This window comes from Oenanthe melanoleuca, chromosome 1A (genome assembly GCF_029582105.1).
Source record: "Oenanthe melanoleuca isolate GR-GAL-2019-014 chromosome 1A, OMel1.0, whole genome shotgun sequence".
NCBI classification, from domain to species: Eukaryota; Metazoa; Chordata; class Aves; order Passeriformes; family Muscicapidae; genus Oenanthe; species Oenanthe melanoleuca.
The window spans coordinates 7,370,246-7,427,378 of NC_079334.1; the positions used below are offsets into that span (position 1 = coordinate 7,370,246).

A 57,133-nucleotide genomic window follows, 5' to 3' on the forward strand; every position below is an offset into this window, starting at 1 on the left:
ATGTAATATTGGAATATTTCAGCTCTCACTCATTCAGTGCATTTTTTCCAAGGAGCACACAGCAGAAAATGAGCAGTGACAGGTCTGATCACATTTCATTAGCTTGCATGTTATTACTTCACACTTACATACTAAATTCTATATGCCAGTCTCAGTTTTTTCAGAAATTATCAGTTTGGACTGTCAGTGGCCCCATGGGGTAGCTCTTACAGTCTCCAGCCAGCTGCTGGGAAATGGAGGTGCAGACATGTGGACTGGCTTTCCTCCAGGGCATACAATGAAACAGAGCCAAAAAAAAAAAAAGCCTCATCTCCCTGATCTCTAGAACTTCTAATAACGAGCTTCTGCTCTTTACATAGCACAATTTGAAATGTGGATTCTGTACATTCATAGGTTTTTCATTAATGAAAGAACCTCCTCATTAGCTCTAGGAACACAGCATTGTAACATTTTGACATTCTGCCATTTGTAGACTGGAAAAGCTCTGATTTCTTTGCCAGAACCAGCAACAATGAGGTAGTTCCTCCTCTTGACATACTGCCAAGGAAACACTGCTGAATTGTCTTTGAGCAACAGCTCTCTGCAAAGCTCATTGATACATTTATCTGTGCCTTCTTTCTCTGGAACAAAATAGAAATCACTGTGCAGGCCTGCAGGGAAAAAAAGGCACATTTTCTTCTTGTCATTTGAATTTTGATGGCTTTTTTGGCAACTTAAAAGTATTTGGTATCTAGTATACTATTTTATTATGAACATGTTTCATAAACTTTGCAAATTTTGATAATTCCAGAAGGCAGAACATGAAGTCGGTATTTGGGCCAATTTCTGAGCTCCTGAAAAATCAGAAAGCTGCTAAGGCAGGTTCATATTTCAGCATCTTCTTTTATTGTAATATTCTCATATTTTCCCAGAAAGCAGAAAACACACACAAGTAGGGCATGCCATGTAGAAGGAACTGTAATTTGGCATGGTGCCCTCACACTTCTCTTTGACTCAGGTGTTGTAGGCCAGTTGCTCCCATAGCTTGGATATTTTGTCTGCTTTCTGCAGATGGTGTTGGATTGTCCAAACTACAAAATTACAAAAATCTCCTCTGCAAAGAATTCTTGGTGAGAGCCTGCTCCCCAGGGAGGATCTGAGCACGCCACCTGGTCTAGCAGCATATGCTTGAACAAAATAATAAAGAAACAATTCTAAAAGGAAAGAAAATTGCCCTGGAAAATTCAGAGTGAGGTAGCAACTAGAAAAGAACACCACTCAGTGACTTAAAATCTAAGCTTTGCTTGCTGAGAGGGATGATTTAGTGGATGGCTGGCAATTTCTAGCTGTGAAACACACACAAATAATCCAACTGAAAACTCCATTTGTGCCTGTGAGTGGTACCAGGGGCAGCAAGTCTGTATTGAGCAGGGTTTCTATAACAAGACTGCCATGTGCAGGAGCTGCCTCACAGCTACTTCCAGCTAACTTTGATATGGATGTGAACAGCCCAGGACTTCAGGCTGTCAAAGCCAGAAAGAGCAACACCCAGAGCAGGGACACACCTGGGGGACTGTGGTTTGTGAAAAACCCATATCAGAGCAGAGGAAAATGAGCCAAATGCATGGGTTGGCAGGGAGAAACCACTGCATTCCAACCTCAGCCTCCTGAACTGCCCACCACATCCTTGAAGGGAGGGATTGAGTGCAATGCATGGCAAAAACAGGGTAAGCTGGGACCAAGAAGGGTGGGAGTGGTGTTAGACTGAAATTGAGTTGAGAGAAAAAGGGAAAAAAGGTATTTACCTAAATATTTCTTTAATTGTTTAGCTTTTCTTTTTTTTTTTTTTTCTCAAAGGCCAAGTCAGTAATCAAAAAAATTGCTGTAGTTGGTGATAAATTAAATTCTCCAAGTCAAGACTGCTTTAGCCATGACAAGTGCCCTTACTCCACTTGGTAAAACTGTCCAAGAGCAACCTGGTGGCAGAGCTTGTACATGTACCAGTTCTAACTCAAGTTTAGCCTTCTGTGTGATGGGGTTCCTTCCCTCAGCAATTGTTTTACTGCCTAATGAAGGTGGCCAGAAAGTCACCAGTTTCTTCATTTTCAGGTCAGGCAAGGCTGCTTTAGGTTTCTCCACATGTTAATTAATGGTAATTTCTGGTGTCACTAATATATTACAGTGATGTAAGGTTGTTATGAGTTCCTCTGTGTTTCTTTCTGATCTGTACCTGAATTATTTGGAGCAGCAAGGATATAGTTCAGAGCCTTGGCTGAGGTTTTCCCCAACAGCTGTTTGTGCTTTCCTTGTTTTCCCTAGGACTTACTAGATTCTGGTCTCATTTCATGTGAGTGATAGTTCTGGGCAAGTTGCATCACATGGCAAGCCTAACTTCTATTTCCAAAGGATCTCAAAGAAATATACAGAGATTGATACCAAAATTATCATCCTGCTTATAGAAAGGCAGCTGTTCTTTGAGCTGCAGAAATCATAGATCAGCTACCTACAGGGTAGAAAAAGCATTATAACATCAGGGCTCTGAAGCAGGAATTGGGGGCACACTGTCTGCAGGAACTGGATCAATACTTGCAGAAATCCTGAAGATAACTCACTCATAAGCATAGTTTTAAAATTACATTGTTTCCAAATGGCATAGTTTTGTTTGGAAAAATGAAAGATGTAAGCCATGTGTAATGTGGGAGTTTTGAAAGCAGTAAAAATGAAAGACTAACTTACATAAGAAAAGAGCAGGGAAAATTCTATAGGGTGGCAACAATTTAGGGATAGTGTGTTTTCTGTGGAGTTTTGTACTTGTCTTAAAAAGTACAGAAAAAGAGATGGGTTGTAGCTTAACTGAGTGTGAGACAAAAACCTCCCAGTTATTCTGGTTTTCCACTTTCAACAACTATCATAAGCTTTTTCTATTAAGAACTCATGTCCTAGTGAAAGGACTCAAATAACCACTGCTTACATAAGATATTCATTTGTCTGCCTGGTGGGGTGTAGGAGCTGTGAATCTCCAAAGTGTGGAACAGATTAAAAAGTCACCAGAAGGGACAGATTCAATAATGTTAGTGCAGACCCAAGACCACAACATTAAGTAGGATTCACTGTTAAGAAATTTAGACAAAAATTTGTCAATCCTGTTAGCAATATGAAAGTATTTACAGTGTAAAGGAGAATATCCATATCCTTCCAGCTGCATAACAATGACAAATTAATACACTTCTCTGGAGAAAGAAATACCAAGAGCCTTTAAAGGTTAGGAAAGAGCATCAAAGGAGCCTTAAGAATTTACACTAGAAGAAAAATAATAGCTGCTTGTTTCTGCTTTCACTGGCATTACAGAAAAGCTTCAGTTTGGGTTTTATCAGAGCATGCTCTGCATCTAAACTCTGAGACAAGATTCTCCTCTAGGCTGCATTCCTGGCACTGAGATTGGTAGAGCTGCATAGTAACATCTTGCCTAGTCTGTAAGCACCAGCTTAAATCTCTCTCCTTCTCTGGCATCAAAACAAGTAATTTGATGAAATCAGGTTTCTTTTAAGCAGTTTTTCTTTTCCCTGGAGAATCTAACACTAATCAAATGCATTTCATCAAAATACTTGGGAATTTGAAAAAAACCAAACAAACAACAAACAGAACAACAAAATTAATTAGCAGCTTTGACTCACCTACATGCCTTAATTGATGTTAACTGACAAGATTCCGGTCCAGAAGTAATGAAAGAAAAATTAAAAAGGAATTTAAATTAATTGAAAATATCAAAATGCACGTCTGCAGGAACATTGCATTTAATTGGAAGTTTATTTCAAACATATTACTTGGTGCTAGATAATTACTGTTGCAAAGCACATTTTAAAGATTCAAAGTGCTAAGAACTGCCAGATCTGGCAGCATCTGCTCCTGTAGGAAGTTGATAAGACAGGGTTTTTTTACACACATGATATTTTCTTCTGCTTTCCAAACTAGCTGCATAAAATAGTGCCTATTCTTAGAAGTTCTCAGCTGAAAATCAGCTGAAAGTTCCACCCCAAACCATAATAGTGGAATTAATGGATATTTCACCCCTCTAATACCCAAAATGCTGGCAATACAGAAGTCAGATCACAGTGAAAAATTCCCTTCTTCCTCTGTGATTAATATTACTAAACTAAATAGACTAGAGATACAAATTATTTTAAAAGTGCTGATTATATAAACTTGTTTATTCTCCATTTTTTTTCCTGACACTGTGTACACAGCGGAACTGCTTTCAAATTTTATAGAATACCATAAAAAGAAGCTTAGTCATTTAACACCCTGAAGGCAGCATAGAACAGAAAGCTATCAGGATTTGCACCAAGACAAAAAACAAGGCAGATATATTTAATATTCTCCTTCTGTTTTTCTGATGAGCAGCTCAGCAGTGTACAGCCTTTAAAAGAAAGCTGTGCTATAATATTAATTTTTTTTCTTAAAATGTGTACACACTGGTTTCATTCCATAGTCCAAATAATTTCCCACATCTCCAGTGCTGTCAGCATAGTTCATAAATCAAATAGTTGATTATGGGAAAGTCACAAACTTGCAGAAGTAACACAATCCTATTTATTTCATGCCTCAGACTCTCTAGGGAGAATGGGACGAAAATTCCATGTGCAGAGAAAAGAACTTGTATATTCATAAGGAGCTATCATACATATTAAAGAGGAGAGTGCTCCTCAGAGGCTGAAACAACACTCCAGGTGAGAGGAATTTAAAAACCAAGGATCCTGCCTGGTTTGCTTTACATTCTGCTAGGAAGAAATACAGAAAACAACTGAATTTATTGAAGTATTTGGAGCACCTCTCCTGTTTTTCTGACATGCTGTGTTGGGTTTTGTAATTCGAGGTGAATAGCTCTTATAGTAAAATAATGAACACAAACAAATAACTTCAAATTGCTTCTGAACAGGTAACAATTTTAAAATAACTAAGGTATGATGAGAATTAAACATTCTTTAAGATATCTATGAAGAATGCAGGAAGATAATAAGCTACTATTGAATAACTTTAATTAATCTTACTTTTGTTTTTAATACCAAAGGGGACTAAAGATGAGATTTTCAGAAATATTCTTTAGGCAACAACTGTTTTGTCATCTCAAACCTCCTGGGTGTTACCCTAGCATCTCAATTTTATTGGTAAAAACAACTTTATTTCTGTAACAAACATTCTTCTTCCAGCTAATTGTAGTAACTTATTTTGTGACTGCCTAGGGCAATGAACCTAACAACATAATCATCAGTATTTCAAGAAATACTGTCATAAAATATCACCAGATTGTCCCTAAAAGTCATCACAGTCATCCTGTTATGTAGTCAAAGTGCTGTTGCACAGCACAGAACATTGTGTGATTGTGGCCTAGTTGTCACAAAAATTGGAGCTATATTTATCTGTCTGCTGAATCCCATGGGAAGAAGTGCTGGATGAGGGGTCTGGCAGGACTTCTTTAGGGAGAGAGCTGTTCTGGAGGAAACTCTGAGCAGGGGGCAAACAGACCATTCAGGGGTGGTTCAGGACACTTGAACCATGGCCAAGGTGGGCCTTAGGACAAAGGAGGATGAAGGGCTGCACTCATGTGGCTACAGAAAAAAAGTAAATGTATCAGTCCTTAATCCCTTGGGGTAGGAAACTGTTCAGTGGCTGTGGCTGCACTGCTGCTGCTGCAGTGTTATTGCAAAGTATTTTACTCTCTGCTCTCCTGACTCTGTTCCTGCCACTGGCTTCCTTTTGCCTATCTATAAATCAACAAATGCACTGAGCAATAATATTGAGGAGGAAAACAGAAAAAGTGCCTGCTGAAGAAATTGTTAGAAGCAATTCACGTTTATTTTCAGCTCAGCAAGGCAGCAGGTTCACTCCTTCACAGCAGTGTAATGCTAGAAGCCATACTCCAATTTTCTCCAGGTACAAAAAAAACCCCAGAAGAATTTAGGTTAGAAAGGTCCTGTGGATATAATCTAATCACTTGCAAAAACAGGCCAACTTCAAACTTCAGGCTAGCTTTCACCTTTGGTGCATGTCACCAGTGTCACAAAAGAAGGAAATAAACTCAGAGTTTGTGTGACCTCACAGATTACAAACTCACCTCTCCCTAGGATTTCAAAACAGCAGTGACTGTGCTCAAGTACCTCTGAAAATGACTAAGAGACTCAGAGAAATCTCTCCTCCCCCTTCTGTACCACTTTGAAGACTGTCAGTAGGTGAGGGCTATGAGTGTGAACATCTCCAGCGTGATCCTGATTGTAGCCAGGAGCAGCACTCAGACCTCCTGTGGCAGCTGCATTCATTCCTTGCACTGTGGCAGGTGGCACAGGGGCAAGGAACACACTCCTCTTAGAGAAACTTCACAGGAATCAGGCCTTAGCACAGCTCTCCAAAGAATACTTCTTAAGACAAGGCCCACAGAGTTCACTGAGCAGATTTCTCAGAGATCCATGGGGAAGGGACATGCTGGAAGCATGGATGGCACCATTCAGAACAGCCCAGTTCTGTACAGGGCTGGTGGGAGAGAGCACACGAGCAGGGTGACAGAGAGGGATCCCCACCTTGACAGGGGGAAGAACATCTCAGAGCTTTGGAAGGAAGAGACCTGCTGCAGTTATCATGAACTGATGTCAAGGAGGATCCATCCCAGAACACAGGAGGTCTGGCAGAGGGGCTTGTGATACCTGGAGCTGAGTGTGAGAACTGCAGTTTGCCAGTCTCAGACTGGACTCTCCATTTCCCATCACTAAACAGCAAAATGTTCTGTTCCACAAGGGATTTTTTGCTGTTCTACTAAAGACATTTGGGACAGAAAGTATAACATCCCAGCTAAAGTACCCAGTTAAAATCATCCAATCAAGCACTTATTCAGTGCAAAAGAGCATAATGAGGACAAAATGATGAAACAGAAATCCACAGACACAAACATTCAAGAAATAGGAGACAAAACTGCAAAGACTAAAAGTCTTCAACTGCTTATTGATGAGCTATCAAAAACCTCCAGGCACAGCTTGGGGCACTCTGGGTTTTGTAATGGATAAGAAAGGTGGGGTGAAAATGGAGCAGGAGGATTTGAGTACTTTCAAGCCCTCACCAAAAATGCAATTCTGTGAACACAGAAAAGCAAGAGTACTGCAGTACTTCTCTTCTGCGTGGCTGAATGGGAATCCTTTGCAACATGTCCTCTGTAGCACTAAGAGTTTGGAGTTCAAAGACTCTTAAAAAGTTCGTATTGGTCATATGTGGTTTCAGAAAATTCCAGGCATGGTGAAGCAAAATCACACCGAGAATATTTAATATCTCTGCCTCCTGTCTGATGTCACTTTTTGGACCACTTTTTTCACTCTCTGCCTGCTCTGGACAGAATTTTCTCATCCTTAGGAGATCTACTGGATCTAATTCAGTCTTTCACTGAAAAGGTGATCAGAAGACGAACAGAGAAACAATCCACCAGAAACTAATTAAATTATGCAGATGGCCCTGTCCTCTTTGAGAAACTTAAATTTAATAATTAAAAGTCAACATTTTTGACAGGAACAAAATATTCTAATTAAACAACTAAAACAAAGTCTATCAGGAAAAACTGAAAAGCCATGATTCTTCACAAAACAACTGTGAAAAATTTCTACCAAGCCCTCAGTGGATTCGCTAAGGAGAAATTCATGCATGAGTCTACATTGATCCTAAAACAGAGACTGCTGTGTGGAAAAGATTTCTGTACAAACTACTTTAAAAAGCAGGGATAGCAGTTAAACTGGGGTAACTCCACATGTACAATTACATTTATGCCACTATAGAATTGATTCTAATTTCGATTCAGTCACTTCCAAACCAACATAAGTTAACCAGGGTAAGATAAATCAGAGTAGGAATGCTTACATTCTTAGAATGAATAAAGCCAGCCACTTTATTGAAGGGAAATGAAATTATGTCTTATCATACAGCAGAAAAATACCTTTCTGTGGGCAAATTCATAAGCAGGGTCTTGGCACACATTTGCTTGCAGGGGAAACCAAAGTAGATCTTTTGTTAGAGTCTGTGAGATGCTCAACATCTGAAGTCCCATGGATTTCCTTGATCAGAGCTTTCACAACAGAAATAAAATATGAAGCATTTGTGTAAAGCAGAGCATTGCTTTCTGTGCTCTGAGAACAGTGCTGCATTTGTTGCCTTTAGCTCTCTGTTTAACAAGGCTCCCTGTGCATTATTGTCAGGTCTGCAGCAGCACTGGGGATGCTTTCACAGGGGATTGTATTACCTGCCACACACTTTCACAGGCAAGACCTTTCTGAATACCCACTCTTGAGTGGGAGGATTGAACCAATCAAATGCTTTTTTGAATGAATAGTTTATTCACCATGTGAATTTGACCTAATTTACCAGGTAGCTTTGAACCTGTTTTCAATTGAGGGAGAGAGAAGAGGATGTTATTATTTTACCATTTGGAAAAGAAGGTATCTCAGTTCTCCATTTCAGATTTACAACTGGTTTGTGAAGATCCAGGTGGCAATTAGCCAACACCACAGGAAAAGTCAGAGGGCTGACTGCTCCCTCTTGAATGGACTTTGCAATGTCCCAGTGTATAGTGGTGACACATGTGCTGTATGAACTCACATGACATCTATTTATGGAAGGGAACATCATTTCCTGCAAAGCTTAAGTGAGACAGAAAAAAACAACTATTTCATTCATGCCTTTTTGCATTACAAATTGAAAACTTCTTACCACTGTCTTTGGAAGAAAACCAACAAGTTTTGATGGAAACCAGAATGCAAAGAGCCATGCTAAGTGGGGGCATGCTGAGTGAACACTGAAACCCCTCTTCACACAGAATGGTAAAATTATTTCTTTAATGTGCAATTCCTTTAATGCTCAAAGTGCCAAAATAATAAGAGGAAAAAAAAACCCAAGATACTGTCAACTTTAGAAACCATGAACAGAAGTGAGAAAATTTGCTTCACAGAGAGATTCTGCTTCTTTTTAAATAAAAGCAACAATTTCCAGTGCCTCTAATTTTTTACAAAGTCTGCATGTCCATTAAAATCAATGATCAAATAATTTCAGATAAGCTTTGGAGTACTCACCTGACCTGCACAGAAAGCACACTCTCCATTAAGATATATGACATTTGTATAAGAGCTTCTGCATCCACAGACATGAAGGGTTTTGCTTAGTTTTGTTGTTGTTGGTCAAGGAGGCGTGGGGATTGTTTGTTTGTGGGTCTGTGTGTTTGAATACAGTGCCCATGCTCCCATGGGAAACTAGAATATAAAGCACTGGAGAAATCCTGGACATTTATTGAATACCCAGCATGTTCCCCAGGATATCCCTTTCAAATACCCAACTGATGCATTTTCCTGGGACAGAAAAGATGGGGGAAAATTTCCAGAAGCCTCATAGTGGGTTGACTCTGGCTGAATGGGAGGTGCCCATCCAACCACTCTGCAATTTTCTCTTCTTAACTGGACAAGGGAGAGAAAATATAACAAAAGGCCCCCAGGTCAAGATAAGGACAGCGAGAGATCATTCACCAGTTACTGTTATGGGCAAAACAGGCTCAACTTGGGAAAAATTAGTTTATTGCTAATAAAATTAGGAAGTATAATGAGAAATAAAACCACCTTCCTCCACCCCTCCCTTCTTCCCAGGCTCAGCTTCACTCCTAATTTCTCTACCTCTTTTCCAGCAGGAAGAAGGGGGGTTGTGGTCAGTTCATCTCACATCGCCTCTGCTCCTCCTTGCTCCTCAGGGGGAAGACTCCTCACACTGCTCTAGTGTGGGGTCCCTCCAAAGGAGACTAGGTCCTTCAGGAATTTCTCCACCATGAGTTCTTCCCAAGGCTTGTTCTTCATTAAGTGCTCCAGCATGAGTCCCTTTCCATGAGGCACAGTCCATCTCCAATGAGGGCTCCTCTTCCCACAGATTCTGCCAGGAACCTGCTCCAGCACAGGCTTCCCTTGGAGTCACAGCTTCCTTCAGACATCCCCCTGCTCTGGTCTGGGCTCCTCCAGGGGCTGCAGGTGCATCTCTGCACCCCCATGCCCTCCAGGAGCTACAGGGGCATCCCAGCTCTGGGGTCTGGAGCAGCTCCTGCCCCTCCTTCTGCCCTGCCTGGGTGTCTGCAGAGCTGTTCCTCTCACATTCACACTCCTCTTTTTCACCTGCTGTTGTGCAGTATCTTTTACACCTTCTTAAATATGCTGTCACAGAGGTGCTACCAGTGTGGCTGAAGGGCCCAGCCTTGACCAGCAGCAGCTCCCTCATGGAGCTGGGGGAAGCTTTTGGCAACTTCTCAGAGAAGTCACCTCCGCAGTCCACCCCATCACCAAAACCTTGCCACACAAACCTAACACTCCTTTAAATCAAGTTTCTCATTGCATTTTCTACAGCTTCCTAAACACATTTTACTCCCAAATGGCCACTGGCAGAATGATACCAACAGGTTGATTTAACAATAATGGTAACAGTTTCTCTGTCTGGCATGGAAGAGAGATTTTATAGATGTTTGAAGAACAAAGGGATCCCTTCCAACATACACACCTCATTCCAAGCTTGCAAAACATTTAGAAAGGGAAAACTCTGAGATTTCTTTCTCCTTTACCAAAATTTGAAAGGACTCTTCAGAGGATGGTGTATTCCCTCACCAGGCTGTGCACATCAACACCAGCAACACCAGCATAGAGTTCAGGCACCACTGGCTCGGGCACTTGCAGCACTGTGTGCCCATTGCTGTTTTTCATGGCTGTTTTCAGGGAGCACAAGAGGTGTGCTGGAGAAGGCCGGTGAGCTGCACTCCATTGCCAGCAGGACTTCATTATGCAGTACCTGGAAATTATGAAATTACGAAATTATTAAATTATTAAATTATTAAATTATGTCTTCATGCAAAGAAATGTATCTTAGATCTTCCCTGTGGATACTTTGTTCATTTCAGAGAATATCCTACAACCTAGAGGAGAAAAATCAAGGTGCAGTGCTGCACCTTGCAAGGAAGCAGTGGAGCAGCAAAATGCAAGGGCACTTAAGGAAACAGAAACAAGTGTCATTTTCAAGAGAAGGAAACAGAAACAAGTGTCATTTTCAAGGAAACAAACAACTGGTTTTTTTAAGAGAAGGAAACAGAAACAACTGTCATTTTCAAGAGGAGAGAAGGGTTTTGGCCACAGAGCTTTTATGCAGCAGAACCCAGTAAGGAGATGTGGCAGACACATCTCCTCAGCTAACAGGTTACTCTCAGTGTAGTCTAGACTTAGAAATTTTGTGCAAAATCTCATTTTCTATGTGTCATTTCCATTTAGCTCTGCCAACCTCATGTTCAATTGTCCATAAAGCAAGTGGCTTACATGGCTTGCTGGCAGCTTGAGGGCTGCTTCATAATGTTCTGTTTCTGCAGGTATGATAAGATGTCAGAAGGTGGCACCTCAGGATATGGTGGAGCACCTGGAAGGACAAAAGGAGCAATGGTAGAAAACTGGATGGCAATGGTTGCAGAAAGCAGCTTCTGTGCAACACCACCTTCCTTCCCTACCAAAATCTGTTTTTTTCCTATTATAATTCACAGTAACAGAAGATCTAAAAGGAATTGATGAGACTTTGCAAACTGGAAAAACACAGGGTGCTTATTTAAATGGCACACCTTTACAGTCTAAAATTCAAGAATTTGGGTCTTGTTAATTTGCTCTTTCATTAATTATTTTTTTAATTAACATTAAATTTTCTTACCTAATGTAATCATTTCATACAGTAGAATTCCAAAAGACCATCTGCAAGAAAAGAAAACAAAGTGATGTTGTTCGCTGGTATAAACTGTGAAGGTGGAGCATTATGCTGAAACTACATCTGCCTTCCTGTGAACTTCAGGACACGAAATGATACATAAAGGAGTGAAAGAGACACAGGTCTGACAGACAGGTGAACTTCCAGTCCCAACATGAAGCCATACATGTCTGCCTTGATGGTAGGGGGTTTGCTCAGGAGCCTCTCTGGTGCCTGCCACTTGACGGGCACTTTCCACATGACTGAGCTGGCACCATGTGTGTGAGCTTCGTAGGCCAGGCCCAAACCACAGAGCTTAGCTGTGAAGTTGTGATGAAGGAGGACATTCCTGGCAGCAATGTCACCATGGAACAAGTTCTTTTCTTCGAGATAAGCCTGGGAAATTGGAAAAGAAAGAAAACAGGATGATTTTAAAAGGAAATTTAATTGATAAAAATTTTCACTGAGTTTATACTTGTCTTCAACACTGTGGAGTGGAGACATGTGCTCACCAACATAATGGAAGCATATTTTAACAAAGCCTTTATTCTCAGTGCTTAGGCCAAGAAGACTTAAGACACCAGGCAAACTTGTGTTGCAGTCAAGCAAGAAGGAAAAAATGCAGCCAATGTGAGCAGACTTACCAGAGCTGCTGCAACCTGCTGTCCAACCTCATAGACCTGCCTCTCAGTGAGGTCATAGGGGACACTATCCATTGCCATTACATCCTAGAGACAAAATAAGAGACCTTGGTTCAAACAAATGCCACAGCAAAAGGACAGTGGGGAATGTTTCCTTCTAATCTATCTAATCTTATGTTTCTCCTTCTCACAATTGCTCATAAATTGACTGAAATGTAAGAGGATGTGAATGGATGATTCTGGTGGTGTGTTGAGTAAGACAAGTACACTAGAGACAACTGGTGGGCAAATTGACATGTGGGGAAAAATTTAATAGGTTAGGCAGAAATTGTCAGCATGACAGTGAAGAATGACAATCCACACAGGTCAATGAAAGATATAAATTAGAATGATGAGTAGAAAAGCACATTTCTAACATATGAATTGGGTACCTGGTATGAGACTAACAGTCCATCTCTCCTACCACCCTGCCTGTAACAGTAAGTGAGAGAGAGATGAGAGAGAGAATAAGGTAAGCCCACAATGTTCTTCTTGTGCCATTTTACAGCCCAAAGATAGATTCTATTTTAAAACCTCCTGAGCTGGTTGTGGTTTCAACATGTTCAGTAACCTTTGAAAGGTTACCTTTCATAATTGACCTTACATGAAGTGTCAGTATCCACAGCAGTCAGTGGAAAGACATTCCATTAGTCAACTCACTTCATGAAGAACCAGCTCCATTTGTTTGTTTTGAGCATGACACATACTAGCTTTATTTGCTACCACCTGGACCTTCTGCTGAACAGGACAGGAAGCAATCCTTCTGTATTTAGAGTTTCAGATGTAGGAGAGTGGTGGATTTACATGGCAACAGCAGAGTTTTGTTTCTGTGCCTTTTGTAACAATGAGTCATAGAATCACAGAATATGCCAAGCTGGAAGGACCACTGAGTCCAACTCCTGGCCCTGCATAGGACAGCCCAACAATCTCACTCTGTCCCTGACAGTGTTTTCCAAACATTCCTGGAGCTCAGACAGCCTTGGAGCTGTGACCAGTCCCTGGGGAGCCTGTTCAGTGCCTAACCCCTCCCTGGAGAAAGAATATTTCACTGCTATCCAATCTAAACCTTCTCTGATATTTGGGCTCTTTTTTATCTTGAGTTAATATTTTCAATGGGCTGCATATTTTCATACTATCATACCTCATCCCACCAGATTTTATCCCTCATCAGCAATAGGCAGACATGAAGCCATCATTCATATATGTGAAATGTCTTCCTGTGCATTATTTCATTTGTAACTATTCTGAATTTCATCTGTTCTTTTTATTGACAAATCTCCCAATCTTGGAAGATCCTTCTGCAATTCCTTTGGGTCAGCCCTTGTCTTTACTGGCTGGAATCTTCAAATATTATCACGTCACTGTCATCCCATTTTTAGGTTATTAATACATGCAATGAACAGCACCATGTCCTAGATAGCTGACCTCCCTTCAAAGCAAGTACCAATCTTTCATTCTTATATTCTTTTTCCTGTCTCTTACCAATTAGTTATCATCCCGTGACCTTCCCCCTGTGTTGTAACTGCTCTGCTTTCTTAAAAGCATTTGGAATGAGATGTGATTTAAAACTTTAGAAATTCACGTGGCTGTATGAATTCATTCTAATTCCAGTGCCTTCAATGCCCTTCAACAGTCTGCAAAGTAGGACCTGAGTAGAAGTTCTTTGGGGCATGGAAATAGTTTTGATACAGAGGGATGCATGGAGAGATTTAAAAAAAATAATTTATGACTTATGGATAGATATGTTCCTAAGGAATTTAAGAAGCTATTCTGTCATCACTTCTTTTGACTCACCTTCCGACATGTCCACAGAAATGTCAGCAGGTCACCAAGAGACATATCTTCCATGATCATATAAAGTGGGAGCTGGTCTACACAACATCCAACCAATTTAACCATGTTCTCATGATGGCCAAGTTTTTGATGGAATTTAATCCTTCCCAAGAAATCCTTTATTTTCTGGGGACTAGCCGGGTCTGAAAGAACAAAAGAAAATGAATTAAAAACAAAACAAAAACAAATGGAAGCTGCAAAGAACAGGTTGACAGCTAAAATCAACATGGTCAGCTATCTTTAATCCTACCAAGACATTGCTATAAGAACATCTAGGAGTTACTATACAGAACATAGCTTGTTCTTGCCCAGTACTGATGGCAACATTCTGTCCAGCACCATGTCTGGGATACAGAAACTGTACCAAACTGGATCCTGACCATGGGCCTTACCTTGCAAGGCTTTCAATACCACAGTCTTAGTCTTCCCAGAGCACCCAGTTTCCAGCTGTGCTCTGTAGATGCTGCCATAGGCACCAAGTTTTATCAGCTCCAAGGTGTCTGGTAAGAGTTTCTCTCGTGGTATCTCCAATTCTTTCAGAGTCAAGGATTCAGAATTTAGCAGGCTCTCCACAGACCTCTCACGCAGCTGGATGCAGCGGCTCTCTGTTGAGCAGGATTCCTGCTGAGTGTTCTTCATCACTGACAAAAGCAAATACATAAGATGCATAAAACCAGACAGATGAACTCTTGTAAGAGGTGGCAACGCTCATCCTTCCATGCTTCTTAATTTTTGCTCCACAGTGTTTCGGAAATCAGGGCAAAGTAAGGAACTATTATTGTATCCTACTTATCCTGGCCCTTGAAGAGGAGAAAGAATTTATCTCCCACTCTATTTGATGAAAGACAGAATCAGAAAAGACAGAGCATCTAGAAATTTCTCCCATATTTAACTACATAACCTTTACAGATAAACCACATTTGTACTTCATTCCCATGTGCTCAAGTAATGAATATTTTCTTTTACTACCAGTTTTCAATTATTTCTTCTAATATAGGTTCAAGAGGCTGTTTCCCTCTACATACCCAAAATTAGTTCATAACTGTATTTTCATTTCCACACAGCCACGTGTAACAATAAACCTTTCCCTACCCCCTCACCAGTTCCTGTTCTGCTTCATGTTGTCTCCATAGGAAGAGGGAGACAGCAGCTTGAAATTAAATTTCTTAAATGGCAGTACAGAAAATAGATTATCTAAGCATAATCGATATCAAAATTAGTATCATTTATAACTTTTCCAGTAAAACTCTCCTTGCAGCAGCCTCCAGGAGGCTGTTACATAAATACACTTTACAGCTCTTGTGATGTTACAAAATTTATAGGCATGTTAAACAGCCTACATGGCACGATGCTTTAGATTTTCTCAGATCCATCTACACTACAGCTTCCACTACTGCTGCTGCAAAATGGAGTAAATCAGGGTTCCAAATTTTTCTAATGTTTACTGGATTGCTGAATACCACTCAGGATCCTCAAAAATGGTTTTGCCTAACAGCTCAAACGATGGGGAAATGGAATTGGCTTCTGGCCACTGAAACTAATACTCTTTCCTCTGGCTGAAAAGGATTTTTTTTACCTTGGCTTCCATCTGGTGCTGATTGCTTCTGCTTGGCTCGCAGGCCACGGCAGTGGAGCCAAAGGATCACAGTGAGCACAATGACAAAAAGTCCCACCAGGAGAGCTGGGACAACGATCACTTCCGTTTGATACTCACGCACAACTGTCAGCAGAGAAAGAAAATGGAAAACCAAGGAATCAGCAGAACACTGGTTCTGTATAACCATGTAGCAGCAATCCATTTCAGTAACTTTCAACCCCAGAAGAGTGTGTTCCATCCTCTGGAACAGCTGAACACTGTTAATACTGCCACCTTATTTTTCAAAGGTGCTGAGTAGCTAAACTGCATGAAATCACATGACTGTGATAATAAAACTGCCACACTTATTTAGATGGCTTAATATGAAGGCCAGGAGCTGTAGCCATATGGAGTACTATCCACCAGTGAAACAGAAACAGCCCTGGCAGGAGGACAGCAGGGAGATGGGACAGGCTGGATATGGCTATGTCATCACGTGCACTTACAGCTCCAGGTCCTTCCAGTAAAATTACACTGAGCATTTTAAAGGAAACTGGGTGTGGTCACCTTTGGAATCCGACTGGAAGATGTTGCAATTAGCAACGCTTGTGAAGGTAACTATCTTTCTGATGTCCCCGGATTTGGAGGTGGTCTAGACCATTTTTTGCATTCCCAAAGATGGCAGAGAGTCATGAAATCAAAATCCCATAAAACTGGTCCTTTGGGAAGTTGCAGAGAATCTTTAATGACTGCTGTATATTTCATTTGAAATAGGAATTCTCTAAAATGGCTGAAATTATGTTAGATTAATACTGCCACAGAGGCTTTATCCCCAAAAACATTTCTCCCCTGAAACACAATGCAGGGAAAGCTCCATCAAATCTTTCTGTGTGGGCTGGGATGCAGGTAGAGGAGGAGAAAGGGCTTGGAACACTTTTTAGTGAAGCTGGCCTTCTTGCCCAGCATGTGAAACCTTATTAAAGGAATGTGTGAATCTTACCACATAGCTTGTCATTGCTATTGCACTCCAGCAGCATCCGTGAGAATCTCTTCACATCCCCTGCCATGTTCAGTTACAAGCAAGCAGGTCTCCAACCCCCACTTCCTGCACAGACATAAAGAATAATAACAAAATTTATTAGGGGAAAGGATGATTATGAAGCAATAAGTGAAGTGGATAGGGAGCTTTCTGTCTCTTCCAATCAGCGGCTGCATGAAGAAGCTCTGGGATTTGAAGGCTTAGAGAATGACACAGGCCATCCACTACCAGATCCTATGGATGATGCACTGCATGAAAAGAGAGAAATTAGGGTTAATCTTGTTCTATAGTCACAAGCAAATGAGGGCCCCTAGGCCTAAAGGCTGGCATATGTACAAAAATCCATAGATATGAACTTAATTATATTTAAAGAGCTTCTAATACAGTCCTAGCTAATACATTTTTTAGATGCTAGAATGGCTCAGCATTTTATCTTCTGCTCCACTACAAGTGAACAGATCAGCAGCATGCATGGAAAACATCATTCTTGACTACAGTCCTTGCCACAACTCCTACTGTTGCTGTACAAAGACAAGGAGAAAAAAGAGTCCTCATTAGAGTTCTCTGGTACCAACTTCTGAGCACTGCCAAGTCTGCAGGTATTCTGAAGCACATCTGCAACTCTTCTTCATTTGTAGCTGAAAATCCAGAGCCTGTACAAGCATGCACATTGTTTAGTCCCTGCTTCTTATAAACATTGCTAAAATTTAAGACTTAACAGCTTCATAAACAGTATCATCTAGAATTTTTTATAGGAATTGTGACTTCTATCCTGTAAGCACCTACTTTGTTTTCAGCTATGAGTTGTAGGCAATTAACCTCAGTGGCAAATACAGGGCACTGATTTTGTAGAATTTGGTGATGAAACATTTAAAAGTTTTTTCTCATACTTAAAATTAATGAGTGAAATTATTCTTTACCAGTTGCACAATATAGGCAGCAGAGAGAGGAAAATGGAATATATCTGTGCTTTAAGGTATCCCAAAAAGTCAGTTTCCTTTTTTATTCAATTTCATTCTTAATGTACTAGCAGATTTACCTGGTTCCAAGGTGTGGCTACACCAGGAATCCAGTCAAATGAATAATACAAATGAGTAATACCAAGCTTTTCAAATCACAAAGCAAGGACACTAAAACAACCCACCTCAGCTCTAACACACACATACTTACAAATACACAGGACCAGTCCTGGCTTTTGTCCTTCTCAGGTACACACAGATTTCAGGACCATCAGGACCAATCATTTCATATAATCTAAGTCATGAACAGTCCAGGCTCCATTTTAAAATTTGCTAATGGCTTTTTGACATTTAAACATCATGCATACACAGGCACACAAAAGCACACACACCCCAGTTTGTGCTTACAGAGAGAGCAGCAAAGATCCATGGAAAAAGCTCTGACAAAGCAGCCATGTCTGTACTGGTCCTTGTCTGTAAAAACAATTCCTCTCTACTCTTTATGCACCTCCCAGCAGCAGTGCCAGTGAGTGCACTCATGTTTTCAACCCGTGCTCAGGGCAGAACCATGGCTTCCAGGAATGAAAACACTGGCAGTCATTGGCACTCCCATGTGCTGGGGTTGCTTCTGGAGGTGTAATCACTGGAAAAGCTTCATTACAGAAGCCCACTTCCCCTCTATGTTTCTATCCTCTCATAGTGCTCAGCAAGCAGAAAAAGAGGTTTTGCTCTGTAAGGTAATTCTCAAGTGCCTTTCAGTGCTACTTTTCAGGCCAAGACCAAATAAATTCTGGTACTAGGCTGTTTCTGCAACTTACTTGTCTAACAGAAACATCACTGCAGTTCTTACATTCCTGTCCTCACAAAGAGAATGGTAACTCAGAAATCCACAGAACTCACATTATACGTTTATTATTTTTTGCAATGGGAGACACATCAAAGTTATGTGGAACTAACATGTTCATGTGCATACTCAACACAGAGCAGGACTACTGACAGTGCTCAACTACTTATTTTATTAGATGAAGACATTTTTTCTGTACCAAGACAGGATAAAGGGAACCAAAATATCTTAGGAGGTTCAAAATCTGTACCTCACTGGCATTCTGATTTTCCTTGCCTGTGTGTTAACACTGTACCAAGATCAGAGCTATCTAGATCATGTGAACACACACATTGTGTTACTTCAATTTAGAATTTCCATTAGAGAATTTGTGCAATTTCAACTAATTATTTATTATCAACTAATTATTTATTCCACTGGTTTTTTAAATATTCTTTTACACAGACTTAATTCCACTCACTGGAATTCACAGAATCATAAAATCAAGTAGAACAGTTAGCCAGCACCCACAACCATGTTCACCACTAAAATCCTCATGTGCCACATCCACAGGTGTTTTGTACATTTTCAGGGATGGTGACTCCACCAACTTCACTGGGCAGCCTATCCCAATGTTTAATGACTGTCAGCAAAGAAATTTTTCCTAATCTAATATAAATATCCCATGACACAACTGGAGGCTGTTTCTTCTTGTCCTGTCCCTGTCCCCTGGGAGCAGAGCCTGACCCCCCAGCTGTCCCCTCCTGTCAGGAGCTGTGCAGAGCCAGAATGCTCCCCTGAGCCTCCTTTTCTCCAGGCTGAGCCCCTTTCCAGCTCCCTCAGCCCCTCCTGCTGCTCCAGCCCCTTCCCCAGCTCCGTTCCCTTCCCTGGACACCCCTCAGTGTCTCTCTTGTGCTGAGGTTCCCAGCAGTGCCCCAGGCTCTGAGCAGTGGCCCCAGCAGTGCCAGCACAGGGGCCAGTCCCTGCCTGGCCCTGCTGCCACCCCATGGCTGCACAGCCCAGGTGCCATCGGCCTCCTGCCCCCCTGGGCACGGCTGAGCTCATTCCAGCCGCTGTCCCAGCTCCCCCAGGGCCTTTCCCAGCTTTCCAGCCCCTCTGCCCCAGCCTGCAGCTGCAGCCCTTGGGGTGACCAAGGCAGGACCCAGGACCTGGCCTTGTTTGAACCCCACAAAACTGGTCTAAGCCCATGAATCCAGCCTGTCCAGATCCCTCTGCAGAGCCTTCTGACCCTCAACATGAGCCCAAATCCTGATGTCGAAGCTAAATATACAGTGAAGATCATGGTACCTAAAAATAGCAGAAGCAGCTGCTCTTAGACAATGGGAAATAGAAGGCAAAACACTAGCAGAAGTTAAACTACAGTCACCAGCACTTGCAAACTGCTCCTAGCAGACTACTTGGTGCACTGTATGTGGCACAGCAGTTCCACAGCCTGGCAGCAGTGACAGGTTACTAGCCCCCATCCTACACTAATACTGCTCCTCTATGCAAATTTGCCAGCAGAATGAACACCTGGGGAAAGGTGACATTTTGTTTCCAGACATGTTTGCTTGCCAAGCTGTTTTGCTGCCCTGGCAATTTAGACAAAGCACAGGAAAAAGCAGCTAGAAGGTGACAGCTGTGGGAGCTGCTTAAACCAGTTCAAGAAGCCCAAATATTGAATGTGAATGTAGCTGAGCTGAATTAAGTGCTCACCAATGCCAAAAGAAAGGATTATCTCCTCTCTCTGCTGCCTTCTCATTGTTTGTTTTGCTCTCAGTTGTGCAACTGATCACATGGCAAACTGATTCAAACCACTAACCTAGCAGGAAAAATTCACTGCTCTTTTGCCATGGTGATTTCCTGCCATTTTAATGGTCAGTATTAGTCAGGGCTGAATGGCTAATTCATCTAAAGCTGCACTGTGAAACCACTCCCTGTGTCAGCACAGATCCACAAGCACTGTGTGCCAGCAGAAGCCTTACTGTGATTTTTCCAGTCCCCTGTCATTCATTCTCACATGGATACTGTCCTCTTAGCAATAGAAGCATTCACGTGGCAATGTGGCAAACCAAACCAGGAAGGGGATCTGCCCTAAAATAATCAATCCTCTCTGACATTTTATGGCCTTAAAGTTCTTATCAAGCTCAAATCATGTTATTTAAAGTGCAAGGACTAAGACTTAAGAAGCCTGAGAGACAAATGTTGTGGTGAAGACTAAAAAGAAAGAGAAATGACTTAACATGCCCATGGAATATATGGGAACAGACAGCTTGAATACTGCCCACACAGAAGCTGCCTGCTGCTTGCTCCTGCCACTTTAAGGAGAGTAAGTTGTCCATATTCACAGCAAATACAGTTTTGCCTCTGAATATGTTTAATTTGTGAACTACCAACAGTTCCCATCATCAGTGCAGGTGTGTAAATCCTTGTGTAATGATTAACCAAAGGTCTAAAGAAACAGCTGATTAATTAAATACAACAAAAATAAAGGTTAGGATTCATCTGGATCTTCATTAAGACCCTTTAAAAAGTGCTATGAGCTGATATGGACTTAATGTAGTTAATTCTCCAGACATCCTGTCCCACATTAACTGCACACCACTTTATTATAAAAATATTCTTACACTTGTTTTTCATGCACCAATTGTGAGGACCAGATGTAATACAACTACAGGCACACAAAGAACAACTAAGTAATTCAGTAACTTCAGCCCAGCACACTGCCTGACTGAAAAAAGACAAATCCTTAAGCATTATGTCTTCTACTTAATTTCTGGCAGTGGCAGAACCTTCCCCTCCAGGTTTTCCAGTTACCATTTCACTGCTGCTTTTATTATTTCCCTCCCCTTTTATGTGACCTTTGAACATGGTCAACAGTCAAGGCTTTGGCAACTGCTCTGCATAAGAGCACTGTGCTGGTGGGTGTAGTGGGAAGGGAGAGGAGCTACCAGGGGATTGCAGGAATCAAAACAGCAGCAAACCACCAGGTGTGGGCAGCTGTGGACATTGAATGTGAGAGAAGAGGGAGAAATAAAGCACCATTGTAAAGCAAACAGGGAAAAAGAGATTTTCTTCCCCCGTGCCATGTCCACCATTTACTAAAAGCAGCGTCCAAAACAAATAAAAAACGAGCCTAACAGGTTTCAGCCATGCATTTGTTAGACTACATATTCTGTCTCTTCTCCTGCAAAAGACCTTAGTGACTATTTCCAAAAGCCTGGCAGACCATGGCATCTTTGCAAGGTTTCCCTGGCCCGTGGAGTCATCTCATCTCATCTCTTTCTCCAAGGCACCTGTGGGTTACGAAACAGCATCTTCAGCTGTGCAGAGTGGGAAATTCTGACCAGCCACTCCAGAGTTACTTCTGGCCTTGTGAACAAGGATTAAAAATAATATCCTGTGTCTTGCTGTAACACTGTCTCAGCTATAAAGATTTAGTAGTACAACTCACTTTTGAAACTGTCGGTAGCTATAACACCCTGTAATAAAACAAAGTGTTTCAAAAATAACATACAGAGACACAAGATTTTCTCTTGATCCAAAATTAGAAGCAATACTTGAGTATCAAACCTAGGCTAGCTGCTATAGAAACATATGAAGGGAGTGGAAGAAAATTAGGCTGACTACTTTTGAAGACCATAGAGAAAACAGCAAGTAATGAGGCCCATGCTGCTGTTTGAGCAGGTGGTTACTTAGAGGAAACTTGGCTCCTTTTCAGTACAGCAGAAAAAAACCAGGCAAAGTTAAAAGTCACTATTGCACTGAGAAATGAGTCAGGAGGACTCAGTGCTGCTGTGCTTTTTTGCTAAAAATGTTAGTTCTAACTGGCACCATTTCAGTGGAAATATGCAAGTTCTCACAGTGCTAGGTTTTGCTTACACTCAGATCATCTACAAAAATTAATTTATTTGTGCTGCAAAAGGAAATCTAGGTACAGAAGTGTGAAATAATACAGAAGCTGAATACAGATTAAGATAAAAATATTTTTTCTAATGCAGACATGGCCTACTATAGGTTCTGGAAAATCAACACATATCTTGAACACTCCCATTGAACTAAAGCCACCAAAAGTAATTCTTCACAGGTAATCTACAAAATAAGTCAAAATTATAAAAAAAAAAACAAAACAAAAAAACAAACAAAAAAAAAAAAACGAGGAATACATTCAGCTGAAGCCCTTAATGAGCAGACTATTAAAAGTCTAGAGGCCAAACTTTCAACAGCACACTCTCACCTATGGCTGCCTTTTATGAAATCAAAATCGTATCCTACTTTTGAAAATGTCTCCCTGCTGACTGAGGTCTGATTTTGCTGGTAGCTGCCTGTATTAAGCTTGTACCAAACCCCAGCACACCTACAGAAATTCTGAAAAGCTGTGACAGCAAAAGCTATGACAGAATATGAAAAGAATGAAGGATTTTGTTTCAAAGGACGATATAGCTCTTGTTGTGAAAAGCCTACTGTGTGATAAAAATACTGCATGATATCACATTGTTGGTTAATGGTTTAAGAAATCCAACATAAATCTGCTTTCATAAATTCACAGTCACCTGATGCTGTGTAGACAACCTTAGTTTCAGTTTCCCAAGTTCTGGATGTTTCTTGGGTTTAACACAGATTTTGTTTTTAATTTAATCAGTCGCCCATGCTACACAGGTAGACAGGAAAATCTGCACCACTTTGGATTAGAGTTCACTGCCTCACAATCAAGCAACAGTGATGGAAGTAAAATGGTAATTAGTTCTGAATTCAGCCCTAGGCATGTATTACTTAACTAAAGACTGGACATATTTATACACAAACGCATAGCATCACCCTGTTTCAGTGAACTGAGACTAATTTTATACGAAACTTAATTACTTTGTTAATTTCTTCCTCTTTAAAAAAATGCCTGTGAGCTATTTCATACATCCCTCTTTTACTTTTTTCTCAAACCCAAATACCATTATGATCACAGAAATTACTATAAGTAGTTTCACTACACGCAGTAAGCACATGCACGCATACACAGACGTATAGTAAAGCCACCTTCTAATTCAGGTCACATTTATGTTAGTAAAAGTCTTCTAAGAAATAAATATTCATGGGCTGATCTTCCAGAAGTGCTTTCTCTCACTTACCTGGGTGACACCACTTCCCTTGCCCTGCGGTTGTCTTTTCCTGAAGCTCTCCTGCTGCCCGTTCCCTGTTAGTGAGGCCACTCCCAGTAACACTGATGATTACCTTGGTACGGGTGTAATTTTCATGACTAAGTTCCTCCTCACTGATTTTTCTACTCCAGTCCCGCCCAGCTTCGGTTCTTTGCTTCTCTAGGTCTCCTCGGCTGTGTCCCCAGGGATGTCCAGCACACAGCTGACAGGAAGGCACACACTTGCAGAACGGGTCTGCCTGGCTTCCACGCAGCAGCTGCTCATGGGCTGACTACAGAGACAGGCACAGCAGAGAACCCTCGGGCAGGCACCTGCAGTGGGGTTGGCAGACCAACACAGATCGAGAGGGACAGGTTATGTAATAAACAGAATTCATACACTTCTGGTTACAGGTTCGCTTTTAGAAAGAATGGGCTCTTGGAACACAAAATCTGTACAAAACCCCCAGGACCCCAAAGGCTGAGAAAGCTCTCCATTGGAAACACTGCAAATGAAGAAAGAGATTAAAAGATTAATAATATCAAAATATGCTACAGCAGACAGCAGAGACACTGGGTTTTTCACATTCTGCCTTGCCCCCTGGTGTCCTTCCTGCTCGGGCTGTCCATGCATCCTGCCAGAATTTTGGAATGTTTGGCTTTGGCTTTCCTTTTCCTGACACCACTCTTAGCTCCCCAACCACACCAGACAATATTCCTGAACTCCCCTGTGATGTTTTCCTGCCATGATGCCCTTAGGGTCTCTGCTGTGTTCTGCTGCTGTCCTCAGCAGCTGCAGGGTGTAATCTTTATCACACCTCAGCATTTTACTTCTGGGGACTTTCTTCCCAGTTGATCCATGTACACAAGTCCCAGCTGTTGGCCTGCCCTCCCCTATCACTGATAAATCTTGTGTTGAGGGTTTGATTCCTCAGTCCTGATTATATGAGTCTACACAAAATTATTTGCTTACCTACTTCATAGGAGTGAGAGGCAGTTGCATTTCTAGAGTAAACAACATGAGACCTACTTCTTGTTGAGAGACAAACTTCATTTCACAGTCAGCAACTTGATGTAGGTGGCTTGGGGAAGATGCAGCAGAGGATATGATCTCTGCCAGCTGTTTTAGCCAAACTCAGCTACTCCTGTTAACAGTTTGTCACTGCATATAATTATGTTGTTATGGGGAAAATTTTAGTTATGGTATCAAAAGACAATTTATGAGACACTTCTCCTTAGCATTATTCTTCCAGCTGGCATTTACCAGCAAAATGGTGAAAACCAGGAGTGATTTTTTTATTGTTTAATCTCTCTACAGACACTGGCAGGAGTGGGAAAAACAGTATCAGTGAAATAGTCCTGTGATATGGATTTTTATCTCCTGAGAAACCAGGAGAGGCATCTCCTAGACTGAAAATTTTCCTGAATTAGAAAGATCACTATAGCTGCAGAATGTAGGCTTAGACTCTGCTTTCAGCTTTCCTCTCGTTCTGGTACTAACTTGCATTGATTGTCTGTAGTGTTTTTGCCATGAATGAGCAGGGGATCTGTCTTAGACCTCATTCTCCATTAAACAGTTGGTAAAATGCAAATAACAGTTCCTCATTTAAATGAGTTCCTTACTGAAATGAGTTACATTCCACAGGCACCTTCCTCAAGGGCACCTGGAGGAAAACCTATTCAGATTCCTGTTTAAAAATATGACAGCTGAAAATCTTCCTCCTTCTTTCAGCTTCTACACCTCCCTGCTGTGGAAGAGAGTGTGAAAGGCAAAGGGTTAAATATTCAGGGTAAGCATATGCAAAAGCAGCAATGGCTGCAGCTTTTAATTTCCTCTGCCAATGTCTCTTGTGCTCCCAGTCTGACTGGTTGGATAAGATACTTTAATGGTTCAGAGTTCAGACTTCAGCCTATATAATCCTCCTCATTCATCAACAAGCCTTTCCCGCTGTTTAGTGAAGTGACAGAAGTCATTGATTGTCCTGTGAAAAACAGACTTTTTCCGCTATGTCTTGTCTTGTATGTGCATCCACAAAGAAAACACTGCCTTTTTAACATCCTCTATCCTTCTCAGCTTTTTCCTTATGATTAAGCACACTGAAAGGCAGCAGACTGGCAGTTTCATTAACATAACCATCCTCCATCTCCAAGACAGCTGTAGCACACCTAGAAACCATCCCAACCACAGACTGCTGCTGCACCATAGGCTCAGGATGGGTTCTGGGACTAAACAGTAAACTTCCTGACTTATTTTCAGATTCTAATATAAGGCTTAAAACTGTGGCTTATAGCTGACAGACTGTGACTGTTCTTTTGTCAGCTTAAGCCCACAGAGGTGTACAGACTCAGAAGATAAGGGGCTAATGTGTAAGTCTCAAACAACAAGAGCCAGATGGCTGCAGAGCCAGCCAAGGATTGTTGGTAACAACACTGTGAGAAAGAACAAGATGTGGCTGGGGAAGGGGCCATGCAGAAGAAAGGCAGCACTTTTCTAGCACAAACACCCTTGATGTAGTTTCTGCAGATAAGCACAACATAGCACAGCACAGGAATGATCTAAAAGTGAAAGAGGACCTCCCATCATTATCTCAAGCATCTACTCTGCCTCATGAACTTTGCCTCTCAAGGTAGCAGGTTTTCTTTATCAAGAAAAATTGCAAGCCTGGTTTTTTTTTAATGGTAATTCTATTGTGATTTTCAATTTTTCAGTTTTTTAAGGCAAGAATGATCAGGTACTGGAAAGATCTGCCCGGGAAGGTGGTGGAGTCACCATCCCTGGATGTGTTTAAAAAAAGATTGGTTGTGGCACTCAGTGCCGTGGTTAAGTTGAGGTGTTAGGGCATGGGTTGGACTCGATGATATTGAAGGTCTCTCCCAACCCGGTTATTCCGTGATTCTGCCTGTGATGCCGCACAGAGCCGGCCGCAGCGGCGCTGGGAGCGAGGGGCAGGCGGGACACGGAGCCGGGACACGGAGCCGGGACACGGAGCCGGGACACGGAGCCGGGACACAGGCACGAGCCGCTCTCAGGGCCGCCGAGCTCTGCCAGGCGGCTGTTTCCGTGGCTGTTTCCGTGGCTGTTTCCGTGGCTGTTTCCGTGGCTGTTTCCGTGAAACACAGAATTAACCGGCTCGCGGGCGCGCGCGGCGGCGTTTGGTGTGTCCCGTCACCGCCCGCTCGCTCCGTGAGGGCGGCGGCGGCCGCGCGGCCCCGGGGACGCGGCCCTGGCGGCCGGAGAGGGCCCGTGCTGTGGGGCAGCACCGGGGCTTGGGCTCCCCGGGGGCTCCGGGGCCGGGGGCTGCCCCGTTAACATCAGTGTTACCTCCTTGTATGAAGAGACACTTGGAACGCCCAGCGCCCGAGCTTTGGCACCGGTACGAAATGCTGTAGCATAAACAAAGCGCCCGTGGCCTTCCTTCCGCACATAGCGGCAATAAAACCCGAAAAACAGATCTCACTGAGAAATCGTAGGATAAAAACTATGCAGTGGGATGTATAAACTCACTACACTGAAGCTATTGCGTCTCTTTCTTGACAGTTCCGTCCCATCCATGGATGGTTTTCAGAAAAAGAAATTAAAGGCAATACTCTGCGTCACATTTTCGGTGAACTGAGGTTCTGAAAGTGTATTTTTGCCCCAAGCATTCTTACATACTAGAATTTCGCTCCCTACAACTAAGCAGATTTAGGGAATCATAATCCCTTTCCTACCTCTATGGTGACAGAACTCCGTGTTTGTACTTAACCTGGTTGGAGCCTGGCCTGCACTTGTGTAATAAATACTGGTTACAAATGGGGATTTTACAGGTAACTTTGAAAATAAGGAATTGCCCTGGGCCAGAGTATTTGGGAGAGAAGCTGGAAGGCAACTGTAACGGGGTAATGAAGTTTGCTAGTGAAGGATTTGACACAATGATCTTTGATTATTGATACCAAAAATCTTTATTTTGTACAAGCACATCATATTTGAGCTAATTCTTTCTACATAATTTCAAAACGGATCACAAATAATATGCAGCATACAGGTGATGATCAGTAACTTCAAGGTCAGATTCTTGCTGAATTCACATGTAAATATAAAATGTATATGTTTGGTTCCCCCCACACACACACAATGTTACTTTGTCTCAACTGTGAAAATGAACTCACTTTAGAGTAAAATAAAGCAGGAAATTCCTGGTTTCCTTATAGATGGCTGAACCAGAATCTCAGGAAGAAAACCATGATAACAGGGAAAAGAATGCAGAGAACTTTAAAATGGACATTATTTCATGTCTGCGGGAAATGGAAAGATTAACAGGTACATGTCTTTATTAAGAATTATATGGATTTTTGTACTAAAGACCCTGAAAATGTCTTATATTTATTCTTGTAACTTCTGTGTGATAGAAATGTAATTAAAACAATTATCATCAACTAATGCTCTTGTGTTAATTGTGAAAAAGCATGCAAATCATTTAGGCAGTTCAGATGGCTCAGAATTGAAATCAATAGGTGATGGATGCTTGGTCTGAGTGTTGGTTAAAAACAGAAATAATACTAAGGTGTTTAATGCACAATTATTAAAATACAGTATTTAAAATGAGACTTAATTCTGAAAAATGGATACCTATCACCTCTGAGGTCAGTGTACTATTGTGAATTCTTTGTAAAAGGGGAAGTATGTAAGTGTACATAAGTACATAAGTTTAGCACATAAGTGCTCAGCTTTATCAGATACTTATTATTTCAAAATCAATTTCATTACTTAAGTTACTGATTATTTCAAGATCAATTTCATTAATTAAGTTGTCCTTAAAATATTTCATCTCTTTGTTGCAGTCTCCTTGATCTTACTCTTCATCACCTAACACAAACTGTAACTGGTCTGGAGGGAGGATTCCTTATATAATATTCATATATTTTAAAACAGTCCCTTGACCCTTTCCATTTGGTTACCTGTTTTGTTGTCATTTTTAGGAAAAGTGGCCATCCCTGTTTTGTAATTTACATCAGTGTGCTTCCATTATTAACTGTTTTGAGACATTTATAAACAAGTAATCCTGAACAGTCTATTTAATTTTGAGTATTAGTGTAGGCACTTTCCATTTTATTTTTCCAGCCTTCTCTAAGATCTGAACTGATAGTAATTCATTTTATTAATTGAATTTATTTATTGAACAACCACTGCTTTTTCCTGGCCAGAAAATACTAATACCTGTTGTGTTTGCAGTGCATGTAGCCTGTATGACCTACGACTGTGTAAACACCCAGACCAACCCAGACCTGTCCAATGCCATGCAGCGCTTGGAATGTGCCTTCCTGATGTGCAGAGAGCAGATAAAGAAGGGCAAGAGGTGCTAATGGAATTTAGAGGTGAAGGGCAAAAAAAGCAATAAATGGAACTCAGTCATGCTGGCAGAACGACATCCCTTGGAAAATTGCTTAGGTCCTTTTTTCTCCCAGGTGTGGAGGTTGCACAGGAACTGTGGGAAGTAGAATGGCTTTTCTCTTGCTAAGAACTACTTCATCAATATAACTGGAATTTTTTGAGACCTGAAGAAATTGGGGGGATGGGGAGCAGGGGTGCTGTAGAGGACCATCACAGTGGCATTGCACTAGCCTGTGCCTGTCAAAGAAAACTGAAGAATTGCTTATTTTCCCAAATGAAACACAGGTAAAATTCTAGAGTTGCAGATAGATTTAGATGGTTTTATTTAGGATTATCAACTAGGTGTTCAATTACTTTTTTTTTTTTTTTAATTTAGATAGATAATCTACAGTTGTTTCATCTTCTTCCATTAGATTTTTGATCTGGTTTCCCCAGAAAGATTGTGTTATTGTGGCATGAAATAAATTTTTCTTACCATTATAGACTGCAGTGTGTGTGGTGGCATTGCTGCAGAAACTAACCTAACCATGTTACAAAACATGCTTCTCTCCATATGTTCTTACTGTGCAATATTAGAAAAGGACAAAAAAATTGCTTTTTTAGACGGAATGTGGATTAAGAGCAGCACCTCATGGCTTGTGGTTATACATAAATGAGTAATTTGTCAGAGATGGAAGTCAGTGCAATAAGTTTTAAGGATCTTCCCTTTTAACTAGAAAGTAAGTACCATGCAGCAAATCAGAGCACCTCCATCTCCTCTGAAGAGGTATTTAATGATTTAAATCACATCTAAATGATCCCTGAATTTTTAGGCTGTGTATTTCTTTGAGAGTGGTTGTTCGAAATTCAGACAGAATATTTATCCACTGAAGTAAAGAATACACAGGCAATTTAACTGGTTTTTTTTAGTGGCACCGAGTATTTCTAGAGGTAAAAATGGTAAGAGAACAAACTTTGAACTCTACACTTGACTGTCCCGTGGGTAAGCCTTCACTTCTCCCCAAGATTTTCTTCCCAGATGTGGGATTACAAAAGGAGTTAGGGATAGGCAGCAGTGCTTATTCCTGGAAAAACTACACAGCAAGATTTTTTTTTTTTGTTGTTTTTCCCTTTATTTATTTATAGGGCTGTTATTTACTATCTACCCTATTTCAGCCCCACCAGAGCCTGCAGCAGAGCCCAGATAGCCCACATTGCAACATCTTTATTTCCTGTCACAGGGGTGCACCCATGAATTTCCAGAAAAAAATTAAGTGGAGTAACAGCCCCATCTAGTGCTTACATAACTGAACCAGTAAACTGGATTGTGGACATCTCTTAGCTCCCCAGCACCCATTTTCTGTGATGAGAAGTGGCAGCAGCTTGTGTAAGTCTAACACTGCAATGCTTTTACCATCAATGGCACAGCAAAATTTACTGTTCTTAGTTATGCACTGCACCTGTTGGCAAGTCAAAAGGCTGATACCCAAGAGTAACCTATCCAGGAGCCATAAATATTCTCAATACTCTGTTTTAGAGTTGCCATTGACAATTTCTTACCAAGAAACAGATGAGGCTTACACAGAGCCTCCTGTATCATTCTGATGGTTGAAACTCTGCCCTTCTCTCCAATGTAAAACAAATGAAAGGGGACTGAAAAAGGAACATTTCTCACATCCATTCAAGGCATCTTGACCTTTTCAGAACACATCCTAGAGCTCTGTTTAGAATATTTATTTCATTTACTAATACTGCCCTCTAGTTCTTTATTATAGCCCCAACTCAGGTTATCTCAGGAAGCCTCAATAATCCATATGAGCTGTTTTACCTTTTAGCATATTTTCAAAATTTCAGTCCAATTCTTGGAGCAATTTTTCCTGAAATTGAATCTGTAACAATTCTATTAACATATACTATTAAAATAATGTTATTTTTTCTGAACAAGAACTGTGTCACATAGGCACTACTGGCATGAAAGTGGCAGTGTATAATTGATTAATTCTAAGGACCTTTGTGGTCCTATTCAAATCACCATTTACAAGTCAAGACTTACAGCCAAACATTGAAGAATAATGTATTTGGACATAAGTCAGGAAATATAATGAAGCTGAGTCTTTTCTATCACATTTTAAAACCTTAAGATACTAATTAGTAATCTCATCAGCTGATGGTATTAAGTCATCAAGATCCATTTTCTGCTGAGTGCATCACTGTCCTGCTCTAGGACTCAAAACTCTGCTATAGCTGCCTTGCTCCACTATTGCAAACAGCACAAAATAGGAAGTTCAAGCTACCACTTATTTGACATGGCCTCCAAAATCTTCTCATCCCCTTTACACCTGAGGAAGGATCACACTGCCACTTGGCTCATGCAGATGATTTTCCCTACAACTCTGAGCATTTCAGAGCACGGACTTTCTCTCTACAGAGCCACAGTGGTGCTATAGGTCATTGGTACCCCAAAAAGCCAAACCAGCAGAAAGCAGAATGATGTCTAAGGCCATGGCTTTGAACTCAGAATCTGCAAAGACTCTTTAAAAAAGCCACAAAAAAATAACAGTCAGACACTGAGAGCTGATTCCACAGCCCTTATAGCAAACTGTGTAGCCCAGGCTTTATTTCCAAAGTTTTTTCCAACAGGAAGTGTTTCACTTCCAAGGCAGTTGTTGTACCTGTGTAGTTCTCACATGGTAACAACACTGTCCAAGACAGAAGCTTACAGTAGACCTATCTCTCCAGATTGTAAATGCCTTGTATTGAAATTATGTTCAAATGAAACAATGCACAAAGACTTACAAAAATGTCTTCTTCCTTTCCTTATCCTCCTCAAAAGTTCACAAGCCACAGGGAGTGTTTTTGCAGCACATTAGCTACTCTGCAAATTCAAAAATTCATGGAGCTAAAATGTCTAAGAAACCAAACAAATACAACAGAAACTAATCTCTCATCTGAAATTCTGCTTGAGGCAAACAACCCATATTCTTATTTACAGGTACACAAGCACCAGCTGGCAAGGGAAATGACCCTTATTATTGAGCACCAAGTTTATATTTTTCCTGGCAAATTCAGCTAACAAGAGCATAAGTGGCCTAGTAAAGGAACAATTTATGCACAGCCCAAATCATCTAAAATGTAATTTTAGTGAGTGCTTTAAACTTTGCTAGAGTTAAGCTTATATTTTCATAACCAGGGAATTGAGGGATGAAGTAGGTTATATCAGTCACTGGCTTTTGTTTTATGCAAACATTCTTACTAGAGGAAGGACAGAAATAACAAATAGAACTCAATGCTAGGACATTACTTGCATCTCTCCCTCACTTTTCTCTGTTCATAAAAAACACATGGCTAGTTCAGTACTTCTGTTAACCTGATTCAATCTGACCTACATTTTCACAGAGATTAAAACTCTTTAGCCGGTTAAATCTCTCAAGGAAAAAAAACACCTATTGAACACAGTTCAAGTAGTTTTTACAACAAGTTCTGCAGTAGCATTTCAGTATTTATGAATATCTTGCATCTGCTTGTTATGGTGAAGTTATCAGCCTCTCCCCAATGTGTCTGCACATTTAGTTCAGAACAAAACTTAAGCCTAAAAAGATTTATCCTGCTTAAGAATTCTTAAAAGGTACCATTACTTACATATTCCTCCCCTTACTGCATTTTATTTTGTCAAAGCAGACATATTTCTTCATCTTCTGAGTAAAGTAAAGATTTCTTCCTCAACCAAGCCTATGGTTTTCACTTCACAACTCATTATGAGGTTCCTAATCCCTCGAAATTCAATCAGCTGCAAGCAGTGCAACTCAGGTACCACTAAGCCTTTTCCCACTCTCCTTCTCCCCAAGGCAAAGGCAAGGGACCTTCCTCCCCTTCCCAGAAGCTGGAAGCAAAGGGCTTTTGAGTGCAACAATGCCCTGCACTCTCTCCTTAATTCCTAAAGAGTAACAGGAATATTTGTTTGAGAAACAAATATACTTATCTAAGGTTTGAGTAACGGCAACTGCAAGACAGGAACGTGAGAAATGCTGGACTAGACAATGAAGGACACAAGATATGCACCCACATTCAACAACTGGAAGCAGACTGATAACACCTGGAAGACAGCCAAGTTTTAGGGAAGAACATTGTTGGGGGTTGAGTGTTTTCCTATTACTGTGTCAATTTGGGGAATTTTTCCCATTGTCATGCCAATGGAGCTGGCCGGTTGCACCGAGGATCTTTGATGGCTTTGGACGGGAGGGGTGGGTGGGGTCGGCTTGGAGGGGGGCGCTCGTGCTTCCGGAGGGGACTCGTGTTTCCGGCGAGCTCGGAGGAGGATCTCCCCTGGTCTTGGAGCCACGCGGCTGAAGGCAGGAGAGTCAGACCTTCTGCCATCACCTGCCCTGCATCTGCCCCGCTGCAGCCTCCTGCCTCTGCGGACACAGCGAATCACCCGGACACCAACGGTGAGCGAGGAGCTGCCCGCTCCAGCCCGCTCCCCCCTGAGACCGGTGCGGCCGCAGCCGCCCGCTCCCGCCGAGAGAGAGCGTGCCCACAGCTAAAGAAAGGACTGGAACCGAATTATCTGTTCTGTTTTGTTAGTAATTTTAACAACTGCTGTTGTTTCTGCTGGTACAGTTAGATATACTAGTAAAAGAGCTGTTATTCCTACCCCCTTATCTCTGCCTCAGAGTCCTTGATTCAAACGTTTATAATATTTGGGGGGGAGTGGAATTCGGGTCTCTGTTTCAAAGGAAAACTTCTGCCTTTACTGGCAGACACCTGTCCTTTAAACCAGGACAGATTTTGGCGCCCATTGTGGGGCTTGAGGGCATTAAGAGGAGAGTTAAGACAGGAGTAACAGCTCTCTTGAGTGGCAACATGTTGTCCGGTTTAATCTGGTTTGGGCTCCATGTGGCCACAGATACCTCTCTCCCATTTGTAAGCCCTTTTTTGAATATGGGCCCTCTCACCAAAGTTACTGTAGCTATTATCCGATTAGTTTGGTGGATTGATTATGTCAGGAATTTATGGTTTTTTAATTTTCTCTGGGAAGTGGCCACATGGATCCAGAACTATCGTACTCATAACTGCGTGTTTCTGGGGTTATTTCAATAATGGTACTTACTGTGAAGTAATGAATGCAAGGGAAATTTTCTCCCCACCCATCACCCAGTTTTTTGAGGCTACTCCACCAGTTTTCAAGGATTTCAGATCTGTTTTAATTGCTAGTGTTATTTTACAGTGGCTGGCGTTGCTGATAGGCCTGCTCTACTTAGCATTCAGAAACAAGGGAATATTGGCTTGGATAACAGCCCTGATACCTACCCCAGGGACTAGGGATATTGCCCCAGAGTCTGCCCCTGCCCCAGGGACTAGGGATGTTACCCCAGAACATGACCCTGCCCAAAGGACCAGGGATGTTGCCCCAGACCATGACTCTACTCCGGGGACTAGGGATGCTGCCCCAGAGCCTGATGCTGCCCCACAGCCCACTGCAGAAATGAACCACCCAGAGTGGGTGGGAGCTCTAGTGAAGGATATTGGCCAGGTGTTGAAGGAGCAAAGCCAGATGAAGGAGCACAGCCAGATGTTTAGGAGCACAGCCAGATGTTGAAGAAGCACTTTTCTTCAGCTGGTGAGAAACCCTCCCCCTGCCCTAAAGAGGGAGAGTCAGATGTGCTGCAGTGGAACCCATAGATGTAGTATCTGTCCAGGTTCCAGCCGGATCACAGGGGCAGCCACAGCCAGCAGCAGTTGCCCCTGTGGAAACTAGAAAATCTAAGATTAAAACGAGGCACCTAGATAATGGGGATCAGCCAGGAGGGTCCTCACAACCAGCAAGGGAGCCAGAGGCTGAGATTGTCACCGAGTCCCTCTCATACGACAGTCTCCGTAACCTGCGTAAAGACATTGCACGGCGAGGCCGTGAGCCTTTTACAACTTGGTTACTCCGGGTCTGGGACCTTACGGGAACAGGTGTGCAACTGGATGGAACTGAGGCCAGGAATTTGGAATCCTTGGCCCAGGATTCAGGTGTGGACCAGATATTTGTAAGGGAGCAAGGCCTCCTTTCCCTCTGGGACTGGCTTTTAATGAGTGTGAGAGAGAAGTTTGACCACAAAGAGAGAATGCAGGAGTACCACCGTAGAATGCACTGGAAAACTCTTGAGGAAGGGATCCAGCAGCTGAGAGAAGTGGCAGTATTAGAGGCACTCTTTGGGAGGGATGGACAGCATGACAATGACCCTGACAAGGTCAGGTGCACAGGGCAGATGCTGTGGAATCTGGCACCCCTGGAGCCATCTCAATATACCACCTTCATTGCAATGATCAATGCTGATGACCACCAAGAGACAGTGGGTTCTGTTGCCAACATACTCAGAAATTTTGAGAGTATGATGAATGGCCCAATGCAGGCCAATGTCTCTGCCGTGGCCAGGGACCTCCAAAAGGTCCAAGACAGGATGGAGGAGATGAGGGAGGAGATGAGGGAGGACATAAGGGAGGAGATAAGAAAGATCAGTGCAGCACCAGTGCGAGTCATAGGCCCCAAATCTAGAACCCAACGCCCCCCAGCTAGGAAGAGAGGGTACACCCCACAAGCTGACCTGTGGTTTTTCCTGCGAGACCATGGAGAAGACATGGGAAAATGGGATGGGAAACCCACTTCTGTCCTGGCAGCACGGGTGCGTCAGCTCAGGGAGGGAAATGCTAACCGAGGGAACCGTGCTAAGATGAAGGTAGCCTCAACCTCCCATGGTAAAGGTGCAGGGTATCACAGAAGGGAGGATGATCTGTCAGATCCCCTGGAAGGAACCTCCACTATGTATGCCCAGGAAAGAAATAATAACCAGGGCTAGAGGGGCCCTGCCTCTAGCCAGGGAGAGGCATGGGATGACAGGATCTATTGGACAGTGTGGGTGCGATGGCCTGGCACATCAAAGCCACAGGAACATAGAGTACTAGTTGATACTGGTTCACAATGCACCCTGATACCATCAGAACATGTGGGGAAGGTACCTGTTTCTATTGTTGGGGTGACGGGGGGATCACAGGAATGCACTTTGCTGGAAGCTGAGATTAGCCTGACAGGGAAGGGATGGCAGAAACATCCTATTTTAACTGGCCCAGGGGCACCACGTATTCTAGGCATAGACTTCCTCAGGAATGGCTACTACAAAGACCCAAAGGGGTTCAGGTGGGCTTTTGGAATAGCTGCTGTAGCAACAGAGAGCATTAAGCAGTTGAACACTTTGCCTGGACTATCAGAAAACCCATCTGCAGTGGGGCTCCTGAAAGTGACAGAGCAACAGGTACCAATTGCCACCATGACAGTGCACTGCCGGCAGTACCGGACAAATTGAGATGCTGTGATCCCCATCCACAAGATGATCCGTGAGCTGGAGATCCAAGGGGTGGTCAGCAAAGCCCACTCACCCTTCAACAGCCCCATCTGGCCTGTGCGCAAATCTGACAGAGAATGGAGACTGACTGTGGACTATCGTGCCTTGAATGAAGTGACTCCACCGCTGAGCGCTGCCGTGCCGGACATGCTGGAGCTGCAGTACGAGCTGGAGTCCACGGCAGCAAGGTGGTATGCCACCATTGACATTGCCAATGCGTTTTTCTCCATTCCTTTGGCAGCAGAGTGCAGGCCTCAGTTTGTTTTCACCGGGAGGGGCGTGCAGTACACCTGGAACCGACTGCCCCAGGGGTGGAAACACAGCCCCACCATCTGCCACGGACTGATCCAGGCTGCACTGGAAAAGGGTGAGGCTCCAGAACATTTGCAGTACATCGATGACATCATTGTGTGGGGGAACATGGTAGTAGAGGTATTTGAGAAGGGAGAGAAGATCATCCAGATCTTGCTGGGAGCCGGTTTCACCATTAAAAAGAACAAAGTCAAAGGACCTGCCCGAGAGATCCAGTTCCTGGGAGTGAAGTGGCAAGATGGACGGCGCCAGGTCCCCACTGAGGTCATCAATAAGATCACTGCAATGTCTCCACCAACAAGCAAGAAGGAAACACAAGCTTTCCTAGGTGCCATAGGCTTTTGGAGAATGCACATCCCTGAGTACAGCCAGATTGTGAGCCCTCTCTACCTGGTCACCCGCAAGAAGAACGATTTCCATTGGGGCCCTGAGCAGCAGCAAGCCTTCGCCCAGATCAAACAGGAGATCGCTCATGCAGTGGCCCTTGGCCCAGTCAGGACGGGACCAGAGGTAAAGAATCTGCTCTACTCTGCAGCCGGGAACCATGGTCTGTCCTGGAGCCTTTGGCAGAAGGTGCCTGGTGAGACCCGAGGCCGACCCCTGGGATTCTGGAGCAGAAGTTACAGAGGGTCTGAAGCCAATTACACTCCCACAGAGAAGGAAATCCTGGCTGCCTATGAAGGAGTTCAAGCTGCCTCAGAGGTGATTGGCACGGAAGCACAGCTTCTCCTGGCACCCCGACTGCCAGTGCTGGGGTGGATGTTCAAAGGAAAGGTTCCCTCTACCCACCACGCCACCGACACCACATGGAGCAAGTGGATTGCCCTCATCACGCAGCGCGCCCGTATTGGCAACCCGAATCGCCCTGGGATTTTGGAGATAATTACAAACTGGCCAGAAGGTGAAGATTTTGGTCTCGCTGATGAAGAGGAGCAGAAACAAGTGACCCGGGCTGAAGAAGCCCCACCATACAACCAACTGCCAGCAGATGAAAAATGCTACGCCCTTTTCACCGACGGTTCTTGCCGCATTGTGGGGATGAACCGGAAGTGGAAAGCAGCCGTATGGAGCCCCACACGACAGGTTGCACAAGCTACCGAAGGAGAAAGTGGATCAAGTCAACTTGCTGAGCTCAAAGCTGTTCAGCTGGCCTTGGACATTGCTGAGAGAGAGAAATGGCCAAAGCTCTACCTTTACACTGACTCCTGGATGGTAGCCAATGCTCTGTGGGGGTGGCTGGAGAGGTGGAAAAAGGCTGACTGGCAACGTAGAGGAAAACCAATCTGGGCTGCTGATGAGTAGAAAGACATTGCCACTCGGGTAGAGAAGCTACCTGTGAAAGTCCGTCATGTGGATGCCCATGTTCCCAAGAGTCGGGCTAATGAAGAACACCGGCATAACGAGCAGGTAGACCAGGCTGCACAGATAGAGGTCTCAAAGATAGACTTAGATTGGGAACACAAGGGAGAATTGTTCTTAGCTCGATGGGCCCATGATGCCTCAGGTCATCAGGGCAGAGATGCCACCTACAAGTGGGCACGAGACCACTTTCAAAAACTGGGAGATCAATCTACCAAAGGCCACATGGTTAGTGAATACCCGAGGTTCCACTAACCGAGCAGGTCCTGCCCAATCTGAGCCCTTGGGAACACCAGATGGAGATAAGGTCCCAGTGGTACACCTGAGAGGCATGTTAGGAAAACCTGTTTGAGTGAACTCTCCCTCCAGCAAAGACAATCCTGTTCGTGGGGTGGTTTTCGCTCAAGGACCAGGTTGCACTTGGTGGGTGATGCAAAAAGATGGAAAGACCCAATGCATACCCCAAGGAGACCTTATTCTAGGGTGAACTATCTATGATACTGTGCCTGTAACTGCATGTATGTATATGATATAAAAGTTTTAATTGGCATGGAAAAAATTCAGGGTGGATAATGTTGGGGGTTGAGTGTTTTCCTATTACTGTGTCAATTTGGGGAATTTTTCCCATTGTCATGCCAATGGAGCTGGCCGGTTGCACCGCGGATCTTTGATGGCTCTGGACGGGAGGGGTGGGTGGGGTCGGCTTGGAGGGGGGCGCTCGTGCTTCCGGAGGGGACTCGTGTTTCCGGCGAGCTCGGAGGAGGATCTCCCCTGGTCTTGGAGCCACGCGGCCGAAGGCAGGAGAGTCAGACCTTCTGCCATCACCTGCCCTGCGTCTGCCCCGCTGCAGCCTCCTGCCTCTGCGGACACAGCGAATCACCCGGACACCAACGGTGAGCGAGGAGCTGCCCGCTCCAGCCCGCTCCCCCCTGAGACCGGTGCGGCCGCAGCCGCCCGCTCCCGCCGAGAGAGAGCGTGCCCACAGCTAAAGAAAGGACTGGAACCGAATTATCTGTTCTGTTTTGTTAGTAATTTTAACAACTGCTGTTGTTTCTGCTGGTACAGTTAGATATACTAGTAAAAGAGCTGTTATTCCTACCCCCTTATCTCTGCCTCAGAGTCCTTGATTCAAACGTTTATAATATTTGGGGGGGGAGTGGAATTCGGGTCTCTGTTTCAAAGGAAAACTTCTGCCTTTACTGGCAGACACCTGTCCTTTAAACCAGGACAAACATTTAAAAAACACACTGATACAAGACAGCTTAGTACTTTGCTCATTAGCACAAGATGGCACAGGTACAGAGATTTTTCTGGTTTGAAATAAGAAAGAGTAGAGAAGTTAGTCAAACGTTATTCAGAACAGAAGCTTTGGATAAAGTGGTAGTTACTACACCAGTGCCCTTCTTGAGCAGAATCTCAAAACTTGGATTCTACTGTTTATGGAATACAAAAGCCTAGCAAAACAGATGAGGAAAAAAACATTCAAAGAACTCACTCTACATATCCCAAACTCCTGCCACAAGACAGTACAGTAAAACCCAACCATTAAATATCATTAGAGTCAGAACAGAATTACAGTGTAAGTTATAGCTCTGTTTTGTGATTTCTTTGCAGAAGTTGTCTTTGTATTAAAGTACATCCACCTAACCAATGTCAGATATCATCCAGGAAGACACACCAAAGAGGCAGCTCTCTCTCACATATAAATGCTGAAGCAACAAGATTAAAATAGTGAATTATTTTAAAAGCAAGCATGAAAAACACACTAAACCAGATTTTTTTGGTAGTTGAAATCACTTTTATTTGTGAGGAACGTCACCCATGCTGCACAATTTCAAATAGATCTTAACAAGGAAAGCGGAAGTTTGTCCTCCCCATGTCCTGCAGTGAACAGGACTGGCACAGAAAAAAAAAAACTCACACTTGGGAGGTTTAGCACCAGCATCCAATAAAAAAAGCATTTTATTTCAATTTTAGTTCTTTGGTTGTTTTTTTTTTCCCTTTTCAGTTTGATACCAAAAGAAAAATTGAAAAAAATTCAATACTAGCAAAACAGTGAAATTCTAGGGAAAAAAAACCTCAAAAACCAAAAAGCCCCACAGTTGCTGTTGAAACTAGGGAGGTTGTTCTTTCTGAATCTCGCTCTCTCTCTTCATGCATCTATCTTGTAGGCGTTCCCTGGATCTCAGCTGCTGGTAAATTTTCTTTTACGTTTTGGTATTTCAAATCTTTGCTTTAGTCATCACTGTTGACAATTTATTGCTTGTGTGTTTCTTTGGTGTTACTTTTGAGCTGTACTTTAGGACACCTGTTGAAGAGCCAAATGTTAAAAAGACACAGTTTAAATTTCATTTTCTCAATAAATATATGAGATGTCAAATGAAAAGAGCTGTAACAGGCAGGATAAGCACAACTGGCTTATCCTGTCCATAATCAGGATCTTCCCAAAATAAAATAATTCATCAGCAGATGCTATTACTATACAGACCAGGGAGCTTCCTGGAAAAAAATAAATCAATTATAAAGCAAAACTTACTTTGTGACAAATACAGAGGCAGAGGGGAGAAAGAAGAGACAAGTAGCATCTTGGCTTGTCTCTACAGCACTCTCAGAACTTATCACAAATCCCAAGCCATACAGGAGGAGGTGTGGCCAGAATCCTGGAAGTAGACACACTCTGCCTCCACTGGAAAACAGGAACTGTCCATATTCCTTACCTGAGCGATGGTAGAAGTGCCTGGGGAGCCGGACATTACTCAGCACCACTCTGCTCTGTCACTGGAGCAGGATTTTCAGCAGGTGTTTCAGTTGCCTTTGTCTGAGACACAACAAACTCTTATTATAGGTAAAGGCTGACCTTCACACCCTTCCTCTCTTCAGTGGTACAGCCAGAATAATGCAGGTTTTAAGACAATCAAGAAAAATTAATCTCCAGAAAATATTAAACTTTAGTGTATTTCCTATTATTGAGTATTACACAGCAGATTCTGTCAAGGGAACACCTAAAGTAGACACTGAATGAGAAAATCTTCCCTCATTAAAGTAGAACCTGTGTTTGCAAACAGCTTGCTAAAGTCATCTGGTTCAAATAGTTCAGGAAATTATCCATCTCTCATGCTACATACAGAGTTGAAGTTTGTGGAAATGGGAAAACACAACTGTTTCCACTGCAAAAATAGGTGTTACAGTCTGACCCCAATTAAAACGATCCAGAAGCAATCTCTATCCCACTGCTGGTTCCTTTTAAGATAGGGTGCTTATTCTCCAAGAGGGTCAGAAGAAGCAGGCAAGAAAATCAGCACATCAGATTTGGCCATCAGACTTATCCAGCACATGAAAACATTTTTTAAAAACTCACACAGGGCAGAAGGTCTTGGGAATGCACCCCTTTAAAACCTCTGCTACATACAATCATAAAATGGTTTGGATAGGAAGGGGACCTTGAAGGTCTCCTCCATGGGCAAGGACACCTTCTGCTATCCCAGGTTACTCAGAGTCCCACCCAGCCTGGCCTGGACCTCTTCCAGGCATGGGACAGCCACAGCTTCTCTGGGCAACCTATGCCAGCGCCCCACCATCCTCACAAGGGCAAATTTTTTTCCTCCTATCCAATCTAAACCTACTATCTTTGAATTTTAACTCATTCCCCCTCGTCCTGTCATTCCAGGCCCTTGCAGCAGTCTTGCCTCATCCTTCCCTTCAGGCACTGGAAGGCCACAATGAGGTCACCCCAAAGCCTTCTCTCCCCCAGGCTGACCCACCCCAGCTCCTGCAGCCTTTGCTGCCAGGAGAGCTGCCCGTACCTCTTTGCCCTCCTGTGCCGGGGCGCTGGCTGGGCGCGGCCGGCGCCGGTAGTTGTAGGGGCGCCGGTAGCCACGGCGCAGCGGCTGCTGGCCCATGGCGCTGGCCTCGTGATGGTTCTCCTTGTTCTCAGCCTCTCCAGTCACCGGGGCAGGGCGTGGGCGAGGGGGCCCTCTGACAGGGGCACAAAGAGGTGTTAAGTATGAAAGAAGCCCAAGAAAGGTTAAACCTCAGAACTTTTCACCCAGCAAAACCTGCCATAACCAAGTATCATCCTCAGCAGTTTTGAGTGCTAGCAAACCATCCCTCCAGGGTTTGGCTGGCCCATGGCTGGAAAGGAAAGACAAGGAAAGCGGTGTCTCTTCACTGCTGAAGCTACATCACCATATTCTGCTTTCTATCCTGCAATGAAGATGCAGGTAGCCCCTCTGAATTGCTGGCTAGCAGAAGAAACAAGGCAGTAGTGGCCACACAGGCTGTCATGCTGAGTTTCCTTTGGCATGGCTACATACCAGCCCAGTCCTATTCCTAATTAATGGTGCAGTCTTTGTAATCCTCCTCACTTCTACCTGTTCTCTCTGCCTCATGTTGCCCCTCTTAACCAATTAGGAAAAGCACTTATCACAGGTGAGCTAGACCTCATTAACACTAAGCTATCAAGTCCATGTTCTTGATGTATACAAGAGCATTTCACCTTATTTCTAGTATAAACAATGTTTATAAACTGTCAGAAGACAACCAAAATGCAGTTTTGCTAATTCACAGCTACCTAGCCCAAAAAAACAATTTATCTTTTCCAAAGGAACCTAACAAAAGTGCCAGTGTCACCGGATTTAGTGCCTGTAAACAAAAGCAATACCTATGAACTCAAACAGAAGCACTGTGCACTGATAGGATGTATCATTCCTCTCATAGGAAAATTGCATCAGAAAAATCACAAGTTTCCATTAGTCATGGACAAGTTACTCAGCCTGTGATTCAACCACATGACGTGCAAAAGCCTCACTGGACTTGCTATGGTGCTATTCTGACTACCCAAAACTAACGAAGACTTTCAGGAATTAAGTTTATTCAGCTTGGATGCCAACAAGCATCAGTAGTATCCCATTTCCCACAGTCCTAGATAAAAGAGCCAAATATCCATAAACAAAGTAGAGGTGGAAGGCTTGTGGTTTTAGATCTGGATTCCAAAAGGATGGATCCATTGTGCATGGAACACCAAGTCATTACAAGTAAGAATAATCTTGTTATTCCTATCAAATTCAGCTTGTTGCTGCTCTGGCACTGTTAATCACCTTTTACTTTTGTTTTTGAACAGACATGCACATGAAAACACAAGGATAACATTTTCATAGTTCATCTCTAAATTCAATTATGGAACTTGACTTCATAAGCTACTTGGTAAACAAGGACAATATGATATGGGGCAGTTGAGTCAACGGCAGACAAAGCAGCTTCTTGAGGAGCTTTAGAAGTCAGTTGTCCAACACCCTTCAACTAGATCAGGTTGCTCAGAGCCCCATCCAACCTGACCTTGTAAGGGGCATCTACCACCTCTCTGGGCAACCTGTTTCAGTGTTCTACCACACTCAAAAAAAAAAAAAAAAAAATCTTCCTTCTACTTATTCTAAACCTTTTAGTTTAAAACCATTACCCCTCATGCTAAGACAACAGGCCCTGCTAAAAAAATGTATCCCCATCTTTCTTACAAGCCCCATCCAAGTACTGGGCAGTCATCCACCTCAGCCTCCTGGCCAGGCTGCTTCTGCTGCAGCCCAGGACATGTGTGGCTTTCTGGGCTGCAACTCCATATTTACCAGCTCACACAGGGTTTTCACCCACCAGCACCCTCAGCAGGCTCCTGGATCAAGGATTTGCACTATTAATTGTCCAGGAAAGTATGACTGTTCAGCTGGGAGGACATGAAGTGAGTACTGCAACTCACTTCAATATGTTGCTCAGTTGTGAGAAGTACTGGGATGCTAAAAATTTTTGCTCTTTCTGAGCCACTATGATTCTGAACATACAAGGAGGTGAAGCAAATTTCTCCAAGTAATTAAAGTGCTTCTCACCATCCCTACCATTTGCATAAGTGTTCCCACACTTGGAAGCCTGTATAGAACATAAAAGCATCTGAATAACTGAGCAGAGGAACTGTACAGACCTGCGGTAGCGGGGACGGTAGGTAGGATTCCTGTGCACTTGCTGAAGTTGTCCTCCTTCTGTGACCCCATCCTTCATGTCTCCCTCACCACCCTGCTCCCAAAATAAAACAGAAGTGTTGTATTTGACAGGCAGTATATTAACCATAATGCTGCATGCAAGCTCAAAAACAATATATCAGTAGAGAAACCCCAGCATGTTGGGTAAAAAGAAGCAGATTCTCAAAAGGCCTAAATTTGGGCAAACTTAAGATGAGGACAAAACAAGAGCCATCAGTGCTGCCCCTGCTCCTTACAGACTAAGAAACTGTTCTTAGAAACACTCTCTCTGATGCATATTAAGTGCATTTCACTACATGAAATGCATTGTAAGGGGTACACATTATGGAGAGGCAGCTATCAGTCAGGACAATTCTCTATCTGGAAAGCTAACAAAGATATCACACAAACTTGCCACAGACCACATTCTAGACAAAGCCCCATTCCACAGGGAACCCCCACAAAACCAAGAAATTTTAAGACAGAAAAACTCTATTACCTTACATTAAATACTCTTTCTACACAGTCTTTTCCATTTTTCAGAGATGCAGTGGTTCTATTTCCCCTTTAGTTGTTAACTGATAAAGCTGCATGTTTTGGCTGGTGTTTTTTCTGGTTTGATTTTTGTTAGTGTTTTGTGTTTTAAATGCCAGCCATCAGTAATGTCTGTTTTATAAAATGTTACATGACTTATAGTTCCTTGTGTATTATTCTTCCCTTTAAAATAAGGAATTTAACCAGATATCTAGAAACAGAAGTGCATATTCCGCATCTGATCCACTAGGAAGCAAAAGCTGTAGCCTCTTGACAGCCCTTAGTAGTCTACCCTAAGTTTGACAGGTATCCTTTCCATTCTGCACAGCCATTTTTAATCACCATGACAATACACCATTAAAAAGCCCAAAATCATCTGTGATGTTCTCTCATGATATAAAACTGATCAGGATAACTAAATATTCAAAGGAACTAGGATAGATAGTAGGAACAGGTAGTATTTGACAGCAGTCAAGGTATAATTGAGACAGACTCAGAACTCAAAAAAAAATAACACTTCTCAGTTTACGACAGCTTTATAGTACTTATCCACTTTGCAATATCAATCTGTTCTGCTTTTGTCAAGATGCTTTGTACACCATAACTTAAAAGTTTGAGACCTACGTTGCATGATCAGAAGTGCCTCAAACAAGTCAGGTGAGAACCAGCCCTGCCAGTATTGTGTGTGACAGCAGCAATCCAGGGAGATGGAACTCACACTCCGAGGTGGGCCCCGGCGTCGGCCGAAGTAGCCCCGTCGATAGCGGCGCCGGTCTGCAGCGTAGCGGCTGCCTTCCACGGGGACTCCATTTGGACCTGTGACATTAGCTGCTTCTGCACCCTAAAAGGACAAAAGAAAGGCTGCCAGCGTGGTGTGAGAAAAGAACAACCAGCTACAGGGAAAAGATGAAACAGGAAAGAGGCTTTTTTGCATAAGTTCCAAGCTACAGTGATTCCTTTCTCCCATACAGGGTAAGAAGGAGGTTTGTTATTCTCAACCCCTTAATCAAGAGATATTATCATGAGTTAAAATACTGAACTCATATCCAATGGGCTGAGTTCAGAGAAGGAAGCAAGAAGAAACTGATAGACAAAAATAACCCTCAAAAAATGTTAGATTTCCTTATGCTTCTACTTTCCTGAAAGTTCCTACAGTTATTAAGTGACAAGACTCCCAGAAAAATTGTTCAGGGCAATAAAGGCCTCACTTAATAATTACTGGGCAGCCTGTAGGCTTCAAGTGTTCCCTCAAGCAACAATTGCAGATTCTAGAAGCACAAGGATGCAGTTTCCTAGTAGTTTGGACACCTATCTAGAAATATGCCTTAATGAAGCCTTTAAAAAATAGATTTCTCCCAGAAAAGCTGCATGAATGCCACCAACCCAGTGATTCACACATCAGACAGAGCCACCAAAGACACAGGTTAAGCTGTGTGTGATGTTCTCTGTTGGACCACACCCTGAGGCTCCATGATATCTCACCTTCTCTCCCTCCACCACATCAAACTCTACAGTCTCTCCATCACCAACGCTGCGCAGGTACTTCCGTGGATTGTTTTTCTTTATCGCCGTCTTCAAAGGAAGATGCATAAGAATATCTTATTTTATGTTAATTATTCTACACATTCATAGCCCCACAGATGAGGGAAGGGCAGTATTTCTCTGCTACAATTCCAACTCTACACACCAGGGCAGTCACCACACTAATGTATTTCAAATAAACAGATGTATTTCACAGCCCACCAATACTCAGTTCAAGGTCTCCCCTTTTCTCACTATGAGTTTATAAATCAGCTACTGCCTCAGGATCTGCTCTGTCCAGCACACTGAATATGGAAATTATTACAAATCTCTGCATGAACAGAGTTCATACTCAGTGTTTGACCTCCCCCAAGCTGTGCCAAGGCAGCTCCAGCAGCAAGTGTGACTCCTGCCTTCAGTCATTAGGAGAGCTGTAGACCATCAAAAGAGAACTCAAGACCCAGAGCACTTCTGTAGAAACATGAACTACATGGTATCATGGCAAGTCATAGTAACTAGAAAAGAATTACTGTAACTCTGGTGTAACAAGTTAACATTTTATCTCAGCACTGTAAATGAGACCCCGAATATTAGGTGAGTCTGTGCTAACACAGGAATAGAGCAGAACAGACTAATGCAACTTAGCCATCTACTGGACAGAAACCCCAAAGCATTACAATACCAGTTATGACTAATAATACTATTATTGTTATATAAAAATAACAACATGGATTTGGATCAAAGCCAGTTGTACACCTCCTAAGACTCAGAGGAAACACTCAAACCTCCTGGAGCGATTTTCAGTCTGTCAGCTACAAATACCTTGCTCATACTCTGTGGAGTATTTCTAGGACTCCACAAAAGGTTGTTACCTTGACAAGCCTTCATTAGGCAAGGCTTCACAAACTGAAAAATGCCAGGGAGAAAAGACCAAGACATGCACTGTATAGGCCAATACAGTAGCTATTTTCTTACTGAAAGATTATTATCTTGCATGAGGTTATTTAAGACCAATTCACATTAAGTTTTCTGATGTGAGAACCTTTAGTTAGCAAGAAGGAGGGAGGTGCAGAGAGAAACACATATGGAAACACAGAGCATAAATCCAGCTTAAGAAATGGGATGTAGGGCAGAAACAGAAGAGCCATTCATCCTATCTGTCTGCAGTTTTAGAAAAACTACAGAATGACCATCCCTGGAGCTGTTACTTTGCACAGCAACAATATTTAGTCGATAACAGCCCCAAAATATTTCCAACTGAAGGAAAAATTTATTCAGTTTAAAGCTCATCTTGACTAGTCTAGGAAACCTATTTTCTTTGTTGCTGAATACAATCTCCTTTGTGTTTCAGGCAACAGACCAGCATGTCCTTCTAGCCATACCTCTCCCTAAGTCCTGCAGCATCTCTGAACAGCCTACAGAAGGATGCAAGAGTGTACATACTTATTACTATCAAAGCAAAAACATCCCAAGACGTTTGGGGTTTTTAAAACAAACAGGATGAGCTGTTCAAGTCAATTTCTTTGGGAATTACTTTAGCAAGCAGAGACTCCACAATTATCTCAAACAACTCTGTTTGCTTTCTGCTGACCTTTTAGTGTAACTGTCCCATTTCTAAAAATTAGATAGAAGTGTTTACTTTTCCATACATACTAGTACTAAAAGCCTTAATGTGCAACAAAGTTAATGATTTAGTACTATTTGTACTGAAACAACTAAAATGTGTAAGATTTTTGCTTTGCACGTGAGAGATGTCAATAAGCTGTATTTCAAACTTCTTCCCTTTCCCTGTAAGTGCAGAAAAAGGAAGGACTAACAAATTTCCTTTCAGCAGAGAGTACACTTAAGATTGATGAAGCTCCTCAAATATGCTTCGAAAAGCATAATGGAAGATAAAAGCAACAGTATTCCACATGTTCTGTCCCCAGCTTTATGGACAGAAACTTCAAGAATCCAGATCTGCAATTGTCAACAAGAGGCAGAGGCTGCAGTAGGCTGGAGCTTGTTTTATAAAGGCAATCAGGACAACTTCGAGTAAATCCTAGAAATCCAAGCAGAAACAACACAGCTTTACTACTTCAGCTGCAGATAAACATCGCTGAAATAAGCCTCTAACAAGCCTAAGCTCTAATCTTGATGAAAAGACTTTTACTCTATCCAGAGGGGAGACAGCACTATTCTCCCTGTTACTGTTTACCAGCATCCTGCAGGCTCCAGCTTCTCTGATTCAGAAGACAGATGTTTCATATTAACAGACAACACTCAACAACAAAACCTCTCCTTTCCCAGGGGGAGCACTGAAGAACAGGGAGCCAGAAGAGCCTCCAGAGCTAGTTCAGGTTCTTGTTTGAAAGAGTTCTTTCCATATGCTCAAACCAAGACATCATCAGCACATCCAGCATTATCCCAGTAACAGCCAAAATTTGTTACAGATTCCTGGTGCAGGTACTTCAGGCTGTGCATGATCAACACAATCCAGTGAAGTGAAGAGATTAACTCCTCCTCACAACTTGTTGATTTAAACTCTACCTAATTAAAAGTAACTGCTCTGGCTGCTGACACTTTTCCAGTTGTTAAATTTCAAGACATACTGCAGCCCACGAGGCAGATGGATCCCTTCTGCTCACAACACCTGTAGCTGAATGACACAGTGCCCTGGACAGCACCTTGCACCAACCAACCAGACAGGGATGCAAGATGAAGAACTGCCTTTCCCAAAAACACTGCCTGGGGCCCCTGCAAGACAAAGGGTTAACTCAAAGCAAACCATGCATGCCCTAAAAAGAAAAGCATTTTAATCTGTACTAGTTATAAATAGCATCCAATAGCTGGACACCAAGCACTAACCCCCATTTCAATCATGAGATCGGCCTGTTCCCTCCCCGTGCGGACGCATGCAGGGGAGGCAGGGAGAAGCTGTATCTATTCAACTAGGTCAGCCTTATTCTGAAGGGATTAGGAGTGTAATCCAGCCCCTCCCAGGCACGAGGGAGGGGCAGAGCAGGCACTATCAGGGCAGAGGAAGCTTGAAGCAGGATGTTTGCTCACAGCATGGATTTGCATCCCTCATTGGCCACATCAGAAGCTCTGGCAAGAAGGCCCAGGCTCTAGGACCAAGCACATCCATGTAGAGGATGAGGAACATCCGACTGCTGCCAAGCCAGAGCAGCACTAGAAGCATCTACTCTGCCATGTTCAGCCTGCCAAGAGGGTTAATCCGATGCAGGCCTGCACATGATGTGGTATTTCTGAAACAAAGCCAGTTTTGTTCACCTCAAAAAGACTTCAGCCACAGGAGATGGGAAGTGCCCACCCCTCTCCACACACACAGCAGTTTACATTTAGGAGAATAAACTTCTCCAGAGGTGAAGCAGACAAAACAGCACAGATAACACTAACTTTCTGTTTGGGTCTCAGCTGGCAGCCTTCCCAAGCAGAACAGATCCAGGTTATTTGTCATCAGCACAACAGCCATTTTCCAGGATATTGTCTCAAGTATCAAGGAAACCTCATTGGTCTTTAAGCTAGCACTGTCTATACAGAACATCTTCCTCTTCCACAACTGTTCCCACCCTCCTCTGGACACAATCCCATCAGACCACAGATGGGTCAGCATGCCCACAGCACAGACTGCTAAGGAAGGACAATCACCATCAAAAATCAGTATATGCATTGACAGTCCTTGCTCTCAAGCCCACCAGCTGAACCAGGATCGTGTACTGTGCACACTTCCCAACATCACTCTCTCTCATAACAGGCACTAGATTTATCCAGTTCCCGCTTCAGCCAGGTTCAGATAAGGGGTGTACACCCTATGACCCAGAAAAACAGTTACCACTGTTACCACAGTTACCACTATTTAGTCATCAAGACACAAGAACTAAACTAACTCTCAGTGTTGACTCAGCAGCTAAGGATATATGCATATATCCTCATCCACAATGACCAGCTCTGGGAACAAACTTCCTGGTTTCATTTGATAGAAATACTGCCACTAACATCACAGAGAAAGTTCGTGCTTTCAAAGATCACATGGGCCTGCAGACATTCTATGTGGGACAAACTCTAGGGGCAAGATTGCAGTTTCTGGGGAATGATGCAAAACCAGATCTAAGCCAACTTATTGGTTGACATCAGCATGGAGACAGCATCCTCTGTCCTGCCATTATTTGCCTGCAACCTGAGAGTCACAGTATAAACTTAGAACAGCCTCCTGACAGCTCAAGGAGAGTTAACCAATAACAAGCCTCTGGGCAAGCTCTCTGCTTGGGCACACTTGGCACACAGCCTCCCTCCTCTTCTGCCTAAGAGCAGCTGCCTCATGCAGAAACAGCTGATGGCAACCCAGGCTGGTCAAGAGCCAGACTAGATCACTTTCTCTTCAATACCGGGGAGGGCAGACAGAACAGACCTGCAAGTGAAGAGGATAGGAAAAAACAATAGACATAAGGAACATGAGGAAATAAGGGGAAGGACAGAAAACAGCAGCAAGGTCTCACAGAGGAGTCTTCTCAAAGGGAGACCACTACACCAAAAAAAAAAAAAAGCAAAAAAACAAAAAACCCTTTAGTGTTCAAATTACAGCAGACAAAAGAAGTTAAAAAGGGTTAAAATACCTAGGCCTTCACAGAGAAGGAAAATAACTTGAGTGGATGTGTATGTTGAAATTTTCAGGGAGAAATATTAGGTTATCTGCAAAAAATATTCTCTGGAGAAGCCAGGAGAAGGGTGGATAGCTGTTGCAGGAAGCAGCATTAGAAACCTATCATAGTACACACCTCTAAGCACAATTATTGCTGTCTTACCTGATGAACAAACACATCTTCTTTGGTATCATTTCTGTGAAAAGAAAGTGGAACTCATAAGAGTTTAGACTAAATACACTTAACTCCAAATTCCTAGCTTTTCAAGTGAAACCCTCCTTCTCTCAGCCTGTAGCACATGCCCTGAATTCCATACATTCTGTCTAAGCCTATGCTACCAAAACCCTGCTCTGAACTTCTATGGTCATTTTGCTCGAGAACAGAAAGGACTCCCGGGCCTTCAAATGCGTGAGAGGACGGGGGAGGTTCTCTAATCTTCTGGCAAACATTCAGTGTTTTCTTTTTATGCAGGGCAGAGTTGATGACTGGACTGCTTGTTTTTCACTACTCTAACTCCCCAAAAACACTTCCAGAGGGACTGCAACCTGAGCTGTTACCCCAGAGGTCAAACAAGACTATCATCAGGACTGGCCACAGCTGTTAAGAGAGATCTCCTTTCAGTGAAACTCAAAGCAACCAGGCACAAGAGGTGTTAGGAGAGTCCACAGGAGAAGGACCCAGACATGAACGTGAGGTTTTCTGGATTAGACCAGACAGGCTTCCACATGCAAAACACAGATAAGTCTGAGACCTTGAATCTGTGTTCCTATACAATAAAAAAGAGCCTAAGCCCTGCCATCTGTTCACTCAATTCCTTCTCAGCAAACAGAACAGGTGGGTCAAAGAGTTTGTGAAGATAATGCATAATCCCAAATTTGTTGTCCTGGATTGAAGAAACATTAGACTTCACATTAGGAAGAAAGCTAACAAGTTATTACCCCATAACCAGGTGAAGACTTTTACATCAACTACTATTGCAGATTTTAAGAGGACTTCCTAATTAAAACTTTTCTTCTAAGCTCATATAACACTGGATAATAACCTCAAGAGACTGAATTTAATACCACACCACCAGTGGCTTCAGATCCATGAACATGGGGTCTTCTCCCCACTTCTGCACTGTCCAACTCACCCAAATCTACTGATGTGTTACAGCTCAAGGACTTGCAGAGTGAAATAACTTGCCAGGTATGTTTTTTGGAAGACAAGTGTTCAGAATGCAGCAGTTTCATTCCTCCAAAAAGCACACAAGACATTAAGCCTCTCAACCCCAAAGACATGTCAGCCTTAAAAGCCAGAGTTTCCTCCAGTAAATTGGAAGCATGGGTCTTCTGCACCTAAGGTTGCAGTATGATCAATCTCACCTACAGCTGTTTGAATTATCAATGCTATTCATATGTTTGTTTATGCTCAGAGAAGAGGGAAAAAACTGAAAGATACAAAGAGAATTTCCATGAAACCCAGGCCTGGGATATATTTTCAGTGAGATACTTTTAGAGAATCTCAATAGTATCCACAGGAGGTATTCTGACCAAGCAGTTAACACTTGAATTCTACCCAAAAGTATTTCCCCTCCCCTCCTACCTTTCTCAGGCCTTCGAAAAAAGCCAGGCAGTCACTCAAGAATATGCAGCTCATTAAGAGTGTAGTAGAAGTAAACATGAGGAACAGGTAACAAACCAAATCTGTTGTGAGTTTGACCATTGCTGTTCCCTCCCCATACACATAACCTTTGACTGGGGGCTGAGGCATATAAGAAAGAGTTTGCTGAGTGTCTGGCCTAAGGTATCAACTTCATGAACTTGTAGTCAGGTCCTGAGGTCTCTGTTGCAATTAGTAACACATGGCCTATCATGTGTATTACAAGTCTTAGTACAGCATAAATACAACTATCAGAATTTAAACATACCTGTTGATAAAGCCATATCCATTTCTGACATTGAACCACTTCACTGTGCCAAGAACTTTGGTGGCTGGAAAGAAAATTAAAGAAGTTAATCTAAAATATAAGAAAGTACAATAATGGTATATAAATACTTCTACAGTTGCATATGAAGCTGCAACCAGATTTAATCTGTTTCCTTAACACTCAGTGTGCCTTCATCTCCCAGTTCACTCTAATGCAGTAACAAGATGCAGTGCTTTAATGCACTGTTCTTCAGACAAGGGTTTACCACACAGCACAAAACTTTTCAGAAGTTCTATTTTCAGAATTGACCATCCATCCCTTTTCTTTTCTTATCCTTAATGGGCAGTAAAGCTGAAAATCCCACTGCCATTCACCAGTTCTCTTTAGGTTAGGAGCTAGATGTGAAACATAGCTGAAGAGAGCTGTTTAAAATTCTTCTCTTTCACTTACAGTTACCCTTCTTTCTTCCTTGGAAACCAAAACTGCCCAAAGAAGCAGTATCAAGTACTGTGCAACCCTCTTAAGTGCAAAGGCAGTATATCCTTATTCTGGAAAAACTCCTTGTATTGTCAGTATCACAGTAACCAAGTAAGATTCCATATGACTTTTTTTTTTTTCAGTACTCCTACTACTAAGATGATCTGATTGTTTCGTTACAAAGTGACTCAGCTTCATATTCCGGGACTTTTAGGATCAAGGCAAGCTCCTGTCTGAAGAGTAAAACAGCACCTACTTAGAAGCCACACTGCAGTGTCTTATAGGACCTGGCAAAACCTGTTTCTCCAACTTATAGGAATGTGTAGGAGGAACTCGACAGTGATGGAGGCAGTTCAACCCCTCCTTACTTCACAGCAGCCGGATGGACACCACAAACTTGTACTTTTCAAACCTCTAGTAAAAGGAGAGTTTTAGACTTTTATAATTTAAGAGCTGTTACTTGTTAACACAGATTGATTACAACAACCTAGCAACCTGTGGCAGTACTTGAAAAGGGTCTAATCACCTACAGATGACTGCTTGCTAAAAACCTCACATACATGTTTTGGGGGTGGTAGGAACCCAAGAGGCAATTAAAAGGAAAACAGACGAGAGAATCTCTAGTTTAGAAGTCTAAGCCACTCTGCTAGAGGCAAGAACACACTGTAAAATTGGTACCTTCATCTACTCTACACCTGTATTCTTTTCGAAATATTCACAGGGAGATGACAGAGCCAGCCAGACGTTTGGTCTCATGGAGCCTTGCCATTCTCATACACCCCTCAAGTAAGAACATCTGACAACAGCAGTGCACTGTAGCACTGCTGCTGTCATTACTGTCAACAGCAGGCCCTTTCAGAAGGGAAGTTTTTGGTGTTCTTTAATACACTCTTTAGTAGAAAATGTTCCTATTTAAAAGCAGCAAAGTCTTAACATGAGTGAGATATTACCTAGAAAAAAAAGCACTCTGCCTAGTACAACATACATTCCCAAGAATTCTTGTTTACTGGCACAGGAAAACATTGTTTCAGTGCCCAACACTGGTTCAGTAAACAGTGTTCAGCACCAGTATTTATAGCTGTGCCTTTAGTTTTATAAGGACATCACTACATACAGACACTTCCTGCTACCACAATGGCATTGGCTACGAGAGCTCCCTGCACTAACACAAGTCAACAGGAGGGGATGGGGGAACACAGAAAGAGTGCCAACAGTACCTGCAGGTTTCAGCCTGTTCTGAGAAACACTGCCAGTACCACTGCTTCCCTCATCATCCTTTCCCTCCCCTGCAAAACAGCTTTGGAATCTGCTAGCCTACTTGAACCAGATTAGGAGGAAGCCTAGGAAGTATGACAAAAACCCTCAGAGGGGTTAAGAGGCTGAAGAAGGAGAGGCAGTCAAAACTCATTCTGTGGCCAGCTGGCTGCTGCTAAGTGGAGGAGTATGCACACAGTTTAAAAACAACATTGTTCCAGGGAGGATACTCCAATATATTCCCCCTAACAGAGTGTCCTAGAGACATACTATTCCCTGCAGATGTTTACAGTATCCCCTAGGTATCACTGTGGGCCAAAACTCAGGCAACAGCATAGCACTGAACATCTATGGCACGGTCACTGGTAAGCCTGAGCAGGGAAATCTGGCCAGAAGGAGGACAAGCCCAGAGGAAAACACAGTAACTAGTTAAACTGATGAGTCACAGAAGGCAGTAGATGTGCTGACGTACATCCCACCAGCAAGTGGAAGCCCACATATTTCTACAAGATTCTGTTCTCTGATGCTATCAGAGGAAACAATCATCAGCCACTCCTACCATGACAAAATAGCCTTTCAACAAGGAGAGCCAAAGCTTCCTGTGACCAGGAAAAAAGAGAAAGTTGAGTAACCTTTACCCATATTCCTAGAAGCCAGACATTTGGAAGCCCTGAGCAAGCATGAGACTTTTTGCTTCTAATGGAATCTTTGTAAAAGAAGGCTTAAGTGAATGTAACTACATGGGTGATCATTAACAGGGTCCTTTGAGGTGGACTTGAACATTAAGTTCATTTTCAATTAGCATTTTTCTTGTAATTTCTAATAAAAAGCTTGCCTAGCAATAAGGCCATTTTGCAAAACCATCACCACAGCGGTTTTCATTTTCCTGCTAGTTCAGGAAAGACGCTTCTACCTTCACTTTTCTCCAAGCAACAGGAAAAGGTGAACAAGGTAAAAACATTACCAGGAATGGAACAAGCCCACATTAAGGTAAGAGGCAGCCAGATATACTAGCAGATATGGATGTGCTTATTCCTGTGTACTAATTACTGACAAATGAGGTAACATGGAAAAAGAAAGAATCACACAAGCTGTGCCTCCAATTTCTCTTTTGTTAGAATTCTTCCTAATTCCACACCAGAGAAATCCTTTAGCGGGCATTTCTCTCTTGCAGTAAGCCCTCAATCTTCCCCTTCAGAAGAGAAGGTCCTGTGTAGCCTTAAGGAAATTTGGGACTCTACACTGTAAGTCAGCTTAAACTTTGCCTTTATCAAACCCTCGGATGTTACACAGTTAGAAACAGTACACCCCTATCGGCAGTAGCCTGCAGACTGAAGTCCTGGCCTTTTCAACAGGTTGATCCTATTTAATCACAATGAAAAGGAGCCACACTTGCTTACGCACCGGGCTTGAGCAGACACGGCAACATGACATTTCGTTTGCCTTTTTACTGATAGTAAAGTAGAAATAAACCCCGCCCCTCCAGAAAAAAAAAAAAAAACCTCAAAACAAACAAACCCCACTAAACCTGGAAACATTACTAAAGCAGCATTCTTTACGCACAGAAAAGCTGCGCCAAGACTCTAACATCAAGGAGAGGCACACGTGGTTTCCAGCAGCTCTTGCGGGGCAGGTGCCGGGAAGAGGCAGATCCCGGCCGTGCCGCGCTCGCTGTCCCGCACAGCGATGAGCGCTCCGGGCTCCCGCCCAGCTCCCAGCGCGTCACGGCCGGCGCCGCGCGGCTCCCCCGGCCCGGCCCGGCCCGCGCGGGCGGAGGCGGCCCGGCCTGACTCACCGCGGGGGGGGAGGGCAGCGCGCCGGGCTGCGGGCGGACCCCCTCCCTGCCCCGCTGCAGGTGCGCCGCCAAGTTGGGAGCGGGGCCCGCTACTCACCCAGCACTTTCTTCGCCGACTCGGCCGCCGCGGTTGTAGCAGCGGCGGCAGCGGGGGCCGCCTCAGCAACAGCCGCACCCGGCGCGGCGGCGCTCTTAGGAGCGGCGTCCGGGGCGGCGGGCGCGGGCGGCGCGGCAGCCGCGGCCGGGACGGGCGGCGCGGCGGGCGCGGGGCTGGCGGCGCTGGTCTCCGGCGCCTCGCTCATGGTGCCGGGCGGAGGTGTTGGGTGCTCGGCCGCGCTCGGTCTTACTGCCCCCAAAATGGCCCCGCCGAAGTTTTAACACAGTCAGCGGGGGCCGGCGCGGCACGCGCGCCGCCTCATTAGCATTTAAAGGGGCCGCGCCGGCAGCCAGCGGGAGGTGTCGGGTGCGCGTCCCGTGTCGGCACGGCACGGCACGGCACGGCACGAAGGAAAGAATCTACAGCTTATCGCACTCAATCTACAGCTTATTCGTGAGGGGAAGAAGTGGGACAGGCTCTGATCTCTGCTCTGTGTGACAGGGACAGCACCCAGGGAACGGCTGGAGCTGAGGCAAGGAGGGTTAGGGTGGGTGTCAGGAAAAGTTTCTTCTCCCAGAGAGTGGTGGGGCAGTGAATAGATTCCCCAAGGCTGCCAGAGCTCCAGGAGCCTTAGGATAATGCTGTCAGGCACAGGGTGCCAGCGCTGGGAACGGTCCTGCGCGGAGCCGGGAGTTGGACTTGATCCTTG

At 43.2% G+C, this 57,133-nt stretch overlaps 2 protein-coding genes across 2 annotated transcripts; both read right to left on the reverse strand.

Annotated features, from left to right (window-relative positions):
• Nucleotides 1-8,823: 8,823 nt before the first annotated feature.
• Nucleotides 8,824-24,102, reverse strand: STYK1 (serine/threonine/tyrosine kinase 1). Its single transcript, XM_056516402.1, has 10 exons — nucleotides 23,779-24,102; nucleotides 16,835-16,939; nucleotides 15,835-15,978; nucleotides 14,651-14,899; nucleotides 14,220-14,401; nucleotides 12,390-12,473; nucleotides 11,933-12,141; nucleotides 11,713-11,753; nucleotides 11,334-11,430; nucleotides 8,824-10,815 (listed from the first exon to the last, which is right to left on the reverse strand). The coding sequence occupies exons 2-10, from the start codon at nucleotides 16,899-16,901 to the stop codon at nucleotides 10,611-10,613; spliced, it is 1,278 nt and encodes a 425-aa protein (XP_056372377.1). The 5' UTR covers nucleotides 16,902-16,939; nucleotides 23,779-24,102; the 3' UTR covers nucleotides 8,824-10,610.
• Nucleotides 24,103-39,967: 15,865 nt separating this feature from the next.
• On the reverse strand, nucleotides 39,968-56,734 carry YBX3 (Y-box binding protein 3). The gene is made up of 9 exons (XM_056514421.1): nucleotides 56,425-56,734; nucleotides 52,802-52,865; nucleotides 51,055-51,088; nucleotides 46,211-46,300; nucleotides 45,447-45,569; nucleotides 44,158-44,249; nucleotides 41,996-42,167; nucleotides 40,910-41,010; nucleotides 39,968-40,500 (listed from the first exon to the last, which is right to left on the reverse strand). Exons 1-8 carry the CDS (start codon nucleotides 56,627-56,629, stop codon nucleotides 40,945-40,947), a joined length of 846 nt encoding a protein of 281 aa, XP_056370396.1. The 5' UTR covers nucleotides 56,630-56,734; the 3' UTR covers nucleotides 39,968-40,500; nucleotides 40,910-40,944.
• Nucleotides 56,735-57,133: the final 399 nt, after the last annotated feature.

Coding starts and splice junctions, on each gene's coding strand:
- YBX3 (XM_056514421.1), bottom strand. CDS start 56,629: ATGAGCGAGGCGCCGGAGACCAGCGCCGCCAGCCCCGCGCCCGCCGCG. Junction 52,866..56,424: donor GTCGGCGAAGAAAGTGCTGG/GTGAGTAGCGGG, acceptor TTTTCTTTCCAG/CCACCAAAGTTCTTGGCACA. Junction 41,011..41,995: donor CGGCACAGGAGGGCAAAGAG/GTACGGGCAGCT, acceptor GTTGTGTCTCAG/ACAAAGGCAACTGAAACACC.
- STYK1 (XM_056516402.1), bottom strand. CDS start 16,901: ATGGCAGGGGATGTGAAGAGATTCTCACGGATGCTGCTGGAGTGCAAT. Junction 14,900..15,834: donor AGCACCAGATGGAAGCCAAG/GTAAAAAAAATC, acceptor TGCTTTTGTCAG/TGATGAAGAACACTCAGCAG. Junction 12,474..14,219: donor TTCTGTGGACATGTCGGAAG/GTGAGTCAAAAG, acceptor TTTTGTCTCTAG/GATGTAATGGCAATGGATAG.